Source organism: Larus michahellis, chromosome 18, assembly GCF_964199755.1.
Source record: "Larus michahellis chromosome 18, bLarMic1.1, whole genome shotgun sequence".
NCBI lineage: Eukaryota > Metazoa > Chordata > Aves > Charadriiformes > Laridae > Larus > Larus michahellis.
Genome location: NC_133913.1, coordinates 7,459,703 through 7,529,560, shown reverse-complemented (window position 1 = coordinate 7,529,560; position 69,858 = coordinate 7,459,703). Strand labels below are relative to the sequence as shown.

Here is a 69,858-nt window from a genome sequence, read left to right as displayed (position 1 = left end):
CAGAGACATGTCCTGCTATGACCAGTGCCTGCCCTGCCGCCCCTGTGGCCCGACCCCACTGGCCAACAGCTGCAATGAGCCCTGTGTCAGGCAGTGCCAGAACTCCACTCTTCTCATTGAGTCCCCACCTGTTGTAGTGACCCTGCCTGGCCCCATCCTCAGCTCCTTCCCACAGAACACCGTTGTGGGATCCTCCACCTCTGCTGCTGTTGGCAGCATCCTCAGCTGTGATGGAGTGCCCATCAACTCCAGGTGCTGTGACCTCTCTGGCATTTCCAGCTGCTACTATGGCAGAAGGTGCCCCCCCTGCTAAATGCGCTGGTGACAGCCCTGACAAGGACCCCCAGGTACCTGATGCTGGATTCAGGACAAAGCTCCTGGCCATTGATTTTAGGGAGGCTGAGCATCCATTGCTGCCCTTCCAAAGGAGAGCTGCTGGGGCGCTCTGAAAATGTGGCCAAAGTCTAACTTCCCTGCCTTATCTTCTCTCCCATCTCCTTCTTGTCTTCTGTTTTTTGGGGTCATAAGACCTGCAAAGCCACCGTGGGGCATCTGCTGGCCCCTCTCCCTCTGTGGGACAGGCCTGTGGGATCTCAACTGTGGGCAATGGCAGCAGAGTTTTGGCAGCTGCTGATCCTCTCCCTGCTCTGGCCGCCTCCTCTACAAGTGAACTTCTTTCCACCTCAAAGTCATTAAAGTTTTCTGCATGCTGACCTCTGCTTCCATCTCATCCTTTTCATGGTGGACCTTACCTTGTATGCTAAGGAAGAAAGGCATTGTCTTGGGTGGCGGGGGATAAGGTGAGGGCACAAGCAGAAGAGGAAGGGGAGGGTGGGACATGGGGCAATGGGTCCCTTCCAATCACTGTCCCTTGGAGCTGAGGAAGATATACTCATCTCCTCCACAGCCAGTGGGTGTCAGGCCCTGTATTCCAGCATCTCTGCTCACTTACAATCTCTTGGCGTCATAACACGTCCTGCAACAAGGAGACTGACCATTGCTTTCCCTTAGAGAGTGCTCCCCAGTGCTGCTGGAGGCTCTGAGAGGTCAGCAGCTCACAAGCCTATGCAGAAGGGAATTCCTTCTGCTCTGGATAGCCCTGTGGCAGGAAATGAAGCTCAGTCAGAAGGTGGCCCCCAAGGATGCAGGAGCGAAGATGGTTTGAGAAAAAGTCATCAGAACAACCCCTGACCTTCTCATCCCAATCCTCCCACTTGTCCCCTGAAAGCGGGAGCACGGCCTGAACCCAAGGGCAAGGATAGTAAGGGCAGGCCACCCATACACCTTCTGCCCCCAAAGAGTCCCCTGCACAGCCCAGCAGTTGCACAGATGTGCAGGGCTAAGGGGACTCCCAGGTTGATGTTGGAATCACAAAGTATCTTTCCCCTAGGCCAGCTCTTCTCCTGGCAGGGCATGTTGTCCACCTCTGCTTGGTGGTCTGCTCCCCTACCGAGATCATGGATAGAGCTGTACAGCCTGGTCACACTGCAGGAGAAATTGGGCAGGGCTGCGGGAAGCCTATGAGGTACTGCATGAGAAGGCCTCCAAGGATGGGGGGAGTGCAATGGGGAGAGCAGGTCCTCCAGACCTCAGCACACAGCCATGCAGCAACTGGAGGGTCCACAAGGTGGTTCTGAGTATTTTTGAAAATTATTGTAATCATGTAATTCCAGGAAGGGCCATTGCCAGAAGGCAGGTTTTCCATCTTTCTTTGAACTCCAGCCTCTAAGGGACATATCTCAGAGGAGAGACTCAAAGAGACAGGCCCACAGGAAACCCTACAGAAGCAGTGTGCAGCAGGGAGATCCAGAAAGCAAAGAGCAGCAGTGAGGAACCATTGCACAAACTCCCACAACCTCCTGCATTGCCCACCAGCTCACCAGAGCCATTGGGCAAAACAACCTCATAACCCCTGGTGAAAACAAGGGAACCTGAGAGTCTTTCACCACTTTCTGTTTCTTCTCAGGTCACTGACACTGTCCTCTCCTGGAAGAGAATCTTGTCCTGCAGATCCCTGGGTGAACAGGGGAAGCAGCACTGCCAGGGGACACCTGACAGCCCCTTCCCTCACCCTCAGCCTTGCACAGACACGTCCCCTCCCTCCCCTGGGTTCTTGCACAGCCAAGGAAGCTCCCTGCACCACGGTGTCTTGCACAGCACAGAGGTACAAGGCACTGTCAGAGAGCTTGACTTCCTCCAGCTGCAGGAGGCTGTATTTCTCGGTGGTGTTCAGCACGGTGGTGAGACGGCCGCTGCGCTTGTGACCAGCTGCTGCCTGATAGGAGATACTCTGTGGGGCTTGTCCTTTTCTCTGTTTGTACCAGACCAAGGCATCAAACCTGGATGTTCTGTAGGTGCAGGTGGTTTCAAAGATGTCTCCCTGCTTCACTGTGACTTGTGCTTCTTGCTGGGTGACAGTGGTCTGTCCCATGGCGCCTGGAAGAAAGAGAGGGTCAGTGACTGTGCAGGGAAAGACTCAGAGACTCAAAACAAGAGGAGATGTAATATGTCAGAGGAGCAGGCTCCCTTTTCCTTTCTCTGCAGCACTAGCCCCATGGATGGGTACAGCAAGGCGGTATCTTTGGGCAGGCAGCCTCACACCTCAGCTCAGCATGGATCCCACTGTGGAATAATTACTAAATTGGCCAAGAATACAAAAATACAGCATTGTTCACACATTAAGGAAAGTCATAAAATCAAGAGGCTTCTGAGGTAGAATACAGCCGCAGCTAGCACACGAAGAATGCAACATCTGTGATTCCCTGTACAAGGTTGTTTGCGAAACTACATGAGGGATGGAACGGAACACGCTTGTTCCGTGGCCTTCCCTTGTGACGAGTAGCAGATATGGGGACGAGATGGTACTACGGAACTGATAAGCGGCCTACACGCTACCCGAGCCAACATTTCGTCTAATGTTGATGAAATGCTGTCCTTTTGTGCGAACTTTGCTCACCACAATGTACCAAAACACACCTCCATCCCGGAGGCTATCCGCCCCCGAGGTGTGAACACTCCTCCTTGAATACGTTAATCATAATAAAAGTATGTATGACTAAAGTCACTCAAACTCCACTTTGAAGATAAAAAAATAATATAAAAATAGCCCAAGAGAGAGGGGATGTCAGGGAAGACACCATCGCGAAGGATTCCACCGCTGATTTCCAGGATCAGTCGACGGGCTGAGCCTCTCTTCCCCCCCATAGGGACGCCTTTGGGTAAGACTTCGATTACACTGAGCGCTTTCTCGGGGACTTAGAAATTTCTCTAGAGAATCTCTACCCTACATTTATAGCCAGGCTGTATCGTTTATAATTTTGTCGCGCGTTTGTATACTTAGCAATATCTTTATTTGCACGTGCTTTGCAGACAGTGTATTTATCACCGGCAATCCTAAAGAACCTGTATATCTGTTGTTTAAATAAACTGCACTGTTTAAGTAGCTAGTCGTTCCGCTTTCTCACTGAACGCGACCAAAACTACAGAGAGGCCGTGCTAGTTCAGGAGCACGACTAGACTGAAGGTGCAGTCCACTATTAGTGTATCCAAATCGTAGTAGTTTAATACATATTAAACGCGATTGGACTGATAGTGCTGAATTGGGCATCACTCAGAATTTAAACCTAGCCGCACCTAGCCTCCCACCTCGGTGAGGAGTGTTAGAACGCAAGGGGGTTTATCTTCTGCCAAAACCGCTTGGCCCCGTTTCACGCAACACCCACAACACAGTAATGCCAACTACCTCCCACAGGGATACCCCCAGAGGAGAGCTGTGCTTTCACCCACACTTTTGATTTCCACTCTCCTGCTGCCTGGAGTGTCCAGGGAAGAGCCTGTGGTGCCTGACCTTCCTCTGCTGGCTTCAGGACAGCTCCAGCATGGTGAGAGATCATGGGAACCCCTGTGAGCACTTTCATGCTGCTCCCCATTCCCTGTCCTCTCAGGAGTCTACAAAGTCAAGAAAGGGAGGGAAAAAGAAGCCCAGGTATTGAGGACTTGCAGGAGGAATGGATAGTCCAGGCAAGCTGCATGACATGTGCCAGCCAGGAGAGAGACTGGGACACCCTAAGAACGTGAGTGGCATGAGAGAGCTTTCATGTCCCTGCGTCAACTTTGAAAAACCCTGTGCGTCAAAACACAAGCCAAGGTCAGAAAAGGTGTACTACCAAGATAGAAAAGAGCTTCTGCAGTGATATGTCTGCGAAACACTGGGCCCAGAGAGATCAGAAGAGACAGGCAGAGAGAGGTGGATGGGTGGCAAGAGAAAAGGAAGGCAAGAGGTCTGTGATGGTCAGGAGAGGAGCTCTTTCTTCTCGGTCTCATCTTTTCTTTTCCATCAGTAGCAGCAGTATCTTGAGAAAGCAGGTGCAAAACCACACTTGCGATCTGGTGTTTCCCAACATTTGCCCATAATTCAAGAGCAACTCCCTGCAGAGACCTGTTGAGGGGGTGAGGGTCTCCTGGGAAGAAGGGGAATCATGCCTCCAGTCAAAGCCAATGCTTACCCAGTGGTTGCCTCAGGAAGGCAGCAAGGACAAGATACCCGAGGTGCATGCTGAGACCGATCCTCCTGCGTGTGTGGGAGAGACTCAGAAAAATCACACATCCCCACCAAGAGCCCCGAGAGAGCAGAGCTGCCGGAAATGACTCTGCAAGGGGAACAAAGAATGAAATGGGGAGGAGAAAATGCTTGTTCTTAGCACATCTCAAATGCCTGTGCTGTGGTTTTCTCTCCTTTAGTAATGTCACATCTTACTTGATGCTGATTGCGATGCTGATGCTTGATGCTTGATGCTGGTGCCAGCGCTGATGCTGATGACAACGCCTGGCGGCAGGGGAACAGTTGCCCCAGCGCCCGTGTCTGGGTATGGCTGGACGGGGAAAGGTGTTTCCGTCAAGCAGCGCAGCAGTGCCCGTGGTGGGCGTGGCTGGGGTTGTCATAGATTCAGAGAATGGTTTGTGTTGGAAAGAACTTTGAAAGACCGACTAATCCAACACTCCGGCCACGGGCAGGGACATCTGTCACTAGATCAGATTGCTCAAAGTCCAATCCAGCCTGACCTTGAACACTTCCAATGACGGGGCATCCACCACTTCTCTGGGCAACTTGCTCCAGTGTCTCACCACCCTTCTGCAAATTTCCCTTATACAAAATGTCCAACCTAACTCTACCCTCTTTCTGTTTAAAACAATTAGCCCTTGTCCTGTCCATACTGGGACCAATAGTGTTTGATACCTTCATTAATAACATAGACAGTGGGATTGAGTGCACCCTCGGCAATTTTGCAGGTGACACCAAGCTGAGTGGTGCAGTTGGTACTCTTGAGGGAAGGGATGCCATCCAGAGGGACCTTGACAGTCTGGCGGAATGGGTGCATAGGAACCTCCTGAAGTCCCACAAGACCAAGTGCAAGGTTCTGCAGCTGGGCTGGGGCAATCTCCATTATCAGTACAGACTGGGAGTCAAGTTGATTGAGAGCAGCTCTGTGGAGAAAGACTTGGGGATACCAGTGGTTGCAAAACTGGACACGAGCTGACAATGTGTGCTTATAGCCCAGAAAGCCAGTTGTATCCTGAGCTGCATCAAAAGAAGCTTTTCCAGCAGGTCAAGGGAGTTGATTCTCCCCTTCTGCTCCACTCTGGTGAGAGCCCACCTCGAGTACTGTGTCCGGTTGTTCTGGGGTTCCCAATAAAGAAAGACAGGGACCACGAGATGGCTGTAAAAAATGACCCGAGGACTGGAACACCTGTCTTAGGAAGAAGAGCTGAGAGAGTTGGAGTTCTTCAGCCAGAGACACTAAAGAGAAGGCTCCAGTGAGACCTCATTGCTGCATGTCAATATATTAAGTGGGGTTATAGGATGGAGAAGGGCTTTTTACAAGGGCCTGTAGTGACAGGACAAGGCATAATGGTCCACCAGAGCAGCCACTGCCACGCTCAACATCCAACAACGGAAAATCCTGACATAGGTGTGCTTTTTACACACATTGTACATATCTATTATGGCTGCCCTGTGGCTAACGACAGAAGCAGATGATTTAGCCTAAGCAATGCTGCAGCCGCTTTCTGAGAAGATTTCTAACAAACCCGTCTGGCTGGCACCTTGCTTCCTGATGCTGCCCTTGCAGAGCACAGCTGGGAGAGGGACTCCTTCCATGGGAGGCAGGTCCCAGTTGGCGGGACCTGAATGGGAGTCTTTCAGGCCAGGTGAGGACCCTCGGAAAATGCCAGCCTTTCTGGGAGGCTCTCCGGGCACAAGGCTTGTCCTCCTGGTGCCTGTGCAGTGCTGGGCACAGCCTTCTGCCACCACTCCTCTGGCTCTCCCGGCTGCTCCAGTGCTAAAAGCAGAAGAGGAGATGGTCACCTCAGCAGAGCAGCTCCCTGAGCTCAAATGAGCCACGTTCACTGACAGATGTCAGGGCTTGGCTCAGACAGCTTGAAATCTCCTCCTGATGCCACCTGCTAATTAATATTAGTTTGTCTTTTGAAGAGATGGTATTTATCTTAAGGCAACTTCATCAGGCCAGCTTCCTCTCTGGTGTCCCAGCCCCAGCATTTGCAGCTGCAGGCTGCCCCCACACACAACATTTGCTGCCATGTGAGCATGTCAGGGCAGCACCTCTCCCAGCGCTGCAGCTGGAACTGGTCCCAGACCTCCACAACTGCCCTACAGCAATCAACCAGGGATGGGCCAGAGCTTGCAAAACTTCAGGATCATTTTGACTTGTAAAGTGGAGAATGTCTGGAGCTGCAGCAATAGGGATGGTCTTGAGCTTTGACTTTGTCTCTCACACACGGACTTGCCTGAAGTTGTCAGGGTCACAGGGGCAGAGAACAGCCCGTGGAGTCCTGCTTCTCAGAGTGTGGGGGGAGGCTGGGCTTCCTCATGTGCATATGCATCTGTCTGTGCCTGGGGGCATATTTGTGCCTCTGTGTTTGCATTTGTGCGGGTATTTGCAAATGCACACGTGAGAGTGTGTGTCTGCCAGCATGCGTGTGAACAAGGGCATTTCTCCATGTGTCTGTGTGTGTGTTTGTGTCCACGCATGTTTTTGCAGGTGAGCAAGTGCGTGTGTGTGTTGTCAGTGTGTGTGTGTGTGTGTCTGTGGGCATACGTTCATGGAGACAAGCACATACATCTGTGTGTTTGTGCAGGAGCTTGCATATATACGTACATGCAAGTGCGAGTATGTAAGGGAACGCTTATGTGATGACAATCTGGGGGGGTGAATGTGTGTGCATGTGCAGGGGGTCCTGTGTAACTGGGTGTGCATGCACGTGCGTTTATATGTGTGCTGACATGTGAATGAAGGGAGGATGGAGCTCCTGGTCATTCCCTTTTGCAGAGATTAAACATCTCCCATTCTCCTTGCAAAGGAAGGCTGAAAGCATGGCTCATGTCTACCTTTGCTTCCTGCTGCTCTCCCCTTTCCCTCTCCTCTCATGTTGGCTTCTGGTCCTCTTTAGTCTGCCCAGGCCAGCCTAGGGGGGAACGTGCTGCACCTCTCCCTCCTCAGGGCAAGCTGAGGGATGCCCTGCAGGAACTCTGCTACAGGCAAAGGGCACTAAAGCTCCACTGTTCCTGGTGTTCTCTCCAGGGTGACCCTCTGCTTGAAGGAACGTTGTTTTCATCCTTTGGGGTATGAAAGTTCTGCTGCATCCCAGCCTCTTTCTCTGTGTTGTCCTTCCCTGTGTGGACACTCTGGCAAGCGCGCAGTGAGCAAGGTGTTAGTCTCGGGTGAGCAGAGTGGAGGGAAAAGGGGATTCTTCACTGTCCTCAGAGGAAGGGGAGTGTGGGACACAGTGCGTGGCCCCCTTTAAGGCACTGCTCCTGGGAAGGGAGGAAGGCTCCTCCAGAGCCAGTGGCCCGCCTGGCTTTGTCTCTCCCTAGAAATGCCCTCTTGAGTATGTCGTGTGGTTGGGGAGCCTGATCAGCAGCGTCCAGCCTGGGCACTGCAGCAAGCAGGTGGGAGGCTCACAGACTCCTCTTGGGGTTGGGTGTTCCATAGTCTGCCGGGAGTTTTGCTGGGAGCCAGAACGGGAGAAGATGACCTTGCAGTCTCACACAATTCCTGTGCAGAGGGAAGAGGGAAGCAGGAGAGAGGCATGGCAGGAAGAGAGGCTGGGGCTGCTGCCTAAGTGTCCCAAGGGTGGCCAGAGGCTTTCCAAATTCCTGCTTTTACCCACAGAGGGGTTGGAGAGCACTTTCCCACTGTGGAAGGGGACCTACTGAAGTGTTGCAGGAAAGTGCTGGGCCTGCTGAAACGCCTCTGCCCAAGGCGTTGCTCAAGGGTTGATCTGGCAGCAGAGACGCAACCCCCTTTCTGATCCTGCACATCTTCCAACTCCTCACAAGCAAAGCCCAAGAGGGGAGGGAGGAAAAGCTGCTGAGAGAGGAGGCAACCAGTTCCACACAGACATGTGAACTGAAGTGCTGATACGCTGATACAAAATCTCCTTTTCCTCTCAGATGTTATTTAAAGTGGGTTTTTTTGGCCTTTGGAGAGAATGCATTTCCCTACAACTACACCTGGGAGAATCTTCATTAACTGAACCTCTTTTCTGTGTGCAGAACTCAGCATTTGCAGCCTGCGGGAAGCTGGGCTGTCAGGAGACACACAGTCCTTTGCTGCAGCCTTGCGTCTTGCATAGGAGCTGAGGAGGCTGGTCCCAGACAGCAAGGTGTCCCTGCAGGAGATGACAAACACCCCATGGAGAGTGTCATGTGTTCTTTGTTTCTACCAGCGGAGTAGAGGAGACACCTGCTAATATGAGGCTGAGGCTGGGGCTGTCTTCCCAAAGAGCGCAGGGCAATGAGGGCCCAAGGATACCCCATGCTGGCGTTTGCCTGGGTTGAGCTTTACTTTGTCTGCATTTGTTTTCTTCTATCGTTAGTCATGCAGACAGGAGAAGGAAAAGGTACAGCATCGCTTTACATCAACTGCCATGGCTGAAGTTCAAGAGGAAAATAAAACAATGGAACCAATTTTAAGGTGCCTCCATATTGAGAGAAGACAAACTCAGTTGCTGTGAGGGAGGATGGACGTGCTGTGGTTATTAATAGTGGTCAAGATGAAAAAAATGCTAATATGTAAATGCAAAGGCCCTTGGATGTTGGACTGCAGAGTTGTGGGTGCACCGGGGAAGCAGCACTGCCAGAGGACACATGAAGGCCCCTTCCCTCACCCTCAGCCTTGCACAGACACATCTCCTCCCTCCCCTGGGTTCTTGCACAGCCAAGGAAGCTCCCTGCACCACTGTGTCTTGCACAGCACAGAGGTACAAGGCACTGTCAGAGAGCCCGACTTTCTCCAGCTGGAGGAGGCTGTATTTCTCCATGGTGTTCAGCACGGTGGTGAGACGGCCACTGGGCTTGCGGCCAGCAGTTGCCTGATAGGAGACCAGCTGGGGACCTTGGCCTTTCCTCTGCTGGTACCAGAGCAAGCCTCGAAAGTAGGAGGTCTGGTATGTGCATGTTGTCTGGAAGGTGTCTCCCTGCTTCACTGTGACTTGTCCTTCTTGCTGGGTGACAGTGATCTGTCCCATGGTGCCTGGAAGGAAGTGAAGGTCGGCAGCTCGTCAGGGAATGGCTTTGGGAAGCAAACCAGGAGTGGATAAAAAACCCTTGTACAGAATGCTCCCTGTCCATTGCCCTGCAGGAAAATCCTAAAGGCAGGGGGAAAGCCAGGTGGAGAGTACTTTTGGGCAGCAGTTCCCGGCTCTAAGCCCAACGTGGACCCTGAGGAGAGCTGTGCTGTGTCCCTTCTCCTCCTGCCTGCTCCTGTTCCTGCTGCTCAGTGGAGCAGGGAACAGCCTGTCATGCCTGACCTTCATGTGCTGGGACCAGCAACCCTCCAGCAGGTAAAGGGGCCCATGCAGCTACGACAAAAAGATTCACCCTGCTTCCCCATTCATCCCATCTCCGAGGGCTCCCAGCTCCCTGATTATATACAATGGTGAGCTTGAAAAGAGGGATCCCTGGCTGTGTCAACATCCAGGAGAAAAGTGGAAGCCACGGCAGACATGTGCCAGCCAGGAGGCAGAATGGGACACCCAGTTAATGTCAGTGGGATGAGAGCTTTAAAGTCCCTGTAAGAGCTTTGACAGGATCTACTGATTTGCACTGGAAAGGGAGACATGTGAGAGTGAGAGAGAGCGCTGAGATCTCCTGTGGTGAGAGCAGGTGGATCAGAAGAGAGAGGCAGAGAGAAAGGCACTGAAGGTGAGAGAAGAGCAGCAGAAGAGGTCTGAGGTGTCTCTCCTCTCTCCTTTCAAACAGTAAGAGCATCTTGAGAAAAGAGATGCAAAACCACAAATGTGAGCTGGTATTTCACAGTGTTTTCCTGTAATTCAAGAGTAGTTCTCTGCATGATCCTGATCAGGCTGGCAAGGGTTTCCTTGGGGGAAAAAGGATGCATTTATAGAAAACCAGGACTTACCCAGCAGTTGCCCCAGGAAGGCCGTGAGGATGAGAGATCCGAGGTGCATGTCGACATCAACCCGCCTCTTTGTGGAGTGAGAGAGAGTCAGAAAACCCCCTCCCAGCCCCGAGATAACAGAGCTGCCGGAAACAACGCTGTTGGGGGAGCAAAGGAAGAAGCGGGGAAGAGCAGAGGTCTGTTCTTCCTGTGCTTCAAATGCTGCTTCTGGGTTTCTCCCTCCTCCAGCAGCAACACCTGTGGCTCCCTCAGCCAGTGGCATTCTCAGCCTGTCCATGTTTTGTGTCCCTGGGGGCTCTGCGTGTCCCAGTGGTGGGAAGAGGCTGTTCCCAGTGAGCTCACAGTACAGTCCCCACCTCCCCAGTTACAATCCCCTGCTCTTCTGCACACGCACTGCTGGGCCATTTGTGACGTTAGGGCTTTACTCAATGAGGTTTCATATTTTCTCTCTGTGCTCCTCAGTTGTGTAGGATGTTGCTGTTTCTTTTGGGAACAGAATTCTCTTCTGTTTCTCTCACTTCTCCCCTTTCTTTCCTCATCTGCTTGGGAACAATGCCTCTCCCCCAAATTCCCCCAGTTAGGAAAGGAACCCTCCTGTGCAGCAGCCCCAGGCTTCTGGCCGTGTCCTGTTCTGGTGGGATCCAGAACTGCTCTTAGATGTCACAAACCCAGAGATGACAAGGACAACCTACTTCTACTCTAGGGAAAGGGTGAGGGGTCAGCAGGGAGCAGGATGAAGATGGGTGGGTCACCCCCACTCCGAGGGAGAACATGGGACACCCATTGGGGTGCTGCACTGCGAGGGCTGTGGATAGGGCAGCCCTGCGCCCACAGCTGAAAGGGCACGTGAAGGGGTGGGGGTACTGCAGGTGGGGACCCCTTCTCCCACCACCTTTCCACATGAAGTCCAGAGTGATCCCATGCACCACTCACGGCAGAGAGAACCAACTGCTCATTGTCGTTAAGTTAACCTGACCTGAGTAGGCCCCGACCTGTGCTATGCTGAGCTGTATATATCACTTGGCAAACTTGGCAACACTGCCACAAACATGGGGACTTCAACTTCCCAGATGTCTGCTGGAAATATAACACAGCAGAGAGGGAACAGTCCCGGAGGTTCCTGGAGTGTGTGGAAGACAACTTCCTAACGCAGCTGCTGAGGGAGCTGACTAGGGAAAGTGCCCCACTGGACCTGCTGCTTGTTAACAGAGAAGGTCTCGTAGGGGATGTAAGATTGGGGGAATGTAAAGATTGGAGGTCATCCTGGGCAGAGTGATCATGAAATGATAGAATTTTCAATTCTCGGTGAAGCAAGGCGGGGAGCCAGCAGAACTGCCACCTTAGATTTTCGAAGGGCGGACTTTGGCCTGCTTAGGAGCATGGCTGAGAGTGTGCCTTGGGGGACAGTCCTGAAGGGCAAAAGTGCCCGGGAAGGCTGGTCTTACTTCAAAGAGGAACTCTTAAAAGCACAGGAGAAGGCCATCCCCAAGCCCCAAAAAACGACCAGACAGGGAAGTAGACCAGCCTGGCTAAATAGAGAGCTTTGGCTGGACCTCAGGATGTCCTGGTTCCGGCAGGGATAGGGTTAATTTTTCCTGGTATTCCATGCCATGTGAGCCATGCCCACCCTGAGCTGCCTGGGGAGCGGGTAGGAATTTGCTGCTTGGAGCGGGCTGGGGTGTCCAGGGTCTGGTTGGTGAGCGGCTGGGAGCAGGGGTTCCGTCATCGTGTTTGTATATTCCTCTATCCGTGTTATTGTTGGTGTTTGCTTGTTCCCTTTGCTGTTCTGTTAAACTGCCTTTGTCTCAACCCAAGAGTCTTGCCTTTTTCTTCTGATTCTTCCTGTATTGGGAAGACTCGAGCGAGAGGTACGTGGTTCTTTGTTGCCGTCTGAGGCCAAACCACGACACAAGAAAAAAAGGAAAGTTTATGATCTTTGGACAAGGGGGTTGTCTACTTAAGAAAAATGCCGAGATGTAGATAAGCCATGCAGGGCAAAAATTAGAAGGGCCAAAGCTCAAGCAGAACTCATCTTGGCCACCGCAGTTAAAGATAACAGGAAGAGGTTCTTTTAGTATATCAATAGAAAAAGGAAGACTAGGGAAAATGTAGGCCCACTAACGAATGAGGTGGGCGCCCTAGTGGTGGAAGACACAGAGAAGGCAGAGCTACTGAATGCCGCCTTTGCTTGAGTCTTCACTGCTAAAGATGTCCCTCATGAATCCCAGGCCCTGGAGGCAAGGGGGAAGGTCTGGAGAGAGGAGGAGTTTTCCCCAGTAGGGGAAAATCAGGTTAGAGACCACTTGGCCAAACTGGACATCCATGTCGGTGGGCCCTGACGAGATGCACCCGCGAGTGCTGAGAGAGCTGGCACATGTCATTGCTTGGCCACTCTCCATGATCTTTGAAAGGTCATGGAGAACAGGAGAGGTGCCTGAGGACCAGAGGAAGGCCAATATCACTCCAGTCTTCAAAAAGGGCAAGAAGGAGGACTCAGGGAACTACAGACCGGTTAGTCTCACCTCTGTCCCTGGGAAGGTAATGGAGCGACTCGTTCTGGATGTCATATCCAAGCACGTTCAGGAGCAGGAAGTTATTGGAAGTGGCCGACATGGATTTACCAAGGGTAAATCATGCTTGACCAATCTCATAGCCATCTATGATGTTATAACTGGTTGGCTGGATGAGGGGAGAGCAGCAGGTGTCATCTACCTTGACTTCAGCAAGGCTTTTGACACTGTCTCTCGTAACATCCTCCTTAGGAAACCGAGGAAGTGTAGACTAGATGAGGGGACAGTGAGGTGGACTGAGAGCTGGCTGTGTAACAGGACCCAGAGGGTTGCGATTAATGGAGCAGGGCTGAGTTGGAGGCCCATAACCAGTGGCGTCCCCCGGGGTCAATACTTGGACCAGTATTGTTTAACATATTCATCAACGACCTGTAGGAGGGGACAGAGTGTATCCTCAGCAAGTTCACTGATGATACCAAACTTGTTGGGGTGACTGACACCCCAGATAGATAGCCGTGCTGCCATCCAGTGTGACCTAGACAGGCTGGAGAGCTGGGCAGAGAAGAACGTAATGTGGTTCAACAAGGACAAGTGTAGGGTCCTGCACCTGGGGAGGAAGAATGTCAGGCACCAATATAGGTTAGGGGTGGACCTCCCGGAAAGCAGTTCTGGAGAAAAGGATCTGGGGGTCTTGGTAGACAGTAAATTATCCATGAGCAAGCAATGTGCCCTTGCTGCCAAGAAGGCCAACAGAGTTCTGGGCTCCTCTGGGCTCCACAGGGAAGAGCGCGGCCAGCAGGGCAAGGGAGGTCATTCTCCCCCTTTCCTCTGCACTGGTGAGGCCAGAACTGGGATAATGCGTCCAGTTCTGGGCTCCCCAGTACAAGAGAGACAGGGAACTACTGGAGAGAGTCCAGCATAGGGCAACAAAGATGAGTGAGAGATTGGAGCACCTCCCTTCTGAGGAAAGGCTGAGAGAGCTGGGACTCTTTAGCCTGGAGAAGAGAAAGCTGAGGGGAGACCTTATGAATGTTTACAAGTGTCTAAAGGGTGGGTTGAAGGAGGATGGTGCCAGACTCTTTTCAGGGGTTCCCAATAACAGGACGAGGGGTAACGGGCACAAGCTGGAACATAGGAAGTTCTGATCAAATATGAGAAAAAACTTCTTTACGGTGAGGGTGACAGAGCACTGGAATAGGCTGCCCACGGAGGTTGTGGAGTCCTCTCCTCTGGAGACTTCCAAGACCCGCCTGGATGCAGTTCTGAGTAATGTGCTCTAGGCAATCCTGCTTTAGCAGGGGAGTTGGACTAGATGATATCTAGAGGTCCCTTCCAACTCTGAAATTCTGTGATTCTGTGAAACACATCCTCGCCTAGATCTAGAAGTGAAATGCTGTGCTTTCTTTTGCTGAACAGCAGAAAGTGGGAGTGGTTTATTTCTAAGGGAATGCCATGAAAACTCCAGAGATGACAATGCCTAAAATGAATCTCAGCATGGGCAGAATTTGCACTGTTTGCCTAGGCCCACCTTGATCTCCGCCTCATGCTCCATAACTCAGGATTCACAGCATCTGGAGGGACATAACCTCACCTGTCCTACCCCCTTTACATTCTTGTCTTATCAAACAGTCTGCTGTCGGGCAACAGGAGGCTGCAGGCTGTTTTCCTGCTTTTTGCTCCTTCTGGAGATCACAACCAGACAAACTGCCCCAAACACGGGAGGAGTGTCCGTGGTGAACTTCTCCTGCCTTCCAGTGACCAGCTGGAGACAGGGTCCTGCACCCACCTCTCCTGGGGTTGGAGACAGGCTCTTTTGTAGCCCGCAATGCGCTCCTTTTCCCTTGGCATTAGCTGAAAGGAGGTAGAACCAGGAGCAGCCAAAACGCAACAGGAAACGGGTGCCTGTCTCCCTGTCCCCATAGGCATATTATTGGCCTTCTTCCCAGGCCATGGATGAGGCCCTTCAAGGGAAATAAACATCCCTGGAAAGAGCATCTCCTACAAATATCCCACCCAGAGTCAGGCACACCACCTGAGACATCAGGTGTGCTGAAGACATCTGGCACAATCATCTTCATCACAGACATCTATTCCCCATCCCTTCAGGTATTCTGGTTACTTCTTTGCATGGGGATGACTCCCTCCAGAAGGGTGAGAAAAGAGGATCATCTTATAAACTCAGGGGTGTTTTTGCTTACAAGGCAATAAAATGCCTTGTGGATGAATTCTGGATTGTGCATGACATGGGATGCTTAAGAGAAGCAGCAGAGACAGTGGAAGGGAAGGATCAAGGCAATTTGGCCAGGAGCAAGCATGGGAAGACAGATGGAGAAAGAGGTGAGAGGGGCCAATCCCATGTGACCATGATGCGTGTACTGACCTGGCCATGCCTGTTGCTCTACCTTGTTTGTCACCTGCCAAGAGTTGCCTGGAAACACATTTCTCAAGTCCAGCTGGAACAGAGAGCAGGGCTGATCCTTCCCTCTGTGCCTTGGAAGCCTCTGCCCATGGGGTTTGACCACCTCTGTCAGCTGCTCGAGCCACACAGGGTTCCCCGGGGACTGGCTGGAGCCCACAGTCTCTTGCCAGAGGCTCCTGCCAGCTCTCACTCCCCTCAGACCTCCAGCCCCTGAGGGCAACTCAGCAAATCCCTTTCTGACTCACTCCTCAAGGAGGAACCTGGCATGCCTTGAGGCTGTGCTCAGTGTGTCCAGGCTAAGCAGTTTACCCTGTCTCCTGGGCCTCAAATCCAAAGGTGCTGAATCCTGTCAAACAAGCTCGTGGTCTCACCACTGAGCCCCTGTGGGAAGCGCTTGAAGGTGCCTCTGACCTTGACATGCCCTTCTCCTGCTGCTGGTGAGCTTCAACTCCTGAACACATGCAACGACTTTGTAATGCTAGCAGGAACATTTTGAAAGCTCTGGGAAATTCTGTAGATGGAGGACTCAGTTTTCCATTGTATATCTGAGCTTTTACAGAGTAACAAAATGAGAAACCCTTTCTGGCTGTCCTTTTCTAAGGACCATTTGGCATTGGCAACTGCGCCCTGGGGTCCCCGTGGTCGCAGAGCAGACAAAAGCAGCTGCTCAGGGTTCCCTCGGCATCCTCGTGGGGAAAGTCAAAAGGCCGAGAAGAGGCCCCGTTTGTTCCATGTCAGCAGTGGGCGGTCCGTGCGGCAGGAGCGAGGGCTGGGCGGCTGCCCGTGGGCAGGAGGATCTCTGCCGCCCACCGCCCTGTGCGGAGCAGAAAGGCGCTGCTCCTGGCCGGGCGCCAGCGGGGCCGGCGGCTGCCATCGCTCCTTGCCGGGCCCCGCCGGACACGGCCAGCGCTCCGGGCGCCATTCCTGCCCCGGCGGCGGCGGCAGTGTGGCGGGGGATTTCTGTGTGCGTCCCGCTGGGAGTGCGGGGTTGGCGCTGCCGTGGCCGGTGGGGCGGGGGAAGCGGTCCGGGGCGGGGGACCAGTTGCGGCCGGGTGGGGCGAGGCGGCCCCGGCGGGCGGAGCGGCAGCGCCCCCTGGCGGGCCCGTCCGGGGCTGTCCCACCGGCCCCGACACACACGCCCGGCCCCGCCCGCGCCGGTTCCTGCCCGGCCGCAGCCCCGGCTCCTCTCCCCGTGTCTCCCAGGGCGCAGTAATACACCGCCGCGTCCCCGCGCCGGGGCCGGGCGAGCCACAGGGCGCTGGAGCGGCGGTCTGCCGACACCCACAGCCGCCCCGGCGGGTCCCGCAGCTCTTTGGAGTCTTTGAGAGTGCTCAGGAGCAGCGCGGGGCCTCGTCCCGGGAGCTGGCGGTACCAGTAGATGAACTCCGTTGGCTGTATATTGGGGTGCGAGCAAGTGATGTTGATTTCGGTGCCCTCGGTGGTCTCTGCCGACGGCTCCTGCAGCACCTGGGCTCTGCCCACAGCCACTGCCGAGAAAGAGAAGGAAAGGCCAAAAATCAAGAATGGTCGCCCAGCTCTGATGGCTCTTTTCCCCAAGAAATCACTACAAAGAGTGGCAGTGTGACAGAGACAGACTGGCACAACTGGGGACAGGGAGCTTATCAACAGGGATGGAGTGTGATCCAGGCATGTGTGGAACAAGGGGAGCAGTCTGGGAGGGAAATTGCAAACGATGCCTGGAGAGACAGAAGGAAAGTCAGGTGCATGGATGGATGGATGAATGATGAGAGGCAGAAGGACAGGAAAGGTGAGTGTGTTACAGTGAAGGATGGAGGGATGAATTCAGACGTATAAAAGGTGAATGCACAGGGGGATGAGTGGATGTATGGCACGATGCAGAAAGCAACCTTGTGCCTACATATATGAGGGAAGCAGAGGGTAAGAAGAGAAAGGGACCTCAGGGAGCAGGAAGAGGGGTTAGGGATGGTAGTTGCATGGAGAGACGGGTCAGAAAATCAGTGAGGGAAGAGCGGAAGAGTAGACAGGGAGAGGGCTTGTTACACTGAAGGAGAGAGGGCTATATTGAGGCCAATTAGGACTGCGGAATGCACAGGGGAAGGAAAGGGTGCATGAAAATAGGAGAGGGGTAAAAAAGGGGCACAAAAGATGGCAGAGACAGGAGCGGGAAAGACAGGCTGAAGAAGGAGAGGGAAGAGTTGGCGCTGGGCTTCCCGGGGAACCCACCGGGCACAGCCCTGGCCCCATCCACCGCCGCCAGCCCCACGCACCCAGCAGCAGCGCGGCCAGCCCTGCCAGCCCTGCGCCCCGGCACCGCCGCATCCCGCCGCTCCGCCGCCCGCGCCTCGCTGCCCCCCGCCAGCCCCGGCTCTCTGCTCCGGCCGCGCCGCCTCCTCTCCGCCGCCTCCTCTCCTCTCCTGCGCCGCCGCCAGCTCCGCCCCGGGGCTCAGCCCTTCGCCGGCGCCGCTCGGGGGCTCGCCAGGGCTCAGGGCGCTCAGCGCACGCGTACCAGTTTCCCACCACACATCTGCAGCAGGCTGGTGCCATCACCACTCCGCTGCACTCGGGCTCCATCTGACCCTGCGAACCTGCAGCTCTCTGTTGCTCATGGACAGGGCAGTGGACAGTATCCCTGCCATAACCAGCACATGCCCTCTTGATGTGTGACACACAAAAGAGACACAGAGAGGCTCAGGCACACTGGCATAGAATCATGCACAAGTTTGTGCTCCCGTATATAGTCACAAAAACCTGGTTATTTACAGTTACACACAACACAAGAACACACATAGGCACACCGTGAACCATGGACTTTGCTGAGGACCCCTGGGAACGGGGCAGTGGTAGGCAGGAAGGGATCATAATCTGGCAGTGCAACATCTGGGGAAGCAACATCAAGTGACCACCAGGGTGAGCTGAAGAGCGAGGGAAAGAGAAGGACATGGCAGGTCCTCCTGCACAGGAGCCCATGGGCGGCCAGCTGAGGATGGCTGAAGATTCTTCCTGAGAACAACAATTCAAACAGCCCCAACAGGTGACCCAAGCTGACATGTCTTTCCTGCCCTGGAACCATACAGCACTTGAGCTGACTCTTCTGTCCACACTGCTGCATTCCTGCCCTGGAAATCCTGGGGCCTTTCATCCCACTGATCACAGGAAGCCTTCACTGGGGAATGGGGAATGGGCATGGAACAAACCTGGAAATGAAAAGGCAGCAGTGTTGGAAACCAAAGCACAGCCCACATCATTAGCTGTGATGGTTTGCATTCAAGATGAGCTTGTGCAAAAATTGTTACCTCTGCAAAGGGTGCCTCTGGTGCTGTGGCAATGAAGGGCAGGTATAAAAGCCAGCCCAAGTCCCTGCTCTCTCATCCACTTCTCTGGCCTCCTTGTCCTTGGGAACCAGGTGAGTCTGCAGCTCCTTCTTCTTTTCCTAAGTGAGGTCTCTCCTTGTTGATGGACATATCAGCTGATATTGTCTGTGGCCTGTGCTGGGGCTTGGATGTTCTTGTCAGAGGGGCGAGCGTCTGCTTAGTGAGAGGCTGGGACGTGGCAGAGGGATCTTTTGGTTTATGCACTAGGGAAGATCCTCCATGGTCCAGGCTGCTTTTTGTAGGGCGATAAGGACCATGGGGCTCTGGGCTGAGCTTTGAGCTCCCCACTCAGTACTGGCCTTAGATTCTTTGTGACGGGGAAACAAGGCTGCTTCTCATTCATGCTTGTGCTCTTCACTGTCTGTATCCTCTCTCCCAGGTGCACCTCCAAACCCTTATAGAATGTCCTGCTACAACCAGTGCCTGCCCTGCCGGCCCTGTGGCCCCACCCCACTGGCCAACAGCTGCAACGAGCCCTGTGTCAGGCAGTGCCAGAATTCCTGCGTTGTCATTGAGCCTCCTGCTGTGGTGGTGACCCTGCCTGGCCCCATCCTCAGCTCCTTCCCACAGAACACCGTTGTGGGATCCTCCACCTCTGCTGCTGTTGGCAGCATCCTCAGCTGTGATGGAGTGCCCATCACCTCTGGGTGCTGTGACCTCTCTGGCATTTCCAGACGCTACTATGGCAGAAGGTGCCTCCTCTGATAAAGATGCTGGGAAAGCCCCAGGGAGACACCTCGAGCAACGCAGAACATGATGCTGGGCAAGGGATCAAGATTTAGGATGTGTTTTCAGTGTAGCTGAAGAGCTTTGCTTTTCTCTCCATTTTCTTTATTTGCTTTGGTTCCCCTTTGCAGCATGGTCCCACTAATGCCAGCCTGGTGGGTACCTTCTGTCTCCTCTTCCTCTATGGGGCAGGCAGACAGACATCGTGCAAGAACTTCTCTGTGGTTAAGGACCACAGAGTTTCCGTGGCTGCCAGGGCTCCATGAACTTGCGGCCCCCACCTGGAGTGACTTTGTTTCCCTCTTTGGACTCATTAAAGTTCTGCTGCATTCAAGCCTGGCCTCCATGGTGTCCTTCCCTCTGTGGACATTCTCCAAGCTACCAAAGGAGAAGGGTGTTGCTCTGGGTTGGAAAGGGGTGAGGGCACAAGGACACCTGTCACCATTTGCAGAGGAGTGGGAGATTGGGACAGCCTGCAGTGGCTCCTATTTTTGGGCAGCAAACCTTGAAGCAGAGGAAGATAGCCTGAGCTGCTCTGCTGACAGTGACCATCAGGCTGATATCTCTGCCCACAAATGCCCCAGGAAGGCAGGAGGCCCGGAGGTGTCAGCAACCCCATGAGCTCTTGGAGAAGGGCGTTCCTCTTGCTATGGCTGGAAATTTGCTGGGCTGTCAGGCAGTCAGTGTGGGCCTCGAGAAGATGAGTTGCTCTGCAAATGTCAGGAGTGATAAAGCAGGGAACAGCCCTTGGGATGGCCCATAGCTGCTACTCCACCTTCCTCTCCCCTCCACAGCCCAATCCAGGAGACATGGACAGTAGGCATTGGCAGGAGTAGCTGGGAAATGTCACCCGTGCTGCTGAATTCATTGAGGCTGGATTAACTGGAGCTAAGTAATTCTTCACAATGATGATACCATCTGCAATTGTCCTTATAAAAGAGGGAGAGATGGTGTTTCTTCTGACAGATGAGGAAGCCCTTTGGCCAAAGCACTGCCAGAGCCCTGCTACTGGCTCTTGGCGTGAACTCTAATTTGGCTGGGCAAGTGAGGAGATCTTGTAAAGGTAGGAAAAGGGCACAGGATCCATGCGGGCTTTACACTTCAAACTAAGGGCATTGTTGACAGAGGTTGCTCTTTTTTCACAGTGATTTTAATCACGCTGGGGTTCTGCTTTGCAGAAGGCAGGCACTGAGCTCTCTCAACCCGTGCTTCCCATTTCACTGCCGTGGTCTGTTTCTATGGCCCGTGTGTCTCCACCTACATGGGAGGTCCCTTCAAAGGGTCACTAGGCAGAGCAGTGGCTCTTCTTTACATCGTTCTTACTCCCTTGCTCAACCTCTTGGTTTACACCCTAAGGAAGAAGGATGGGAAAGCTGCTCTGAGCAGGTTCAAGAGTTGGTATATCTTCACATGAAGTAAACAACTGGCAGGGTCCTGTCACCCTAACCCAAAGATCACTGTACATCAAGGAGTTAGTGACCCATGTAACCTGAGGAGGCCCTGGCCTCTGCTGTGCTGTGCTACAGGCAGAGCTTGGCCTTCACAGCTGTGTTGTGCTGCACAAATCCCTTGGCCAGAGGACAAACTCAGCCACTTGACTGTAACCGATGAGCCTGTAGGCAGCTCCTGCTCGGTGCCAGTGATTGCACTACCTGCATGTCCTTGCCTCTACCTAAATATACGGTATGAGGTTCTCATGTGAACATTGTTTCTGTTTGAAAGCAGAAATGATGAATAGAGCTGTTTTCTTTTATGAAAATCCTCTAAAACTTGATGGACTGGAATGGGGTAACCCTTTCATGGGCAGGACCTGCATGGCATGCTGTGCCCTGATTAGAGGTGCCGATTTGACAGCACATAGGGCTCCTAGCATCTGAAGGACATAGGATCCTCTATACTGCCTTCTCTTTCTTCATAGTCTTAGTTTAAGAACTGGCATTTTAAGGGATACTTTTCAGAGTCTGAGTGACTTTATTCTGCAAATCAAAACAAATGAGCAGCAAAATATTTGGTGTAGTCGGCAGGTCCCAGTGGGAAATGCCTCTGCAGAGAAAGGACAGTGAAGAAGAGACAGACCGAATGCCTGGCTGGCGCCACACACAGTCATGGGGGGCCATCACAAGACACTTGGCCTAGGTGGTTTTCCTGGTGAATTGGAAAATTGACGAGGAATTTGCTGAATGTCCCAGCCCACCTGAAGTAGTAACGTGTTTCAAGAAACATGGGGTAGAGCAAAGAAAAGGGAAATTGGTGCTGTGCTTGGCTGATTGTACCATGCTTGAAGTGGATGTGGGGATGTTTGGAGCTGAAGCAGCGGCCCTGTGTGAGATGCAGGTGCAGCAGCACAAAGGGGTGTGGGCAGCAAATGGTGTGGGGGTGGGGGTGAACATGGTGGCATCCCCCCTTCCCTGCAAACAAGCCCAGGGAAGGGGCATCCGCTCTTCAGCATGGGACAGGAATGGGGCCAGGGATTGGCATGAGTGGGAATGAACCCTTATGTTCTGCAGGCAGCACCCTCTCGCTACAGGCAATGACACCCCCTGCACCTGCATGCAAAACACAAGAGGAAAAAAGGCCAGCACAGCTATTAAAACTGGGGAAAATATCAAAAGAATGCATGAACATTCCCAGGGTAGCCAAACCATGTTCTCATCTGCTCTGTAAATGGATGTTGCTTCTGCCTTTCTCTGCCTTTTGAAGAGAGGGTATTTCCCTTCAAGTGAGTCTGGAGACAGGTTCACTACTCCATCACTTCTGATGTCCCAGCCTCAGTGTCTGTAGCCTGAGGGGAGGCTGGCTTGTCCCAGAGACATACCCTTCTGCTGCCACATGAGTGTGTCACTGTGGCACTGCTCCCTTTGCAAGGGCAGAGGCTGGGCCCAGACCCTTGAGCAGATCAACAAGGCCAGGCAGGAGCTTCCAACACTGCAGGATTTTATATTTTTTTTTGATCGTAATGTGTGAATTCTTTGTTGGGCTGCAGGAATGGGGATGTTCTCTAGTTTTTATCTTATCCTTCACATGCAGACCTGAGACGTGGAGAGGCTCAATCGTTGGAACGACATGACAGCTTCGACTCTGCTGTGGCTTCTCTTACAGTGAGAAAGAAGCTGACTGAACCCCTGCCAAACCCTTGAGCTCACTAAAGGTGATGGGGCTGGCCAGTGACTCATTCGTTCCTTACCTGTAGGGTCTGAAGGACTTGCCTGGAGTCCTCTCGAGGGGCTGAGAGCTGTTGTCAGGGGTCCTGCTTCTCCGTGGAGTGTGTGCATGATTGTGCTCAAGTATATGTTCCTCTGGCTGTGCTCATGTCTGCATTTGCACACACATGTGTAATACACATGCAAATATGAGTGTGCACAAATGTTCTCTGTGTGTGTGTGTGTGTGTGTTTGGGCAGTTGTGTCCATGAGTGTGTATGTGTTATAGCAGACACACGTGCCTTCATGCAGGAGAGCATGAATGTGTGTGACTGCTCTGCATATACGTAATTGTGTGGGCGTAGGTGTGTGCAGATGTGTGCTTTGGTGTGTGTGCATCTGTGTAGAGGAGCATGCGTGTAATCTGTATGCAAATGCATGCGTGCAGGAGCATGCATATGTATAAACATGTATGTGTGTGAATATCTGTGTGTACCTGTTGGTGGGGGGAGTGGCCATGCATGTTGCTGTGGTCATGGGCTCCTTTGGAAATGTGTGTGCACACACCTCGTTATAAGTGCACAGGAATGAGTTGCTCTTTGGGTGTGTGTCAGCTGACGTGTGTGGTTGTGCTCATGTGTGTGAGTTTGTGTGTGCACTGAAGGGGAAATTCAACTTGTAACTGCTCAGCAGTGGTAATTTGTGACCAAGGAATGACCTGCTACAGAGGGCACAAAGGCCCAAATGCAGCAGGGGATAAAGTGACTGGCAGCAGGAATGCGGAGACAGAAGGACTCTCTGGAAGGGAGAGCAGTTTCCCTTGGTGATGAGAAACAGCTGCAGCATTGTCTTGTAGCAACCCTGGACTGGGAATGCTGAATGGCCACCTTTGGGCAGCAGAGCTGGTGCTGGGGGTGTAGAATAATTACTAAATTGCCTAAAAATACAAAAGTACAGCATTGTTCACACATTAAGGAAAAGTATAAAATTAAGAGGCTTCTGGGGTAGAAAACAGCTGCAGCTGGCATGAAGAATACAACATCTGTGGTCCCCTGATAAGGATGCTTGTGAAGTTACATGAGGCATGGGGCGGGATGCAATTATTCCGCGGCTTTACTTTATGATGTATAGCGGATATGGGAATGGGATGATAGCATGAAACAGATAAGCTGCCAATTAGCTGCCCGCTCAATACTCGGAGCCAACATTTTGTCAAATTTTAATGAAATCCTGTCCTTTGTGCGAACTTTGCTCATTATAATGTCATTATAATACCAAAACACACCTCCATCCCGAAGGCTACCTACCTCCAAGGTGCGACCACTCCTCCTTGAGTCTGCACCCTGAATTTCTCGTAAACTATACCTTTAATTGTGAGGTGAGAGAATTTTACACCAATCATAATAAAAGTATGTACGACTAAAGTCACTCAAACTCCACCTTGAAGATAACAAATAGTATAAAAACAGTCCAAGAGAGGGGGGATACCCAGGGAAGACACCATCACAAAGAATTCCATCACTGACTTCCGGGATCAGTTGACGGGCTGAGCCTCTCTTCCCTCCCATAGGGACACCTTTGGGTAAGACTTAGATTATACCGAGTGCTTTCTTGGGAAATTTAGCAATTTCTCTAGAGACTGTCTTTCCTACATTTATAGCCAGGCTGTATCGTTTATAACTTTGTCATGCGATATGTATATGTAACAACACTTTCATTTGCACGTGCTTTGCAGACAGTGTATTTATCACTGGCAATCCTAAAAACATATATATCTGTTGTTTAAATAAACTGCACTTTTTAAATAGATAGTTGTTTCGGTTTCTCACAGAACATGACCAAAGACTTGAGAGTGGCCATGCTAGTTCATGAGCATGACTAGACTAAAGGTGCAGTCCACTATTAGTGTATCCATAACAAGTTTAACACATATTAAACGCGATTGGACTAATAGTGCTGCATTAGGCATCACTCAGAATTTAAACTTAGCCGCACCTAGCCTCCCACCTCGGTAAGGAGTGTTGGAATGCAAGGGGGTTTATCTTCTGCCAAAACCGCTTTGCCCCTTTCGCAGAACAGGGGGACAGACCCATCGCCAGGCTGAGGTGTGCCTTGCACCATTCACAGGATTGGTGCTGCTGCCAGTGTATGTAAGGAATCGGCTTCTGACATATATTTGCAGACTCCTTGTATAGAACTGCTTATGGTTGTAGGACTCTGGCCAATAGATTGATCATTTGGTGGTTGGTTGGTTGTTCTGGTTTTGTTTTTTTTTTTTAAAAAAAAATCTAAGCATAAGCATGTGTTTAATTTGCCTCAAACGGTACAATACAATTTCCCCAACAGTACACATATCAAGGTGTGTGCATGCCTGTGAGTGTGCATGCCTTGCTGTGTGTATGGGTGTGCATGTGTGTGCACCTGTGAGGCTATGTCAGAGGTCCTGATGAAATCAAGGTACACCCTAGGTAGTGCCCCTCCCCTTCCCACAGTGCCTGTCACCTCCTCATGGAAAGCAAGGAGGTTGGTGAGGCATCATTTGTCCTCAGTAAGACCATGTCAGCTGCTCCCAATCCCCTTCTTGCCTTTCATGGGTTTAGAAAGGGCTCCTGAGAGTATTGTCTCCATCTTCCTTCCAGGGACTGAGTAGAGGCTCTCTGGTCCGCTCCTTGAATGCCCTTGGATGCATCCCAAGTGATCCCATGAACTTGTGTTTGTCCATATGGTAGTAAAAGATCCTTAATTCCTTATTCTTCTACTGTGGGTGCTGCTTCATTCTCATAGAATCTGTGGGGAGGGTGAGGGATGTGGTCAGCCTGAGGAGAAGCCATACCAGTAAAGGCTGAGGAGAAATAGACACCCAGTATGTCAACCTTTTCCCTGTCATTTGTCACCAGGTTGCCATCCTCACCGAGCAATAAGCCCACATATACTTAGCTTTCCAAGCACCCCCATCCCATGGTGAAACCCCATGTCCAAGGTACTCGAGGACAGATGGATAGCAAACAGAAAGCTTCTGTGTGGGTGGAAGGACTGAAGCTGGGCACATTACTCTCACTCAGCTGCATCTCCCCTTCCCACCAAGTGCAGATCAGTCTCCCCTCAACCACACTGATGCCTTGGACACAGGACTTGCAGAAGATGCAAGTCCAACACCTGTGTTGTGATCCTGGACAGTGTAGACAGCTTTTCTTTGTGCGAGAGTCTTCTCAACTAACTCTAGATGCATAAAGACCTGTATAAGTGTGTGTACGTGTGTGTCTTGTCTAGTCTACCAGCTGTCTAGTCCACCTTGTCAACAGAAGAAAAACAGGTGTTTGGAAGGCATGGATTGCCTGCTGTGTATGAGACAGGGTGAACTGGGGCTTGGCAGTGCCTGTTTCTCTCTGCTGATAATCTACGAAGCAAAGATGAGTAGCTCACCTGGAGACACCCAGTCTGGAGGCAGGGGAGATTAAATTCCTCGGTCTCACTTCTTGTCTGACTTTGAGCTTTGATGTTTACTTAGATCTTCACTTCAATGGAGACTGAAGACTTAGGCCTTAACTGAGGTTAGAGCTCTGAAATGAGGTAGGCGAATCCCTTACCTTACTCGCTCTGTATTCAAATGTCCAGAGTTGCCTTTAGTTATCTCCCACCCTGGAGGTTTCAACACCACGTCAATAGCCAGCAGCAAATACTTGATGGGACATGGCTATGTCAGACCTGTCCTGTGTGTCAGCAACTGGCCACACTTTAGGGAACTGTGTTGCTGTTCTTTAACTGGCCTGTGTGAGGGGACACCGTTTTCTGTCTCCATCAATCCCCCCTGAGGTCAAACTCCCCGTGGCACAGAGAAGGGAATCAGAAAACCATCTCCTTGGTGCTGCCACTTTGAACTTCAGTGTGTGAATGAGGTGGGCGTGAGGATCTACCGATGCTAACAAAGCTGGTTACTCTCTGATGTATGCAGCTGTCTCGCTGCTGGCCTTTCTGACCCACGGCCTTCCAACCACAGTTTCCTAAATGGAATTCTCATTTCATGTCAGCAATTGCATTCAACATTTTCTAAGGGAGATGCCTGCGCTCGACCCAATAAATAATTCTCCAGGTTCATTTGGTGGTGTAGGCGTGACCTTCAGGGTCAGATCTAGTTGTCCGAACGTGTTTCTGCAGCGAAGGATTTCCCTGACAATTTTAGCTCAGGGTAGATGCTTTTTTCCCATGTTCTGCACCAACTCCTTTCTCAGGGATGATGGTTTTCCTTCACTGCTGGTAGCATCTGAAAGACCAGCACAGGCATGCAGACTCCAGTTGTTCTTTCTTCTCTCCCTAGGCTCCACTCAGTGTTTTCTCCTGCTGTCATGGCCTATGACCGCAACTTAGCCATACGCTACCCCTTGAGATACAGCTCCCTCATGAGCAGTGTCCTCTCTGCTCGGAGGGCACTCGGCTCCTCACTGGGAGGCTTTCTGTCTGTCTCACTGCTGGCCTTTCTGACATCCAGGCTGATGTTCTGTGGGCCACATGTCATCAATCATTTCCTCTGTGATATAGATTTCTACCTGGCCCTCTCCTGCAGTGACATGTGGCCCATGGAGCTAGCGACCTTCCTTGTCTGCGTAACTGGCCTGCTGGCCTCCCGTGTGTGTCACCCTCTTCTCCTACGTGTACATCACCTCTTCCATGCTCAGAATCATGTCAGCCCATGGTCAAAAAAAGGTGTTTTCCACTTTCTCCGCCCACCTCAGTGTTGTCACAATGTAGTATGGCTCCACCATGTTCCTGTGCGTCAAGCCATCGGCCCAGAACTCCCTGGATCTGAACAAACTCATGAACACCTTTCACACAGCTGTAACTCCTTTGTTGAGCCCCTTCATTTACACACTCAGGAACAAAGATGTGAAGCAAGCTCTGTGGTGGGCCTTCCAGAACAAGTGAAGTGGCTTTTCAAAGGGTCTCAGTGGGACCAAAGAGGTTCGTCCCCTCCCTCCCATGGTTTCCACCCTGCAGAAGGTCCTCACCAAAGTGTAACGGCACCTGGGCATCACAGGTAGTGAGAAGCCACCAGTTCCCCACTGAGCCCATCTCATTCACCTCACAGCCACCTTAGGCTGGGCTGCACCTCAATTCGAATGCTCCCACCTCCCTCTGCTCCCTCCTGGGTAAACTCAGAATGCCTCCCAGTGCTCTAAAGACCACCACTTGGAAAGGCTAACAAATCCCATCCAGAAGCAGCTCTCCAACAGAACACTGGAAGAGTTGTCCTCCCACAGGTTTGAATTCCAGGTTGCCAAGGGCTTCATTTTGTCAGGGATTCACCCGTGCCCCCTAAATTATTCCCAGCAGCTGGCTCACTGCTTTAGGAAATGGGCATGTATTTCTCTGTTTAGTTTGACATTTTCTGGAAGGATTTATGTCCCACTCTTGGGGCTGTTTCAGAGAATCATGCTCTGGTTCAACAGAAAATTTGGCAATGTCTGGTATCTCTGCCTATAGCCATTATTCCTAACAGAAGTCAGTCAACAAAATTTACACTCCCTCTCCTTCCCTCAATCCTGTATCTTAAGGTATTTTTAAATATTTAATTAAAAATATGCAAATCACTATGCTTCATGCTAGATGTGTCAGGACATTTCCACATCTGAAACTCCACATCAGTTTTTAACAGTCCATCGTGCCACCCGTTTTGGGCTTTGTTGTGGAAACACTTCAATGAGATTGGCAAAGTCCCCAGACTTCAGAACTGTGAAAGGCTGGCTGGGCAGCAACTCTCTCCTCACACTCACTGGGAGGACGTCAGCACTTCCAAAGGGCACTTGCTTGTCCCCCTTCCAATTTTCATTTGAGGCATCATGTTCTCAAAGCTCTTCTTTCTGCACAAGGACACTGAAGGGAGTCCATGTGACCACTTCAGAAGGAGGAGGCATCAAGATGGCAGACACACCTTTAAGATCAGTGTGGGACTGATTTCACCTGAGTGTAGAGCTCTCCATTGAGATGATTGAATCCATACTGAACATTCTCTCCTCCCTTCTGGAAGCAGTGGTGCTTCTGGAGGTGATCTTCCTGTGTCCACCTGTCCTGGGCACTTGGCTCCTAGACTTGCAGCCAGACCCAGGCACCAGTGCCAAGGACAGGCTGATGCCCGCCCTTGTCAGCTGTGCTCTCTTTCTCAGGGGCACTTGGGAAAATCCCTGCGACAGCCCACTGAGGCTGGAGAAAGAACCTGAGGCTGGATGCGTCCTCAGGTAGCCATCACTGTTTGTCATTCCTTGCTTTTGGGGGAGAACTGTGTCTGTGGAGTGTTGAAGCACTCTGCAGCCCTGGAGAGCAATCAAAAGCAGGACCTGAAATGTCCGAGGGACCTGAAACACAAAGGAGTGCGGACCCCGAAGGCTGCTGTCAACTCCCCATCAACACTGCCTAAAGCCCTCTGAGATAAACAGGGGCATTCAAAGCCTGCAACAGGGCTGTCAGAGCAGACCCACATCACTTGGGAGAGGCAGGCCATCCTGCAACAGTACTAGGACAACTGCAATCTAGCCTAGGCTTTCTCAGGTGCAGTGGATGATGCTTCATGAGCAACCACTGTGTTCCCTATGGAAGCAAATGAGATCACTGTGATGTGATTACCATTTGTTGGACAGAGAAACCAGCACAGACTCAGGGACATAGGGGTTCCTCCCAGTTGAGCACTGCTGGTTTTCCTGATAAGGAAAAGAGACATGAAAAAGAGTGGGACCACTCTCTGGCAGTGGCTGAGTGCAGGAAGGGTTTAACCAGAGAATCTTGTTCAGCGTCTGGCTGATGGGTCTTTTACACTTGATGATGCCTACATATGGGGCAAGGAAGGGCTCTTCCCTTCTGCGGCTACTGTGGCCACGTCGCAAAACCAGAAAAGCAGTTGTGCCTCCTACCACAAGCTTCATTCTCCAGCTGTGGCCATCAGTGGAGCCACAGGGAAAGGGAAGAAGCACACAAGCTGATAGGTTACTTGCCCTGAGGACTCACGCCACTGTACCAGCTATTCTAAGCAGAGGGCATTTACAAGCCTGGTTTGGCTTCTTTATGGTTTAGCCTCCAATGGGCCTGCCCAAGTCAGGTTTCTTGGGTTCTATTCATCACCAAAGACCCTGGATCTAGACACAGCTGTAAAAGTCACATTGGCATGTGCTTCACAGCAGCACAGGCTGGGGAGGCAGAGGCCCACCCTCACCACAGCCCCAGGTGCCACTGCTGGGCAGTCTGAGCTCAGAGCTCCATGCAAGCAGTGGCAGGGAGGGAACTGCTCCTCAGAGCACCCCCACGTTTCTGTGCACTGCTGCCAGCTGTGGGCACCAGTGTGGGCTCAGTGCACAGAAATAGGCAGCGCTGTCCTGGAGCTCGGTGTCTCACACATGCAGAAGCACCTGGGAGTCCTTTGCAGACAGTGTGGAGGAGAACCTCCCTGATGCCTCGTGAGCTCTGTACTTGCTTAGTCGTAGCAGCATCTGAAGGGACTGGGTCTGGTGCTGCTGGTACCAGAAGATGTAGGGATTGGAATCCCTGGTGGAGAAATTGCAGTGCAGAGTTGCCTTGTGTCCCGCCTGGATGGTCATTTCTGCTGGGAACTGGAGCACAGAGTCCTTTTGGGCATGACCTGTAAAGCCAGAAAGAGCTTTCAGCTTTGCTTGCCAATGGACCTGTCCATCTACAACTTCATCAGCTTGCTCACTGTCCCCACTGTCCACCTCACTTTTCCTTGCCTCAGAAATGATGAGCTGTTTGTCCCCTTTTGTTCTGCAGCTTCTCGTTTATAGCCATCCCTACAGAGATTGGTAGCATTGTATCCAATACATACAGCAGAGAAGCTGCTCTATGCCACGTTGGTCCGTTCCCCAGCACCTTTCCCTCTTTTCAGGCTTAATATGTATTAGCAGCACATTCAGGAATGCTGAGCAGCTGCAAAGTTCAGGTGAGGTCTTGTTCCTCCTTTGGCGCCCATTACTCCTGACATCTCCCAGATTATTTGCTGTACCCATATGCAGCCCCTGATCTCCCTACGGATACATTCCCAGGTATCCCAGGCAGTCAGCACTCACATCTCCTCCCTTCCACCACCAGATGCACAAACTCTTGCCTCAATCTCCCCAGCCTGAAAGTCACATCTCACCAAAGTCAGCCAGTCCCACCAGGGCTGACAGGAAAATCAGGACCATGTCACGCTCTCTCTTCAGGGGGTGCCCAGGGACCTGCGAGCATGAGGGACCCGAGGCTTGCACCTTTACCTCTTCTTCTACCTCTGCCTGATCAAAGAGGCCTCCAAACCACAGCCCAGAGGGTGGAGCAAAACTCTCTCCCTGCTGCTCCAGCCAGGCCTCTTTGGGCCTTTCCCCCGACCTCTACCACAAGGCAGCCCTCTAGAGACATAAAAGAATCATGGTTTAAGTAGTGGCCATCTAAAGAACAAAGATCCCTTGAAAACTTCTCCTGACACCCACCACCTAGCCAGCTGCACAGGCCTGCACCCAGCTCTGCAGGAGAGGGAGAAGGCACCCCTGCCCCCACCCATGTCCACCCTGTCCCTGGACTGTCTGGATGGAGAGAGAACCAGGCACACACTGAAGTGCCTTGGACCCAGGTGTCACACACTCTTTCCCTTCTCCTCTGGCCATAGATAAGGAACCTGAAGAGAAACATCTCTGTGAAGAGCATCTGCTCCAGAAACCAGCTGCACAGGGACAGACACACTGCCTCACTCTGGCAGGGGGAGGACATGGCAACCCAGCTCTCTGTTGTGCAGGCAGTCCTTCTGTGTCCCTTCTCCTACCCACATTACCCACAGCCTCCAGATGCTTCTCCCACCCTGGGCCCCAGAACCTCAGTACCCAGACAAGCAAAAGGCCTACTTGATTTTCATGTCTTCTGGTGTCTGCTGCCCGGAGCAGGGCTCCTCTGCCTCTTCTCACCCAGGGCCTTTCTCACACAGTTAGCAGGGACTGCAAGAAGCACGTTCTTGGCACAGCAGCCCCCATTCACAACCATGCTCCCACAAGGCCTTTACTGTCCTGTTGTTCAGACGAGGCCATTTCAGAAGGACAGTGGGCTGCCATCTGCTCTCCAATGACTGCAAACCTGCCAGGAGTTCCCTTGGAATATAACTATGGCTGCCACTACAGGCCCCAGCTGAGGCAGGGAAGAGGACTGAGCCTTTCCTCTCTGCCCCTGAAGCCTCTGAACATGGACTGTCCCAGCTCTCTCAGCTCCTACAGCCACACAGGCCTCACTGGGGACTGGCTGGGCCCAGGACCCCATGTCCAGAGGCCTCATTCCAGGTCTCCCCATAGACCTTCAGCCCCATAGGGCAACTTAGCACATCTCTTTTGGGGCTCCATCCTGAGTCTGACCTCGAGTCTCAGATGTGTCTTTCAGCCAGTGCCCTGCTCAGGCTTCTCTCCTGTCTCCTGGACTTCCCTTCAACACTAAAGTCTCTCAGTCTGAGGTTAAGGGGAATCCTGTGCCCCAAGCTCTATGTTCTGATCACCAGGCACTGCAGGAGACACTTGAAGGTGTCTGTGACAATCAGTATCTCCTTCTCAAGTCGGTGCCGAGGTAGAACCACTGGCTCCACAGGATGCCTTTGCAACACCAGCAGGAGCACCCCAGAAGCAGAGTGTGGATCTAGAGGATTCAAGTTGTAAAGTGTGTAGCTGAGCAGATTGACAAAGTTGCCACTTGTGGTTGTGGTGTCAAAGCAAGAGCTTGTGTTGGCACTGTACCAGTTGGGTCTTCTTGTTTTAAGAGAGCCTGGAGACATGAGTGGGGTGGAAGAGATCCCCGGCCCCTGCCCGTGGAGCAGCAGCAGTGGGCGGTCCGTGCGGCAGGAGCGAGGGCTGGGCGGCTGCCCGTGGGCAGGAGGATCTCTGCCGCCCGCCGCCCTGTGCGGAGCAGAAAGGCGCTGCTCCCGGCCGGGCGCCAGCGGGGCCGGCGGCTGCCATCGCTCCTTGCCGGGCCCCGCCGGACACGGCCAGCGCTCCGGGCGCCATTCCTGCCCCGGCGGCGGCGGCAGTGTGGCAGGGGATTTCTGTGTGCGTCCCGCTGGGAGTGCGGGGTTGCCGCTGCCGGGGCCGGGGCCGGTCGGGCTGGGGAAGCGGTCCGGGGCGGGGGCCCAGTTGTGGCCCGTTACGGCGAGGCGGACCCGGCGGGCGGAGCGGCAGCGCCCCCTGGCGGGCCCGTCCGGGACTGTCCCCCGGCCCCGACACACACGCCCGGCCCCGCCCGCGCCGGTTCCTGCCCGGCCGCAGCCCCGGCTCCTCTCCCCGTGTCTCCCAGGGCGCAGTAATACACCGCCGCGTCCCCGCGCCGGGGCCGGGCGAGCCACAGGGCGCTGGAGCGGCGGTCTGCCGACACCCACAGCCGCCCCGGCGGGTCCCGCAGCTCTTTGGAGTCTTTGAGAGTGCTCGGGAGCAGCGCGGGGCCTCGTCCCGGGAGCTGACGGTACCAGTAGATGAACTCCATGGTCTGTATATTGGGGTGCGAGCAAGTGATGTTGATGCTGATGCCCTCAGTGGTCTCTGCCGACGGCTCCTGCAGCACCTGGGCTCTGCCCACAGCCACTGCCGAGAAAGAGAAGGAAAGGCCAAAAATCAAGAATGGTCGCCCAGCTCTGATGGCTCTTTTCCCCAAGAAATCACTACAAAGAGTGGCGGTGTGACAGAGACAGACTGGCACAACTGGGGACAGGGAGCTCATCAACAGGGATGGAGAGTGATCCTGGCATGTGTGGAACAGGGGGAGCAGTCTGGGAGGGAAATTGCAAACGATGCCTGGAGAGACAGAAGGAAAGTCAGGTGCATGGATGGATGGATGAATGATGAGAGGCAGAAGGACAGGAAAGGTGAGTGTGTTACAGTGAAGGATGGAGGGATGAATTCAGAAGTATAAAAGGTGAATGCACAGGGGGATGAGTGGATGTATGGCACGATGCAGAAAGCAACCTTGTGCCTACATATATGAGGGAAGCAGAGGGTAAGAAGAGAAAGGGACCTCAGGGAGCAGGAAGAGGGGTTAGGGATGGTAGTTGCATAGAGAGATGGGTCAGAAAATCAGTGAGGGAAGAGAGGAAGAGTAGAGAGGTAGAGGGGTTCTTAGAGTGAAGGAGAGAGGGCTATGTTGAGGGCAATAAGTACTGTTGAATGCACAGGGGAGGGAGAGGGTGCATGAAAAATCAGGCGTGCATGCAAGGAGGCTTGTACCAATAGAGGTGTTGAAGAAAGAGGGAGAAGAAGAATAGGAAGACTCGGAGGGTTTTTAAAGGGACAAAAAAGATGGCAGACGCAGGAGGGGGAGGGAGAGGCTGAAGAAGGAGAAGGAAGAGTTGGTGCTGGGCTCTCCAGAGAACCTGCCGGTCACAGCCCTGGTCCCATCCACCGCCGCCAGCCCCACGCACCCAGCAGCAGCGCGGCCAGCCCTGCCAGCCCTGTGCCCCGGCACCGCCGCATCCCGCTGCTCCGCCGCCCGCGCCTCGCTGCCCCCCGTCAGACCCTGCTCTCTGCTCCGGCCGCACCGCCTCCTCTCCGCCGCCTCCTCTCCTCTCCCCTGCGCCGCCGCCAGCTCCGCCCCGGATCTCGGCCCTGCGCCGGCGCCGCTTGGGGGCTCGCCCGAGCTCAGAGCGCTCAGGGATTCCGCACGGGTACCACTTTGCCCAGCTTGGAAAAGGACTCTCCCTGTCCTCCAGCAAGAAGAAGCCTGCACAGTGCCAGCTGCAGCCTGGCACAGCAGCGGGGCCTTGGCACAGCAGATGGTCCAGCTTCCCATATGAAATCCTACAGATTTCTCCCCATGCTAGGTGATGTCCATTGACGCTGCTCAGTCACTTAGCACTTCCAGTGTCTCCGTCCTTTGTCTCTTTTCTCTCTGATCAAACAGTTGTAGAAAGCAAGGAGGTCTCCCCTGGGCCTTCCCTTTTCCGAGATGGTCAGGCCCAGTTCTCTCAGGCTCTCCTCGCACGTCATGTTTGCCCGCCCCCTATCTACTTTGGTGGCCTTTGTTGGACTTGCTTCAGTAGGTCAATATCCTTCTTGGACGAGGGCACCTCAGCCTGGAGGCAGTGCTACAAATGTGGTCTCACATGGGCCAGAGGGGCAGGGTCACCTTCCTGGACCTGTGGGCTAAGCTTTGACTAATCCAGCTCAGGATGCACTTGACCTTTGCTGCAAGGGCACACTGTGGTCTTACATTCAGCTTGCTGTCCTTATACCCCACATCCTTTTCTGTGGATCTGCTTCCTAGGCAGCCAGCTCCCAGCTTACATGAGTTCATGGGCTGGTTCCTCCATCAGATACAAAACATTGCCCTTGCACTTTTTGGCCTTCATGAGGCTCCAGTCAGCCCATTTCTCCATAGGCACGACTCTTTGAGCCTGGTAGTCCAGCCAATTTTCCACCCATTTTATCATCCTCTTAATGAACCCATTCATCTCCAATTTGGTCATAAAGAAGAATGGGAGAGGGTATCAAAGTTCCTTCTGAACTCCAGGTACCCATATCCCCTGCCCTTGCCCTCTCCACAGTGCCTGTTACCTCCTGAGAAAGCAATGCACTTGGCCCTTGGCTTCATGTTCTTTTCATTCAGTACCTGTTTGGGACACACTCTCAGGCCTTGCCTGACACAGCACCAGGCCAATGAGCTGAACAACTCCGTTGGGCCTTAGCTTGGGCATGAGAGGGGCCCTGTGTCCTAACCCAGATATCCCTGACACGGTATTGGAAGCAGATCCACTCAGGGATGGCCAGCACATGGTGGGCAGGATTTCTCAGCCTTCACCTTGCCCAGAAAGCAATCCCCATCCTTTGAACTCTCTAGCACTGGGGAGAGCAGCTGTGTCCTGGCCTGGAGAGGCAGGGAGCGGGGACTGCCAGCCATGCTGAGGTGCTCCTGATATTGTCACACTCAATTGAACTAAGGATCCCAAGTGGAGTGGAACCATCCTTGTTGTGGTGTGAAATAGGCAACAGCAGAGCGTCAGCTGTGAAGAGGCAGAAGAAGGAGATCTCAGAAGGCAGGGGCTGCATTTCAGTGCCTCTTCCCTGGACGCATCTCCAGCAGGCTGGTGCCATCACCACTCAGCTGCACTCGGGCTCCTTCTAATCCTGGGAACCTGCTGCTCTGTGGTGCTCATGGAGAGAGCAGGGGAGATTGTCCTCACTATGACCTGCACATTCCCTCCTGAGGAGGGACAACAAGGACATACACACACACTCACACAGGCTTATGCACACTGGTGTGGAATCATAAACAAATTTGTGCTCCCGTATCCATTCACAAAAAGCTGGCTGCACTCAAAAGCACACAAGATGGAAACACATAAAAATGTACTGTGGGCTCTGCTGAGGACATCTGGGGACAACCACAGCAAGGCTAGGGCATTCTGGGATAGCACAAGGCCCCTGGCATGCCCATGGTGTCTTTGATGTACTCACAGACTGCAAGGAGACAGTCAAAACTGGCCAGTTTCCTGAGGGCAGTGTGAGGCAGGATGTTGTCATAACCTAGCAGCGCAACGCACGCAGCCGGGAAGGCAACATCAAGTGACCGTTGGGGTGAGCTGAGGAGGGAGGGCAAGAGAAGGATGTGGCACTTCCTCATGCACAGGAGCCCATGGGTGTCTAGGTGAGGACGGCTGGAGCTTCTTTCTCAGAACGACACTTCAAACAGCCCCAACAGAGTGGCCTATGTTGAGGCGTCTTTCCTGCCCTGGAACCATACAGCACTTGAGCTGACTCTTCTGTCCACACTGCTGCATTCCTGCCCTGGAAATCCTGGGGCCTTTCATCCCACTGATCACAGGAAGCCTTCACTGGGGAATGGGGAATGGGCATGGAACAAACCTGGAAATGAAAAGGCAGCAGTGTTGGAAACCAAAGCACAGCCCACATCATTAGCTGTGATGGTTTGCATTCAAGATGAGCTTGTGCAAAAATTGTTACCTCTGCAAAGGGTGCCTCTGGTGCTGTGGCAATGAAGGGCAGGTATAAAAGCCAGCCCAAGTCCCTGCTCTCTCATCCACTTCTCTGGCCTCCTTGTCCTTGGGAACCAGGTGAGTCTGCAGCTCCTTCTTCTTTTCCTAAGTGAGGTCTCTCCTTGTTGATGGACATATCAGCTGATATTGTCTGTGGCCTGTGCTGGGGCTTGGATGTTCTTGTCAGAGGGGCGAGCGTCTGCTTAGTGAGAGGCTGGGACGTGGCAGAGGGATCTTTTGGTTTATGCACTAGGGAAGATCCTCCATGGTCCAGGCTGCTTTTTGTAGGGCGATAAGGACCATGGGGCTCTGGGCTGAGCTTTGAGCTCCCCACTCAGTACTGGCCTTAGATTCTTTGTGACGGGGAAACAAGGCTGCTTCTCATTCATGCTTGTGCTCTTCACTGTCTGTATCCTCTCTCCCAGGTGCACCTCCAAACCCTTATAGAATGTCCTGCTACAACCAGTGCCTGCCCTGCCGGCCCTGTGGCCCCACCCCACTGGCCAACAGCTGCAATGAGCCCTGTGTCAGGCAGTGCCAGAATTCCTGCGTTGTCATTGAGCCTCCTGCTGTGGTGGTGACCCTGCCTGGCCCCATCCTCAGCTCCTTCCCACAGAACACCGTTGTGGGATCCTCCACCTCTGCTGCTGTTGGCAGCATCCTCAGCTGTGATGGAGTGCCCATCACCTCTGGGTGCTGTGACCTCTCTGGCATTTCCAGCCGCTACTGTGGCAGAAGGTCCCTCCTCTGATAAAGATGCTGGGAAAGACCCAGGGAGATTCCCTGAGGAACTCAGAACATCATGCTGGGCAAAGGATCAGGATTTGGGATGTGTTTGCAGTGTAGCTGAACGGCTTTGTCCTTTCATTTTCCTTGCTTCGTTCAATTCCCCTTGGCAGCAAGGTCCCACCGAGACGTGCCTGGTGGGGATCATCTTTCTCCTCTCTTTCTATGGGGCAGGCAGACAGACATCATGCGAAGACTTCTACATGGTCAAGCACAGCAGACTCTTGACTGCCTCCAGGGCCCCCTACACTCCTGTCCTTCATTTGGAATGACTTTCTTTTTGTCTTTGGACTCATTAAAGTTCCATTGCATTCAAGCTTGGCCTCGATGTAGTCCTTTCCTCTGTGGACACTCCCCAGGCTGCCAAAGGAGACAGGTGTTGCTCTGGGGTGGAAGGGGGTGAGGGCACAAGGAGACCCGTCTCCATTCTCAGAGGAGTGGAAGGTTGGGACAGCCTGCAGTGGCTCCTCTCTTGAGCACCATTCCTTGGAGCTAAGGAAGATATTCTGAGTTGCTCTACTTCCAGTGAGCATCAGACCTTGCCTTGATCTGTGTCTCCCCACAAATGCCATGGAAGGCAGGAGACCCTGAGGTGTCAGCATCCCCACGAGCTCTTGAGGAAGGGTGTCCCTCTTGCTATGGCCAGAACTGCTCTGGGGTTGTGCGGTGATGGGTGTGATGCTCCGGAACATGATTTGTTTTGCAGAATGTCTAGAGTGCTAATACAGGGAACGGCCCTTAGGATGGCCAGCCCTACAAAAATGATCCTGGAAAGGCAGGAAAAGGGCACAGGATCCATGTGGGTTTTACAGCTCCAATTAAGGGCACTGTAGCCAAAAGTTCTTTTCTTTCTTTTCTTTTTAATGGTGATTTAAACCATCTACTGACAGAACAGCGTCTGTTCTTTACACCTTTCTTACTCCTTTGCTGAACTCCTTGATTTACACTCCAAGAAATAAGGACGTGAAAGCTGCTGATACTTGTTCGTGTACAATACACTTCTGGCAGGGTCGTAGTTGTTGACAGCAGAAATGATCACAAGATCTGTTTCCTTTGATGAAAATGATCTGAAATCATGATTGACCAAAGCTGTGTAACCCTTCTGTGGATGAGATATGCACAGTGTCCTGTGCCCTGTCAAGGGGACAACACATTGTCCTGTGCTGTGGGAGTGACAGAGCACTGGCCTGGCTGGCCCGGGGAAGTTGCCAAGGCTCTTTCCTTAGAGATATTCAAAAGCCACCTAGACACCGTCCTGGGCAACTGGCTCTAGGTGCCCTTGCTTGAGCAGGGAGGTTGGACCAGATGACCTGCAGGGCTCCCTTCCAACCTCAGCCATTCTGTGATTCTCTCATTCTGTGACAGCAATTGATGTAGCGCAGTTCTGGGTTCCATCATCTGAAGGGCTGTCAGGTTATCTATACTGGTCCTTTCTTTCTTTCTAGTCTTAATGCTAACAAATAGCATTTTAAGGAATGCTGTGAAGAGGCTGAGTGCCTTTCTTACTGCGATCAGTCAGTGTCATTTCTGGTGCCCCAGCCTCAGTGTCTGCAACCTGTGGGGGGTCTGGCTTGTCCCAGGTGTGCCACACTCCGATGATCCCGTGAACTTGTGTATGTCCAAATTGTATTAAGAGCTCCTTAGTTCCATATTCTTCTACTGTGGGTGCTGCTACATTCCCAGAGAGTCTGTGAGGCTGTGATGAGTGTCCTCCCCAACACAGTAGAGTGAGGGGCAACGCCTGTCCCTCTGTGGGGAGCCTCTGTAGCAGCAGCTGCTGTTCATGGGGATGTTTCCCTTGAGATGTTTCCTTTGTTTCCCCCACCACAGTACCCAGGGATTAAAGGACAGAAGGACCCTCTAGGGGAAGAGAGCAGTGCTCAGACACAATTTGATCATTTGTGACTGAGCAGATCCAGGACACTTGCTACCAAAAGTGCCAGTTCGTCACAGCAGATGAGCAGGAGGAACTGACCAACTCCCACTAGAATGTTTAATGTCCCCAGCGAGAACAGGGGAATGAGGATGCATGGAGGCCCCATGCTGAGATCTGCCTACGTGAAGAAAAGGTACAGCATCTCTTTACATCAACTGCCATGGCCAATGTTCAAGAGGGAAATAACAAAATGGAACCAGTTTTAAGGTGTCACCATCTCGAGACAAGACAAACTCAGTTGTTGTCGGGGAGGATGGATGTGCCTGCGGTTATTAGGAGTGGTGAAGATGAATAAATCGCTAATATGTACATGCAATGGCTCATGTGCGTGCTGCTTGTGTTTTGCCAGACTTCCAATGCATTGGCTATAGGAAGACTGTGCCTTCATTTAGTGTGGTATGGGACTATTTAAGACCATGGTTGCATAAATCAATGTGTGGAATGGACAGAAAACATTCCATCACAGGATCTTGTCCTGCAGATCCCTAGGTGTACAGGGGGAGCAGCACTGCCAGGGCACACCTGACAGCCCCTTCCCCCACCCTCAGCCTTGCACAGACACATCCCCTCCCTCCCCTGGGTTCTTGCACAGCCAAGGAAGCTCCCTGCACCACGGTGTCACGCACTGCACAGAGGTACAAGGCACTGTCAGAGAGCTCGACTTCCTCCAGCTGCAGGAGGCTGTATTTCTCGGTGGTGTTCAGCACGGTGGTGAGATGGCCACTGGGCTTGCGGCCATCATGTAGGCCAGCCTACATGATAGGAGACCAGCTGGGGACCTTGGCCTTTCCTCTGCTGGTACCAGTCCAAGCCATAAAAGCTGGAAGTCTGGTATGTACTTGTTGTCTGGAAGGTGTCTCCCTGCTTCACTGTGACTTGTCCTTGCTGGGTGACAGTGATCTGTCCCATGGTGCCTGGAAGAAAGCAAAGGTCAGCAGCTCAACAGGGGAAGAAAACCACGAGCATGTGTGAAAAGCAAGCATAGAAGGCTCCCTGTCATCTGCCTTAGAGGAAAATCCTGAGGCCTGGGGACAGTCAGGTGGAGAGGAGTTTGAGTAGCAATGTGGAGCTCTGAGCTCAGTGTGGACCTTGAGAAGAGCTGTGCTGAGTCCCTGCTCCTCCTTGCTCCTCCTGCTCCTCCTCCCTGCTCCTGCTGCTACTACCCAGTAGTAGCCTAGTGTTTGCATGCTGGGACCAGCATCCTTCCATCATGTTGAGGCACCCATAGAGCTCTGTCAAAAAGATTCATTGTACTTCCCCATCCCTCTCATTTCTGAGGGCTCCTAGCTCGCTGAGTACATACAATGGTGAGCTGAGTGGCAGAAAGAGGGATCCCCGACTGAGTCAACAACCAGGGGAAAACTGGAAGCCATGGCAGACATAAGCCATCCAGGAGGCAGAATGGGACACCCAGTTAATGTCAGTGGGATGAGAGCATACAAGTTCTGCTGATTTGCATTGGAAAGAAAAAATGTGAGAGTGCAGAGAGAGCGCTGAGATCTCCTGTGGTGAGAGCAGGTGGATCAGAAGAGAGAGGCAGAGAGAAAGGCATTGAAGGTGAGAGAAGAGCAGCAGAAGAGGTCTGAGGTATCTCTTCTCTCTCCTTTCAAACAGTAAGAGCGTCTTGAGAACAGAGATGCAAAACCACAAATGTGAGCTGGTATTTCACAGTGTTTTCCTGTAATTCAAGAGTAGTTCTCTGCATGATCCTGATCAGGCTGGCAAGGGTTTCCTTGGGGGAAGAAGGATGTGTTTATAGAAAGCCAGGACTTACCCAGCAGTTGCCCCAGGAAGGCCGTGAGGATGAGAGATCCGAGCTGCATGTCGACATCAACCCGCCTCTTTGTGGAGTGAGAGAGAGTCAGAAAACCCCCTCCCAGCCCCGAGATAACAGAGCTGCCGGAAACAACGCTGTTGGGGGAGCCAAGGAAGAAGCGGGGAAGAGCAGAGATCTGTTCTTCCTGTGCCTCAGATGCTGCTTCTGGGTTTCTCCCTCCTCCAGCAGCAACACCTGTGGCTCCCTCAGCCAGTGGCATTCTCAGCATTTCCCTATGAAGAGCCCTTGGGGGCTCTGCGTGTCCCAGTGGTGGGGAGAGGCTGTTCCCAGTGAGCTCACAGTGGAGTCCTCTCCTCCCCGGCGAGAATCCCCTGCTCTTCTGAACACCCAGTGCTGGCTTATATTGGACGTCAGGGGTTTCTTCCACAGTGAAGTTTCAGAACTTTGCCTGGGGGCCTGAGCTCTTTGGGGACACTGCTATTTCCTTTGGGAACAGAAGTCTCTTCCATTTCTCTCACTTCTCCCCATTATTTCCTCAGCTACCTGGGAAAAACAACTCTCCCCCAGATTCCCCCAAACACAAGATGAAAGCTGCTGTGCAGCAGCCCAGGGCTTCTGGCTCTGTCCTATTCTGGTGGGATAACCCAGAGTGTGAGAGAAGAACCTGGCTCCAGAACTGCTGTGTAGATGCCACAAACCCAGAGATGATAAGGACAACTTACCCTAGGAAAATGGCATAAGTTCACTGGAAAGCAGGATGAGGGATGAGTGGTGACACCCACTCCCAGGGAGAACATGGGGCACCCATTGGAGTGCTGCACTGTGAGGGCTATGGATAGGGCAGCCCCGCACCCACAGCTGAAAGGGCATGTGAAGGGGTGGGGGTACTGCAGGTGGGGACCCCTACTCCCACCCCCTTGCCATGTGAACTCCAGAGTGATCCCATGCACCACTCATGGCAGAGGGACAAACTGTTCATTGTCGTTAAGTTAACCTGACCTGAGTAGATCCAGACCAGTGCTGTGCTGAGCTGTATATATCACTTGGCAAACTTGGCAACGCTGCCACAAACACGTCCTTGTCTTGATCTAGGAGTGAAGCACTGTGCTTTCATATAAATGCCCTTTTGCTGAACAGTAGAAATTGGGAGCGGTTTATTGCTAAGGAAATGCCATGAAAACTCCAGAGATGACAATGCCTAAGATGAATCTCAGCATGGGCAGGATTTGCACTATGTGTTAAGACCCGACTCGAGCTCTACTTCATGCCCCAGAGCTGGGGCTCCCAGCACCTGAAGGGACATAACATCACCTGTGCTATGCCCCTTTACCTTCTTAGCTCCAACTGGTGGTATTTTAGTCAAGACTCTGTGGAGGCAGAGTCCCATTCTTAATGGGATCAACATGCATGCATTAAAAAAAAACAACCAAAAACAAAAAAACAAAAAACAACCAGAACTCCAAATTTCTAGTAGGAATTTCCCCTGTTCCAGACCATGGCCATTGCCTTTCTCTGTTTCACTGTGCTCAAGAAGGAGTTTGGCTCCATCTGGCTCTTCATGCTCCAATCAAGTGTTAGAAAAAGCTCTCAACTTTAGTTTCTCTTTTGAAGGCTGAAGAAGGCCAGTCCTCTCAGACCCTCCTCATGTCTTGTGTTACAGAAACACGGAATTGGTAAGTTTGGAAGGGATGTCTGGAGGTCAGTGGGTCCACACACCACCTCAGGAAGCGTGACCTAGACCTGGGTGCAAAGGACCATGTCCAGATGGATTTTGTATTCCTCCAAGGACGGAGACACCACAACCTCTCTGGCCACCCTGTGCCAGGGCTCCCTCACAGTGAAAAAGGGTTTCCTGGGGTTCAGACGGAGCCTCCGTTGTTTCAGTTTGTGTCAAATGCCTGTCACTGGACATCAGGGAGAAGAGCCTGGCTCCAGTTTCTTCACAGCTCCCTTTCAGCTATTTGTATGCCTTGATGAGATCTCCCCTGAGCCTTCTCTTCTTGGGGCTGAACAGGCCCAGTTCTCTCAGCCTACCAGAGATGCTCCAGTCTCTTCATCATTAAAGTGTCCCTTTGTTTGACTGACTCCATTACAGCTGTGACGTGCACTTCCCTAGTTCTAACACACACCCCCTCACCCTCTGGAGTCACAAGCACACCCACATTTGTGCGTGTCTCAAATACCAACACAGGCCCTCAGCCCATCCAATAGCCCTGCCTGCAGCCTGGGCCCTCTTACCCAGCACTGGGGTCTCTGGCTAGACTAGGCTGTTTTTCTCCAACAGACAGATACATGCAATCACACGCTCCTCTCACAACCACCCTCACAATTGCAGATCCCTCAGATATTGCCACCATATGAGGCTCTCTAATAGCCATGCACTAGCCTTGAGCTCACTTACCCATCTCTGTCTCAGACTTCAGATACAGCTTTTTCTCCCACTCTCTGGATGGGCCAGCTTGAAATATGCTGGTAGAGTCCACATAATCACCCATGCATGTCGGGTTCAATTCACCCAGGAGAAAACACACTGAAGTCCCTGCAGTCGTTGGTCCTTTGACCTCTCACACACACATGTGCAGTGTGGTGCCTCCAGTTGCTGACAGCAAGAGATATGAGCCCTGGGACACGTTCTTCCTTCTCCAGTTGCTGGCACCCAGACCTTGCTTACACCCCAGTCCCTCCAGCCCCGGCACAGAGATCGACAGGGTCTGTGATCAGAGGCCGCTTCTCCAGTTGCTGACACTGAGACCTTGCAGCACACCCTGGTCCATCCAGTTACTGGCACCCAGGCCTACAGTCCCCATGGCCATTGGTTGTTTGCCCAGTTACTGGCACCCAGAGCTCTCTTGCACATCAGTCGCTCCATTTACTGGCCCTCAGACCTTGCAGCACTCGCATATGGGAAAGGGAGTGAAGGTAGACAGAAGGAAGATTAAGAAAGGATTTATGAAGAAGGTAGAGGGGACTGTGGTGATCGGGCACAAGGCTCATCCCAACAAGCGCACTGACCAGCCACTGCCTACTTGCAAGTACCTCCCTTTTTCCTTCCTCCTCTCTATTGGCTCCCCTTGCTCATCCCCAGTCCCCTCTTTCCCCCTCACCTGTGACCCTTCCCCTAAGCATTGAAAACTGGTTGAAAGATCATAGAATCATAGAATCATAGGGTTGGAAGGGACCTCTGGAGATCATCTAGTCCAACCCCCCTGCCAGAGCAGGGTCACCTAGAGCAGGTTACACAGGAACATGTCCAGGCGGGTTTTGAATGTCTCCAGAGTTGGAGACTCCACCACCTCTCTGGGCAGCCTGTTCCAGTGCTCTGTCACCCTCAGGGTAAAGAAGTTCCTCCTCATGTTTAGGTGGAACTTCCTATGCTCAAGTTTGTGCCCATTGCCTCTTGTCCTGTCCCCGGGCACCACTGAAAAGAGCCTGACCCCATCCTCCTGACACCCACCCTTTAAGTATTTATAAGCGTTGATAAGGTCACCCCTCAGCCGTCTTTTTTCCAGACTGAAGAGACCCAAATCCCTCAGCCTTTCCTCATAAGAGAGGTGTTCCAGTCCCCCAATCATCTTTGTAGCCCTCTGCTGCACCCTCTCCAGCAGTTCCCTGTCCCTCTTGAACCGGGGAGCCCAGAACTGGACACAGTACTCCAGGTGCGGCCTCACCAAGGCAGAGTAGAGGGGGAGGATGACCTCCCTCGACCTGCTGGCCACGCTCTTCCTGATGCATCCCAGGATGCCATTGGCCTTCCCGGCCACAAGGGCACACTGCTGACTCATGGTCATCCTGTCGTCCACCAGGACTCCCAGGTCTCTTTCCACAGAGCTGCTCTCCAGCAGGTCAGCACCCAACCTGTACTGGTGCATGGGGTTGTTCCTTCCCAGGTGCAGCACCCTACACTTGCCCTTGTTGAACTTCATAAGGTTCCTCTCTGCCCAACTCTCCAACCTGTCCAGGTCTCTCTGTATGGCGGCACAGCCTTCTGGTGTGTCAGCCACCCCACCCAGCTTGGTGTCATCAGCAAACTTGCTGAGGGTGCACTCTATCCCCTCATCCAGGTCATTGATGAATATGTTGAAGAGGACTGGACCCAGTACTGACCCCTGGGGAACACCACTCGTCACTGGTCTCCAACTAGACTCTGTGCCCCTAATCACAACCCTCTGAGCTCTATCTTTCAACCAGTTTTCTATCCACCCCACTGTCCATTCATCTAACCCACACTTCCTAAGCTTCCCTATGAGGATGCTGTGGGAGACCGTGTCAAACACCTTGCTTAAGTCAAGGTAGACCACATCTACCGCCCTCCCCTCATCTATCCATCTAGTCATGCCATCGTAGAAGGCTATCAGATTAGTCAGACATGATTTCCCCTTGGTGAATCCATGCTGAGTACTTCTGATAGCTTTCCTTTCCTCCACGTGCCTTGAGATGACACCCAGAACGAGCTGTTCCATCATCTTTCCAGGGATGGAGGTGAGGCTGACCGGCCTGTAGTTCCCCAGCTCCTCCTTCTTGCCTTTCTTGAAGACTGGAGTGACATTGGCTTTCCTCCAGTCCCCAGGCACCTCGCCTGTTCTCCAGGACTTTTCAAAGATGATGGAGAGCGGCCCAGCAATGACTTCTGCCAGCTCCCTCAGCACTCTCGGGTGCATCCCATCAGGGCCCATGGACTTGTGAATATCTAGATGATCTAATTGGTCCCTCACTCGCTCCTCCTCAACCCAAGGGAAGTCGTCTTCTTTCCCTGTTACTTTATTCAATGCCTGGGACTCCTGAGGGCTGGGCCGAGCAGAAAAGACCGAAGCAAAGAAGGCATTCAGTAACTCTGCCTTCTCCACATCCTCCGTCACCATGACTCCTGTCTCATTCAGCAGTGGGCCTACAACTTCTCTGGTCTTCCTTTTGCTTCCAATATACTTGTAGAAGCTCTTTTTGTTGTGCTTGATGTCCCTAGCCAGGTCTAATTCCAAGGCGGCCTTGGCTTTCCTTGTTTCATCCCTGCACGCTCTGGTGGCATTCTTGTAATCCTCCCAAGGGGTCAGTCCCTTCTTCCACTTGAGCTTTTTCTGAAGCTCCCTGCTCAACCATGCAGGTCTCCTGCGTCCCTTGGCCCATTTCTTTCTCTTAGGGATGCACCAATCCTGAGCTTGGAGGAAGTGGTCTTTGAATATCAACCAGCTTTCTTGAGCCCCTTTGCCTTCCAGAGCCCTAGCCCACGGGATCTCTCCAAGCAGTTTCTTGAAGAGGTCGAAGTTAGTCCTCCTGAAATCCAAGGTTGTAATTTTACTTCTTGTTGTTGTTTTGTGGATAGTACCCATGATCCTGAACTCAATCATTTCATGATCACTACAACCTAGGGTGCCCCCAACCTTAATGTCCTCCACCAATCCCTCTGTGTTTGTCAGTACCAGGTCTAGAAGTGCTCCTCTCCTTGTTGGCTCCTGTACCACCTGTGTCAAAAAGTTGTCATCAATGCACTGGAGGAGCCTCCTGGACTGTGCATGCCTGGCTGTGTGGTCTTCCCAGCAGATATCGGGGTGATTGAAGTCCCCCATGAGAACCAGGGCCTGCGCTTGCGAGGCTACCTTCAGTTGTCTGTAGAAAGCCTCATCAGTCTCCCCATCCTGATCAGGTGGCCTGTAATAAACACCCACAACAGTGTCCCTCATATTTGCCTGTCCCTTAATCCTCACCCATAAGCTCTCAACCCGCTCTTCATCCGCCCCTAGTGAGAGCTCGACGCATTCCAAATGCTCTCTCACATAGAGTGCAATTCCACCACCACGCCTTGCTGGTCTGTCTTTCCTGAAAAGGACATAGCCATCCATGACAGCATTCCAGTCATGCGAGTTGTCCCACCACGTCTCAGTAATTGCAATGAGATCATGGCCCCGCAACCGCACACAGACCTCCAGCTCTTCCTGCTTATTCCCCATGCTGCGTGCATTGGTGTATAAGCATTTCAGAGAGGGAGTCGCGTGTGTAGTTTTGACCCTTGAGATGTGGTGTGCCTTCTGGCTTTCAGAAATACTGGCACACTGGCCCACGAGCGCTGAGCAACTACACCCTGGCACCTCACCAGCAAGCCCAGTACCACCCCCACCCCCCTTCAGATCTAGTTTAAAGCCCTCTCAATGAGCCCTGATAACTCTTGTCCTAGAACCCTTTTTCCCCTGGAGGTCAAGGTATTCCTGCCTGTTACCAGCAGGCCAGGCGTTTTGTAGATCAGGCCATGATCAAAGAACCTAAAGTCCTGCCGGCAGCACCAAGCTCGAAGCCAGGCATTGATCTGCTGGGTCCTTCTATTTAGCCCCTCATCATTCCCCGCAACTGGGGGAATAGACGAGAACACAACTTGCGCTCCCGATCCCTTGACCAGCCGTCCCAGGGTCTTGAAATCTTTCTTCATTGCCCTTGGACTTCTTCTTCTTACCTCGTCGCTGCCTACCTGAAAGAGCAAAAGTGGATAGTAGTCTGAGGGCCGTACCAGGGAAGGAAGCATCCTCTTCACGTCCTTGACCCAGGCCCCAGGGAGGCAGCAGACCTCCCTATGTACCGGGTCCGGCCTGCATATTGGGCCTTCTGTTCCTTTCAGTAATGAGTCACCTATGACAAGGACCCGTCTTTTCTTCTTTACCACAGAGGTTTTGATGCAGGGGGAGGTCTGACTAGACCTTGCTGACGGCTCCAGGGTAGGAGAAATAGGAGAAATATTGTGCTCGTCATCATCCAGGTTCCTCTGTAGAGCACTGTACCTGTTAAGTAATGGCACCTGGGAAGATGGGGTAGTCATCGGGCAGTCTCGAGTGCAGCGCCTGTTGCGCCGCGCAGGAACTTCCTGCCATTGCCCCGTCCTCCAGGTTACCGCCTTCAGTTGAGGTGAGAGAGGATATGGAGCTCTCTGTTGCAGGGGTTTTATCTGCCTGCTGTGTTTCTGTCATGGGATGCAGGATTCTGCTCCAGGAATCTATCTCCCTCTCGCATTCCCTGATGCTCCTCAACCTACTTACCTCCTCCCTGAGCTCCATGACTAATTGGAGAAGATCCTCTACCTGAGCACATCTCCTACAGGTATGCCCATCATTGCCATCCGACACTGGCGTAAGAGTAGGGCATACCCTACAGCCCGATGTCTGTGTGGTAGCATGTTCCCACAAGAGCTCCGTCTGAGAGGTGGCATCAGACCTGGTGGTTGTGGAGCTCATGGACGCCACAGTCATCTTGCGAGTAGTTACCATCACTACCTAGCCGGGTTAGCAGTCTTTCAGCTCTGTCCTGCACGAACTGCTGTGCAGACCGCAGTGATTGGACTGGTGTGTCACACCCTGCTTGGCCACCCCCTTCTCCAGCCCAGGAAGTACACTCTCGTTGTGGTGCACCTGGGTGATACCTCGGGTCACACACAGGGAACGCCCCCTTGCAGCTCGCTTGCTCAGTGTTTGCTCAGTGCACAGCGCCCTGGTCGCTGCGCTCCCAAAGGGTTTCTTTTATGAGGGGGGAGAGTGGTCCCACCCTCTGCTCGTTAACACCTGCCGCCGGGGCTGGTGGCTCCGCCCTCGGCTCCTCAGCTGTCCCCGTCCCCCAGAAGGGCCGGGTACCGGCTCGGGCTGGCCCCTCTTCCTGGCTTTAAAAGCCTCAAAAACGAGCCCCTGGCCGTTTCTTTGCCGCGATATCCTTCCCCAGCACAGACTTACCTGCACTGGAGCTGATCTCCTCGGCAAATGGAGGATAGATCTCCTCGGCAAAGATAGAGCTCAGAGGGTCGTGATTAGAGGCACAGAGTTTAGTTGGAGGTCAGTAACAAGTGGTGTTCCCCAGGGGTCAGTACTGGGCCCAGTCCTAGTGAATATATTCATCAATGACCTGGATGAAGGGATGGAGTGCACCCTCAGCAAGTTTGCTGATGATACAAAACTGGGAGGAGTGGCTGACACACCAGAAGCCTGTGCTGACATACAGTGAGACCTGGAAAGGCGTGAGAGCTGGGTGGAGAGAAACCTTATGAAATTCAATAAGGGCAAGCGTAGGGTGCTGCACCTGGGGAGGAATAACCCCATGCACCAGTACAGGTTGCAGGCTGACCTGCTGGAGAGCGGCTCAGCGGAAAAAGACCTGGGAATCCTGGTGGACAACCTGGCCTCAGATATGAGCCAGCAATGCGCCCCGGTGGACAAAAAGGCTGATGGCATCCTGGGGTGCATCAAGAAGAGCGTGACCAGCAGATCGAGTGGAGGTCATCCTTCCTCTCTACTCTGCCCTGGTGAGGCTGCATCTGGAGTACTGTGTCCATTTCTGGGCTCCCCGGTTCAAGAAGGACAGGGAACTGCTGGAGAGGGTACAGCAAAGGGCTACCGAGATGATTAGGGGACTGGAACACCTCTCTCATAAAGAAAGGCTGAGGGACTTAGTATGGCAAGAGCCTTGTGCACAGAGGGACAAACTAGAGCCCAGAAATGCACATCCTGGAAATGCAGCCACCAGTGGTTTTCTGTTGGGCAGAGAACCCAGAGGGACTCAGGGACACAGGCATCGCCCCAGCCAAGTACTGGTGAGTGCTCAGGGCTGGAGGGGAGACATGAAAAGCAGGCGGACAGCTCAAGTGGTTGAACAGGGAATCTTGTCCAATGCCTGGCTGATCGGTCTTGCTCACATGTCTAGGCTTTCCCTGATCCCCAGACGTAGGGCCAGGAAGTCATTTTCCCACTTTGGGCTTCTGTACCTGGGAAGTAAAGCCACAGGAGCAGTCACGTCTCCTACCAAGAGCCCCCTTCTCACACAGTGGTCATTGAGGGACGCTCAGGAAAAGTTATAGCTGAAGAAGCCTCTGGGATGCTTCTCCTGAACACTCACTGCTGTGTCCCACTCAGTCTCAGTGGCTCAGGGGTGTCCCTGAGCCTGCTGTGGCAATGCACCCTCGTGGCAAGGCAGGCCAACAGCATCCTGGGCTGCAGCAGGAAGAGAATCACCAGCAGGACAAGGTACCTGACCCTTCCTCTCCACTCAGTGCTGGTGAGGCCACTTGTGGAGTGCTGGGTCCAGTTCTGGACTCCCCAGTACAAGAAAGGTACTGGAGTGAGCACAGCAAAATAGTGGATGGACTGGAGCATGTTTCCTCTGAGGATGGGCTGAGAGGGCTGGCAGTGTTCAGCCTGGGGAAGAGAAGGCTTCTGGGAGATCTTGGCAATGTGTGTAAATAGCTGATGGGAGGGAATGAAGAAGAGACTCTTCTCAGTAATGCCCACTGACGGGAGAAGAGTGAGTGCCCACCAGCAGAAAAACCAAAATGAACGCAGTCCTGGGAAACCTGCTCTGGCTGGCCCGGCTTTAACAGGGACTGCATGATCTCAAAAGATGCTTTTCAACCTAACCAATTCTCAGATCCTCTCCCTGCTGCACAGACTGTGCAGACAGAGACCCAGCCTCACCACAGCACCCGGGTGTGGTTCCTGGGCAAGATGAGCTTAGAGCTCCATGCAAGCAGTGGTGGGGAGGGAATCACTCCCAGGGTACACCCTCCCCTTCTTGTGCAGTGCTGCACACTGAGGGCACAGATGTGGGTTCAGTGCGCAGAGGTAGAGAGCGTTGTCCTGGAGCTCGGCGTCCCACACATGCAGAAGCACCTGGGAGTCCTCTGCAGACAGCATGGAGGAGAACCTCCCTGAATCCACATGAGCTTTGTATTTGCTCACCCACAACAGCATCTGAGGGGACTGCTTTGGGAGCTGCTGGTACCTGTAGATGAAGGCACCGGAATAGTTGGTGGAGAAATTGCAGTGCAGTGTTGTGTCGTATCCTGCCTGGATGGTCCTTTCTGGAGGGAATTGGAGCACAGAGTCCTTCTGTGCATGACCTGTAAAGGAATTCCAACATTCCTTGCATTGACCCAGCCTTCCCCTAGAATTTCAACCATCCCTACACAGGCTGGCAGCATTTGGTCAAATACACCTGGGAGAGAAGTTTCCATTTCCAGTGTAGGACTCTACCCAAGCAGCTCTCTCTTTCTCTAAACACCCGTGCAAAAATAACCCATAGAAAGGTTCTTGTGAGCACTGAAAGGCATGTGCAGAGTCTTCGTCCTCCTTCCATACCCATTACAGCTGACATCTCCCAGATGATTTTCCATTCCCACCTGTACTCCCTGCTCTCCCTGTGGAATGAATCCCAGTTTCCTGCAGAGTCAAACTCAAATTTCTTCTCCCACCACTGGCACAACAACCTCTTGCCCTGCTCCTCCCCAGCCTGAACCTTGTGTCTCACCAAAATATGCCAGTCCCACCAGAGCTGCCAGGAAAATCAGGACCATGTCACACTCTCCCATGCACCCCGTGTCAAAGCATGTCACAGGAAGCAGGAGTTGAAGCTTGAGAGTTCACCACTTCTCCTCCCTCTGCCAGCCCAAAGCACCCACCAACCCTCAGCACAGGGGGTGGAGCAAAACTCTTTCTCTGCTGCTGCAGACAGGAGTTTGGGACTGTCTGGCTTGGGACTCCACACCTCTGCCACGAGGAGGCTCTGCAGAGAGACTAATTGAAGTTGTTAAAGTGCTCAGCCCAAGGAACGAAACCAAACTGTGACCCTAATTTTGCAAGGGCCAAGGGGAGGTTGTTCAGCACGGGAAGGCTCGTCTTTGGGAAGTCAGGCCACAGCCAGGCTTCTCACAGTGTTCCATGTCAGAAGGTGCTTGAGCATCCCCTCAGGCAGACATAGCTTGGTGTAGAAGCGCTGCCTCTCAGCTCCAGGTCACACTGCCAAAGGGACCTGAGGACCGGAAAACTCCTGTGGAAGCCTGAAGGAAGAGAGCAAGCAGTCTGTTGTCAGGCACTAGGAGGCTGCAGGCTGTTTTCCTGCTTTTTGCTCCTCCTGGAGATCACAACCAGCACAACCAGCCCCCAGCATGGGAGTAGTGAACTTCTCCTGGCATCCACTGCCCAGCCAGGGAAAAGGGCCTGCACTCACCTGTCATGGGGTTTGAGAGAGGAACTTTTGCACCTGTGATGTGGTCCTTGTGCCTCGGTAGTGTCTGAAAGGCGGCAGAACGAGGAATGGCCAATAGCACCTAGATCCAGGTGTCTGAATCCCTGTCCCTACAGGGTTTTCTCTCCTTTCTCCCAAGGCCATGGACGAGACCTTTCAAGAGAAATGTCTCTAGGAAGAGCACCTGCTGTAAACATCCCACCCACAGTAAGTCATACCACCTCTCTTGGCTGGAGGACATCCAGCACAGCCCTCTGCTTCACAGACATCAAATCCTTCTTCATTCAAGTATCACAATCAGCCACTTTCTCTGGGGATGGCACCCTCCAGAAGTGTGAGAAGAGAGGATCATCACATAAACTCAGGGATGTTTCTGCCTACAAGGGGATCAAACGCCTTATGGGATAGAGTGAAAAAGTATTTGGGGATTGTGTGTGACATGGGATGTTTAGGAGAAGCAGCAGATGGGGAAAGAGAGGGATCAAGGCCATTTGGACAGGAGCAAGCATGGGAAGACAGACGGAGAAAGGGATGAGAGGGGATAAAGTGTGTGAACACGTGTCTAATGTGTGTGCTGGCCTGGCCATACCTGTTGCTCCGCCTTGTTTGTCACCTGCCAGGAGTTCCCTGGAAATAAAGTCATCGAGTTGAAAGAAAATAAGGAGCAGGGTTGATCCTTCACTCTGTGCCTTGGAAGCCTCTGGCCATGGGGTTTGACCACCTCTGACAGCTATTTGAGTCACACAGGGTTCCCCAGGGACTGGCTGGAGCCCACAGTCTCTTGCCAGAGGCCTCCTGCCAGCTCTCACTCCCCTCAGACCTCCAGCCCCTGAGGGCAACTCAGCAAATCCCTTTCTGACTCACTCCTCAAGGAGGAACCTGGCATGCCTTGAGGCTGTGCTCAGTGTGTCCAGGCCAAGCATTTTGCCCTGTCTCCTGGGCACCAACTCCAGAGGTGCTGAATCCTGTCAAACAAGCTCATGGTCTCACCACTGAGCCCCTCTGGGGAGCATTTGAAGGTGCCTCTGACCTCGACATGCCCTTCTCCTGCCGCTGGGGAGCTTCAACTCCTGAACACATGCAACGACTTTGTAACGCTAGCAGGAACATTTTGAAAGCTTTGCGAAAATGTGGGGCTGGAGGACTCAGTTTTCCATTGTATATCTGAGCTTTCACAGAGTAATGAAATGAGAAACCCTTCCTGGTTGTCCTTTTCTAAGGACCATTTGGCATTGGCAACTGCGCCCTGGAGTCCCCGTGGTTGCAGAGCAGACGAAAGCAGCTGCTCAGGGCTCCCTCGGCATCCTCGTGGGGAAAGTCAAAAGGCCGAGAAGAGGCCCTGTATGTTCCATGTCAGCACTGGGCGGTCCGTGCGGCAGGAGCGAGGGCTGGGCGGCTGCCCGTGGGCAGAAGGATCTCTGCCGCCCACCGCCCTGTGCGGAGCAGAAAGGTGCTGCTCCCGGCCGGGCGCCAGCGGGGCCGGCGGCTGCCATCGCCCCTTGCCGGGCCCCGCCGGACACGGCCAGCGCTCCCGGCGCCATTCCTGCCCCGGCGGCGGCGGCAGTGTGGCGGGGGATTTCTGTGTGCTTCCTGCTAGGAGTGCGGGGTTGCCGCTGCCGGGGCCGGTCGGGCGGGGGAAGCGGCGCGGGGCGCGGGGCCGGGCGCGGGGCCGTTTGGGGCGAGGCGGCCCCGGCGGGCGGAGCGGCAGCGCCCCCTGGCGGGCCCGTCCGGGGCTGTCCCCCCGGCCCCGACACACACGCCCGGCCCCGCCCGCGCCGGTTCCTGCCCGGCCGCAGCCCCGGCTCCTCTCCCTGTGTATTCCGCGGCACAGTAATACACCGCCGCGTCCCCGCGCCGGGGCCGGGCGAGCCACAGGGCGCTGGAGCGGCGGTCTGCCGACACCCACAGCCGCCCCGGCGGGTCCCGCAGCTCTTTGGAGTCTTTGTGAACGCTCAGGAGCAGCGCGGGGCCTCGTCCCGGGAGCTGACGGTACCAGTAGATGTAGTCGTAAGACTTTATGTTGGGGTGTGAGCAAGTGATGTTGATGCCGATGCCCTCGGTGGTCTCTGCTGACGGCTCCTGCAGCACCTGGGCTCTGCCCACAGCCACTGCTGAGAAAGTATAAGAAAAGGCCAAAAATCACTCAGGTCTGATGGCTCTTTTGCCAGAAAAATCGTCAGAAAGAGTGGCATGTGGATAGCGCTGCACTGGAGCAAATGGGGACCAAGTGGGCATCGAGAGTGATCCTCGTGTGGGTTTGTGGAGCAAGGGGACAAGTCTGCAAGGGATTTTTTAATGGATGAATACAGAGCTAGAATGAAAGCCAGGTGGAGGGATGGATGCATGGGTGGATGGGTGGAGAGAAGAAGAGGAGACAGGAAAGTTGGAAGTGTTACAGTGAAGGATGAAGGGCTGAACTGAGAAGAAGAATAAATGCAGAAAGCACAGCGGGATGAGAGGATATATGGAATAATGGCACGGTGCAGAAAAGACAATTTGTGGTTATGGATATGAAGGAAGCAGAGGGAAAGATGAGAGAGGGGTCTTGAGGAGTAGGAAGAGGCTTTGGAGATGGTAAATGCATGGAGAGATGAGTCAGAATATGAGTGCGTGGGTGGATAACGAGCAGACAGGGAGAGGGCTTGTTACAGTGAAGGAGAGAGGGCTATATTGAGGGCAATAAGAACTGCAGAATGCACAGGGGAAGGAGAGCGTGCGTGAAAAATCTGGTGTACGTGCAAGGAGTCTCGTACCAACAGAGGTGGGGAAGAAAGAGGGAGAACAGGAAGAGGGGACTCGGGGGGTTGGGAAGGGGCACAAAAGATCACAGAATCATAGAAACATAGGGTTGGAAGGGACCTCTGGACATCATCTAGTCAAACCCCCCTGCCAGAGCAGGGTCACCTAGAGCAGGTTACACAGGAACGTGTCCAGACAGGTTTTGAATGTCTCCAGAGTTGGAGACTCCACCACCTCTCTGGGCAGCCTGTTCCAGTGCTCTGCCACCCTGAAAGTAAAGAACTTCCTCCTCATGTTTAGGTGGAACTTCCTATGCTCAAGTTTGTGCCCATTACCTCTTGTCCTGTCCCCGGGCACAACTGAAAAGAGCCTGGCCCCATCCTCCTGACACCCACCCTTTAAGTATTTATAAGTGTTGATAAGATCCCTCCTCAGCCATCTTTTTTCCAGACGGGAGAGACCCAAATCCCTCAGTCTTTCTTCATGAGAGAGGTGTTCCAGTCCCCTAATCATCTTGGTAGCTCTCTGCTGCACCCTCTCCAGCATTTCCCTGTCCTTCTTGAACCGGGGAGCCCAGAACTGGACACAGTACTCCAGATGCAGCCTCACCAGGGCAGAGTAGAGGGGGAGGATGACCTCCCTTGACCTGCTGGCCACACTCCTCTTGATGCACCCCAGGATGCCATTGGCCTTTTTGTCCACAAGGGCATGTTGCTGGCTCATGGTCAAGATGTCAGAGAGGCAGGAGGGGGAAAGAGAGGCTGAAGAAGGAGAGGGAGGAGTTGTCGCTGGGCTACCCGTGGAACCCGCCGGGCACAACCCTGGCCCCATCCACCGCCGCCAGCCCCACGCACCCATAAGCAGCGCGGCCAGCCCCACCAGCCCTGTGCCTCGGCACCACCGCATCCCGCCGCTCCGCCGTCCGCGCCTCGCTGCTCCCCGCCTGTCCCGGCTCTCTGCACCAGCCGCGCCGCCTCCTCTCCGCCGCCTCTTCTGCTCTCCGCTCCTGCCGTCCGCCGTCAGCTCCGCCCCGGCGCTCAGCTCTGCGCTGGCGCCGCTCGGAGGCTCGCCCGGCTTCAGAGCACTCAGGGGCTCTGCACGGGTACCACTTTGCCCAACTGGGAAATGGACTCTCCCCGTCCTCCAGCAAGAAGAAGCCTGCACAGCACCAGCTGCAACCTGGCACAGCAGCGGGGCCTTGGCCCAGCACATGGACCAGCTTCCCAGAGCTCTCTCCAAGCCCAGGGGCTGGAACCAGCAGCCACTCATTTCCCGTGGCTGGGAGTGAGGAGGCTGAGAGCCTCCCTTCAGCTGCTGCTCTGCAGCCCCAGCACAATGCCTAGGAGTTGTGTTGGGGCAGAGGGAGTGTGAGGACAAATGTGCCCATGGGCAGGCAGGGATCAGGGAGGGCAGGGGTGGTTGGGAATCCCAGTGTCATAACACAGGTCAGAAGCGAGCTCCCAAGGTCATCTAGACCAACACTTGCATTGAACAGTTCCCATTATACCAGGCCACTCCAGGATGGAAATTGCAGAACCCACCCCCCCACCAACACCACCCCATTCCTGTTCTCAATTCTTTTAGCCTGCTTCTGAACTTGAGCTCCCCTCATTCCAGCAGATCTTCATTGCCTCTACTCCTGTGGCAGAGCACTTCGAGAGTCTAGGCAACCTTCTCACCTTGCAGTGGCAACAAGTCCCTGTCCGGCGTGGCAGGCGTGCCACCCAGGTGACCCCCACACCATCCGAGGTGCCCTTGCAGAACGGATATGATGTTCTGCAAAGGGAACTGGAGGATGAGGAGGACAACAGCTTACTGAACTTGGAGTTGTCACTGAGGCCGAGACGGATTAAGCCTCGTATAACAACATCTTCGGTTAGGAAAGAAAGACGGGTCCTTGTAGTAGGGGACTCGATTCTGAAGGGAGTAGAAGGTCCCATATGTAGACCAGACCCAATCTGTAGGGAGGTCTGCTGTCTCCCTGGGGCCAAAGTTAAGGATGTCCGGAAGAAACTCCCTACCCTAGTTAAGCCTGCTGACTACTACCCTTTATGGATTTTTCAGTTAGGCAATGATGAAATTTCAGGAAGAAGCCTAAGGGCAATGAAGAAAGACTTCAGGGCCCTGGGACGGATGGTTAGGGGATCAGGAGCACAAGTAGTGTTTGCTTCTATCCCAACAGTTGCAAGGATAGATGAGAAGATTAATAGGAAATGCCAGCTGTTCAATGCCTGGCTCAGAGACTGGTGTCATCGGCAGGACTTGGGGTTCTTTGATTATGGGCTGCTTTTCAGGACGCCAGGCCTGCTGGCAACAGACGGCAAAAGCCTGTCTCAGAGGGGGAAAAGGGTTTTAGGGCAAGAGTTGGCGGGGCTCCTTGACAGGGCTTTAGACTAGATTTGAAGGGGGATGGGGATAGATCCATGCTTGCTAGCAAAAAGCCTGAAGGTGGCATGCTGGCACTAGACTTGGAAAAGATAGGGGGCGTAACCAGGCTCCTTAGGAATAAGTCTGGGGGTGGCAGAACTTCGGCTCCCACCAGTAAAAAGGAGAAAGGACCTGTAGCCCAGCTGAAGTGCTTATACACTAATGCACGTAGCATGGGCAACAAACAGGAGGAGCTGGAAGCCATTGTGCAGCAGGATAATTATGATGTAGTCGCCATCACAGAAACGTGGTGGGATGACTCACATAGCTATAGTGCTGCCATGGATGCCTATAGGCTCTTCAGGAAGGATAGGCAAGCAAGGAGAGGCGGGGGTGTGGCCCTGTATGTTAAGGAGTGTTATGAATGCTTTGAACTAAATGATGGTGATAATGAGACTGAGTGTTTATGGGTAAGAATCAGGGGCAGGGCTAACAAGGCAGATATCGTAGTAGGAGTCTGTTATAGACCGCCCAATCAGGATGAGGAGGCAGATGAAATATTCTATAAACGGCTGGGAGAAGTCTCAAGATCGCGAGCTCTTGTCCTCGTGGGGGACTTCAATTTGCCGGACATCTGCTGGGAATACAATACAGCAGGGAGGGAACAGTCTAGAAGGTTCCTGGAATGTGCTGGGGATAACTTCTTGACACAGCTAGTGAGAGAGCCAACTAGGGAAGGTGCCCTGCTGGATCTGTTGTTTGTAAACAGGGAAGGTCTTGTGGGGGATGTGAAGGTTGGAGGCTGTCTTGGGAACAGTGACCATGAAATGATAGAGTTTTCGATTCTGCGAGAAGCAAGGAGAGGGGTCAGCAGAACTGCTACCTTGGACTTCCGGAGGGCGGACTTTGGGCTTTTCAGGAGCCTGGTTGACAAAGTCCCCTGGGAGGCAGTCCTCCAGAGCAAAGGAGCCCAGGAAGCCTGGATGATTTTCAAGAAGGAAGTCTTAAAGGCGCAGGAGCAGGCTGTCCCCATGTGCCAGAAGACAAGCCGTCGGGGAAAAAGGCCGGCCTGGCTAAACAGGGAGCTAGTGTTGCAACTTCGGGAAAAAAAGAGGATCTATGGCCTCTGGAAGGAAGGGCAGGCCACTCAAGACGACTACAAAGAGGTAGTTAAGCTATGTAGGGAAAAAATCAGGAGGGCCAAAGCCCAGCTGGAGCTAAACCTGGCTTCTGTTGTCAAGGACAACAAAAAAAGCTTCTATAAATATATTAGCAATAGGAAGAGGACTAAGGATTATCTCTGTCCTCTAGTAGATGGGGCCGGCAACATAGTGACCAAGGATGAGGAAAAGGCTGAGGTACTTAATGAAGTCTTTGCCTCAGTCTTCAGCAGTAGGACCAGTTGTTCCCTGAGCACCCAGACCCCTGAACTAGAAGACAGGGATGGGGAGCAGAATGAAGCCCCCGTAATCCAAAGGGAAATGGTGAGGGACCTGCTTCAGCACCTGGAGGTGCACAAATCTATGGGGCCGGATGGGATCCACCCAAGGGTATTGAAAGAGCTGGCGGAGGTGCTCGCCAGGCCACTTGGTATCATTTATGAGCAGTCCTGGACAACCGGGGAGGTCCCATCTGACTGGAGGTTAGCAAATGTGACACCCATCCACAAGAAGGGCTGGAAGGAGGATCCAGGGAACTACAGGCCAGTCAGTCTGATCTCGGTGCCTGGGAAGGTCATGGAACAGATCCTCCTCGGTACCATTACACGGCACATGCAGGAGAACAGGGTGATCAGGCCCAGTCAGCATGTGTTTGTGAAGGGCAGGTCATGCCTATCAAACCTAATATCCTTCTATGATAAGGTGACCCACTTAGTGGATGAGGGAAAAGCTGTGGATGTTATCTACTTGGATTTTTGCAAAGCTTTTGACACTGTTTCCCACAGCATTCTCCTGGAGAAACTGGCTGCTCATGGCCTGGACAGGTGTACTCTTCGCTGGGTAAAAAACTGGCTGGATGGCCGTGCCCAGAGAGTGGTGGTAAATGGAGTTAAATCCAGTTGGTGTCCGGTCACAAGTGGTGTCCCCCAGGGCTCGGTGCTGGGGCCGGTTCTCTTTAATATCTTTATCAATGATCTGGATGAAGGGATCGAATGCACCCTCAGTAAGTTCGCAGATGACACTAAACTGGGCGGGCGTGTTGATCTGCTTGAGGGTAGGTTGGCTCTGCAGAGGGATCTGGACAGGCTGGACCGATGGGCTGAGGCCAATGGTATGAGGTTCAACAAGGCCAAATGCCGGGTCCTGCACTTGGGTCACAACAACCCCATGCAGCGCTACAGGATTGGGGCAGAGTGGCTTGAAAGCAGCTCAACAGAAAAGGACTTGGGAGTGTTGGTGGACAGCCGGCTGAATATGAGCCAGCAGTGTGCCCAGGTGGCCAAGAAGGCCAACAGCATCCTAGCCTGTATCAGGAATAGTGTGGAGAGCCGGACTGGGGAAGTGATCATCCCCCTGTACTCGGCACTGGTGAGGCCCCACCTCGAGTACTGCGTTCAGTTTTGGGCCCCTCGCTACAAGAGGGACACTGAGGTGTTGGAGCGTGTCCACAGAAGGGCTACAAAGCTGGTGAGGGGTCTGGAGGACAAACCTTATGAAGAACGACTGAGGGAGCTGGGGTTGTTTAGCCTGGAGAAGAGGAGGCTGAGGGGAGACCTTATCACCCTCTACAACTACCTGAAAGGAGGTTGTAGAGAGATGGGGGCTGACCTCTTCTCCCTGGTGACAAGTGATAGGACGAGGGGAAACGGGTTCAAGTTATGTCAGGGGAGGTTTAGATTAGATATTAGGAGACATTTTTTCACTGAAAGGGTTATTAAACATTGGAATAGGCTGCCCAGGGAGGTGGTGGATTCACCATCCCTGGAGGTGTTTAAAAAAAGGGTAGATGGGGCACTGAGGGACATGGTTTAGAAGTGGCTCTTGTCAGGGTAGGCTAAAGGTTGGACTCGATGATCTTAAAGGTCCCTTCCAACCTCACCAATTCTATGATTCTATGATTCTATGATTCTCGTTTTCCTTGAAACAGGTACTTCATGGACCTGCTGGGAACAATTTGGCTTACAGAGATCAGTGTCCTGCCTCTTCCCTGTACTTGGATGTCAGCCCCAAACTTGCAGGAATTGCTGACCTTCCCACTACTGTTCATGAAAACATTAGGAAGTGTTGGTGCTACTGCTGATCCCTGAGGGACCCCACAAGGTTGTGTCTGCCAGCTGGGCTTTGCACCACTGCTCACAGCTCTTTCTGACCGACATTCCACTCTTACCTTACCATCCTCTTATTGAGCCCAATTACCTCCAATTAGGTCATAAAAAGGACAGGAGAGGCTGTCAGAGGTCCTGCTATACTCTAGATACTCATCTCCACTGCCTTTTCTTGTCCACAGTGCCCATCACCTCCTGAGAATGCAATGAGCTTTGCCCTCAACTACACTAGAGTCTCGGCTCAGAAGCAGCTCCACAGAGAGGGAAGTCATCCCTGGCTGAGCTGTCCCAGCAGAGCTCCCTGGCAATGAGCTCACCAAAGTACATGAAAGGGAAGGGTGAAGCCTTGGCTGCACTGTCTCCTGGTTGGGCCTGAGTCCAGGAAGACAAACATTCGGGAGGGGAGATGGGCTCAGGAACTCCATACACCCTTGACACCCCGTGTCGGAAAGAGGGTCCCTTTTGGAAACCCCTGTGGGACAGCACTAGGCTTTGGTGGATGTGGCCTCAAATCTAATGTCTGTACCCTCCTGGGGCAGTTGCTGGGCACTCAGACTGAGATTCCAGTGTGGGACATGAAGGTCCTTGTAGGCTGAAAGACCAAAGCAGTTGTCAGCTCTTTGGCTTTCCCTGTGCAAGCCACAGGGTCTGTCCTTCCACTCACCAGTGACCTCAGGCTTCATGTTCCTTTCATTCAGGACCTGTTTGATTCAAGGTCTCAGCCCCTGCCTGACATGGCATCAGGTCAATGGGCTGTACAAGTCCACTTGGCATTGACATGGACATAAGAGAAGACTGCATCCCACCCCAGACACCACCAACACCGCATTGGAAACTTGCACCCAGGGATGGCCAGCACATGGTGGACAAGATTCCTCATCCTTTCTCCCTGCCCAGAAAGCAATCCCAATTGCTTTCCCAAGCTGCTCCCAATCCCCTTCTTGCATTTCATGCATTTAGAGAAGGAGCCTTCTCTAAATTATTTGCTCCATCTTCCTTCCAGGCACTGGGTAGATACTGTCCAGTCAGCTCCTTGAATGCCCTTGGATGCATCCCAAGAGATCCCATGAACTTGTGTATGTCCAAATGGTAGTACGAGCTCCTTAATTCCTTATTCTTCTACTGTGGGTGCTGCTTCATTCCCATAGAGTCTGTGGGGACATGCAGGCATGTGGTAGGCCTGAGGAGAAGCCATACCAGCAAAAGCTCAGGAGAGACATCAAGTACATGGCACATGTCACCAGATCCACTTCTTCACCAAGCAATAAGCCCACATCTAGTTAGCCATCCTGTTGCTGCCAATAGGCCCAGAAACACCTTTCTTGATTCCCTTTACATCTCATGCAGTTTTCCACTCCAGCTGCATTCTTTTGTCCACATTGCCGAGGACCATCTTTGTGCTCTGAGGAGGCTCTCCTTGAAGGTTAGCCAGCTCTCCTGGGACCGCTGTGCTCCAGGGAAGTTTCCCAGGGCATCTTGCCAAGCAGGTCAATCCCTGGCCACTTCAAGATGTGCTCTCCTGAAGTCCATTGCAGTAGTTGTCCTGTTTGTCTTGGTCAGTTCTGTGAGGATTTTACATTCCACAGTCTCCTGGTCACCGCAGGCAAGGCTGGTCTTGAACTTTACATCATCCAACAGTTCTTCCTCACTTGTGGTTAGCAGGTCACAGAGAGCCTCTGTCCTAGTCTGTTCATGGATTGCCTGCTTCAGAAATTTGTCTACCATACACCTCAGAGAACTGCCTGAGCACCTCAGAGAACAGCCATTTTCTTCCTGCAGCAGATATTGAGGTGGTAAAAGTCATCCATGAGCACCTGCATCCTTCTAGCATGGACACTGCCTGACCTGGGCTAGGGTCATCTCCATTCCTACCTCCTGCTCTTGCTTTCCTGGTCTAGCCTACCCAATTGCACGTGAACATTAAAACCTCATGGACTCCTGCTGTGGGCTCAGGTCAGAGACATTCTGCAGCAGCTGCTGTTCTTGGAGATGTTTTGCTTGAGGAGCCACCTCTGTGCCCAGGGACAAAAAGGGGAAAATATCACTCTAGGGTAAGAGAGAAGTGCTCAGGCACACAGTTTGATCATTTGCAACTGGCATTGTTCAAAGACTTGAAGGAGCATTTCTAAAACAAGTAGGGAACCAATTGTTATTTAAGCTATTGCTGCAATTAATGTTGTTTTTACAAAAAAGACAGTTTCCTTAGTTTATTGTCCACATACGCTCTCATAGCTGTTTACCTGGTCCTTTAATTGAGGGAAACGGAGTTGCAGATTATCACACTCTGTCGGTAACAACTCCGAACATTATGCAGCAAGCTAAAATGTCACATGATTTTTTTCATCAAAATGCAAAGGCGTTAAGGAAGCAATTTTCTTTAACAGAACAACAAGCACATGATATTGTGCGAACTTGTGCCGATTGTCAGCAGCTGGCTCCTCTGCCATCATTTGCGGGGGTTAACCCATGAGGGCTTACACCTGATAAACTTTGGCAATCTGAAGTTACACACATTATGGAATTTGGATGTTTGCGCTACGTACATGTTTCAGTTGATTTGTTTTCTCACTTTGTTGTAGCTACTGCTCATACAGGAGAGAGGGCTCGTGACGTTATTCAACATTGGTTGCAAGGCATTGCAGTCACAGGAGTATCAAAAACTGTAAAAACTGATAACGGACCAGCTTATGTGTCCGCTAAAATACAGGCCTTTTTACAGACATGGGGTATTAAACATGTCACCGGTATTCCTCATTCCCCAGCTGGGCAAGCAATTGTGGAACATATGCATCATACTTTAAAAGCCATACTTGCTAAACAAAAAAGGGGAAATCCCGTAGGTATGACACCTCAAGAGTGACTGTATAAAGCAACTTATGTTTTAAATTTTCTAGAGATGTCTTCTTTGTCATCCACAACAGTAGAGCGACATTTCAGAAGAACTGTTGAATGGCCTGAACAACCGAAGGTGTATTATAAGCGCTCGGAAGGACCAGTCCTCCTGATAACATGGGGTCAAGGGTATGCTTGTGTGTCTTTGTCCTCAGATTCCTTCTGGATTCCTGCAAAATTTGTTAAGCCGGCTCATCAGCTGAGCCCAGTACAGGAAAAGGAAGGCTGGAACCAGTCGAGCCGATCAATGAGTAAAAACAGGCATACCTAGGGATGTGTATTCTTATTAATCTTTCAGTTTTTAATGCTTATCTCTTTTCTGTCTCATGTAGATTCTTTTTTTATTGGACTACATACTGAGGGCTGGCGAATGGGATTTGTATTTGTAAACAGAAGTCTTCATAAGCTAACCACAGATAATACTACAACAAATAGTAGTTGTGAGCAAGAAGATTCTGTAATGATTTGTACTTCTCAGCTGTATGTATTTGCTTTGGCTCAAAATGCAAGTGTACAACAATGTAATCAATCTTATTGTGTAAATTTAATGTGAGTATGGTATAAAACACATATATCTACACAAGAACCAATAATCAATAATATTTCATGTCGTCTTCTATTGCGACGACAAGTGGAAGTGTGGTTGCCCATCAACCTTACCAGAGAATGGGAAGGTTCTGGAGGGTTAGGACATTTTAGCAGAATTTTGCAAGAAGAAATAAACCAAACACGCAGACGCTCTAAACGATTTTTTGGATGGCTGATTTTTGCAATAATATCTGCAATTGTTATTTTAGCTTCAGCTCCTGTAGCTGTTGCTGTGTTTACTGAATGTGTCCAGACTGCTAAGCTTGTAGGAGAAACTTTATTTAATGTAACTGAAGAATTAGATACGCAAGAACATATAGATGAAGAAATATTAGCCAGATTACAAGCTTTAGAAGCAGCAGTAATATGGATAGGGGATCGGCAAAATGCATTAAAAACACATCTTTCTCTGTATTGTGATTGTATTGTGATTGGGGGTACAACTCTCAAAGACTTTGTGTTACATCTCTCCCCTGGAATACGTCGCTACATGGCTTGGAAATGGTTAAATACCATCTCCAAGGTGGTTTTGACATGTTTTTGCAACAAAATATTCGTCCTTTACATGATCAACTAAAAGCTCAAATACTAAAAATTCAAGATTTAATGAACTGCAATGCATTTGAAACATTACAAAAGGATTTCTCATGGGTAAATAAAAAAAAAATTGCTTTCTGCACTAAATTTAAAAATCTGGGTATTTATTGCTGTCCTGGTTCCGGTGGGGATAGGGTTAATTTTTCCTGGTATTCCATGCCATGTGAGCCACGCCTACCCTGAGCTGCCGGGGGAGGGGGCAGGAAGTTGCTGCTTAAAAGCGGGCTGGGCCATCCCGGGTCCAGGCGGGGAGCGGCGGTTCTGTAATTGTGTTTGTATATTCCCCTATCCGTGTTGTTGTTGTTGTTTGCCTGTTCCCTTTGCTGTCCTGTTAAACTGCCTTTGTCTCAACCCAAGAGTCTTGCCTTTTCTTACGATTCTTCCTGTATTAGGAAGGCCCGAGCGAGCGGCACGTGGTTCTTTGTTGCCGTCTGAGGCTAAACCACGACAATTGCCTAGCAGGGTTCTTTTTGATTCTGTTTTTAATTGTTTTTAGTATGATACATAACCTGCTAAGAGCGTCACGACGAGTAGAAGCACGAGTCATGGTGACCTTGTTAATAAATGGTCTGGTGTTAAACAAAAAAGGGGGATCTGTGGCAGATCTACAAGCAGAGGCCTGCGTATGGCCAAAGACAGTAAACACAGCACACAGAAAAAGGAACGCAGATGTCAATATGGACGAAATGAAGAGGAATCTGTCCAATATAAACATGGAACAGAAAACAGCTTTGCATACTTATCTTAGTGGGAACTGAATAAGGCAACAGGGTTAGCGTTTACTTGTCTAGCAGGTGCATGGAAAATTTTAGAGCTTGGGTATAAAAGCCGAGGCCTGAGAAGCAATAAATGATTTCGTGCTTATCACAGCCGGAGTCCGTGCCTTCATACACCATACAGCCCTCCATGTCAGAAGGTGCTTGAGCATCATTTCAGGCATAGTCCGGTGTAGAAGCGCTGCCTCTCAGCTCCGGGTGTTTCTACCTACACGGGGATCAAACCCCTTATGGGATAGAGTGAAAAAGTTTTTTTCCTGGATTGCACATGACATGGCATGCTTAAAATAAGCAGCAAACACAGGAAAATGGAAGGATCAAAGCAGTTTGGGCTAAAACAAGTGTGGGAAGACAGAGAAAGGGATGAGAGGGACTAAAAGTGTGTGAACATGTGTCTGATGCGTGTGCTGGCCTGGCCATACCTGTTACTCTGCCTTCTTTGTCACCTGCCAAGAGTTGCCTGGAAACACATTTCTCAAGTCCAGCTGGAACAGAGAGCAGGGCTGATCCTTCCCTCTGTGCCTTGGAAGCCTCTGCCCATGGGGTTTGACCACCTCTGACAGCTATTTGAGTCACACAGGGTTCCCCAGGGACTGGCTGGAGCCCATAGTCTCTTGCCAGAGGCTCCTGCCAGCTCTCACTCCCCTCAGACCTCCAGCCCCTGAGGGCAACTCAGCAAATCCCTTTCTGACTCACTCCTCAAGGAGGAACCTGGCATGCCTTGAGGCTGTGCTCAGTGTGCTCAGGCCAAGCATTTTGCCCTGTCTCCTGGGCCTCAACTCCAGAGGTGCTGAATCCTGTCAAACAAGCTCATGGTCTCACCACTGAGCCCCTCTGGGGAGCGCTTGAAGGTGCCTCTGACCTCGACATGCCCTTCTCCTGCCGCTGGGGAGCTTGAACCACTGACTCCGTGGGAGTCGGGAGCGCGTCTCCCGGGAGCGAGGGGGCTGGGAGGCCTCGGCAAGCCTGGGCCAGTTGTGGCCGCTTGGGGCGAGGCGGCCCCGGCGGGCGGAGCGGCAGCGCCCCCTGGCGGGCCCGCGCGGGGCTGTCCCCCCGACCCCGACACACACGCCCGGCCCCGCCCGCGCCGGTTCCTGCCCGGCCGCAGCCCCGGCTCCTCTCCCCGTGTCTCCCAGGGCGCAGTAATACACCGCCGCGTCCCCGCGCCGGGGCCGGGCGAGCCACAGGGCGCTGGAGCGGCGGTCTGCCGACACCCACAGCCGCCCCGGCGGGTCCCGCAGCTCTTTCGAGTCTTTACGAGTGAGCACGAGAAATGCAGGGCCTCGTCCCGGGAGCTGACGGTACCAGTAGATGAACTCCGTGGTCTGTATGTTGGGGTGCGAGCAAGTGATGTTGATGCCGGTGCTTTCGGGGGTCTCTGCCGACGGCTCCTGCTGCACCTGGGCTCTGCCCGCAGCCACTGCTGAGGAAATAAAGAAGAAAAACCACTCAAAGTTTCTGCCCAGCCCTGCTACTGTTTCCTAGAACAAATCTACTAGAAGCAGTGAGGAACAATTAGAGATAATTAGATGTGTTTCCAGAGGATGTCAACATGTGCATTAATGGAAGTGTCCATTCATATTTGATGGAGAGATGAATGCATGAATGATAGGTGAAAGGGTGGAGTCACTGAAGAAGAAAAGGGGATAAAGGAAAGAAAGTAGCAAGGGGGAAGGAATGACTCCATGAGTTATATGGAAAGACACAGATGAAAGAAAGGAAATAGGGAGAGCTGAACATAGAACTGAGCACTGAGTTTTCACATGGAATGTGTGATGTAACAGAGGGGGAGATGGATGGGAGGATGATTAGAGAAGTACGTGAAGAAGTCAGGGACGTGCCAGGGCCTCCCCAGGGTCAGCCCTGGCCCCACACAGCCCTCAGACCGGCCCCCCGCCGCCGAGTAAACAGCCCCACGCACCCAGCAGCAGCACGACCAGCCCCGACAGCCCTTCGCCCCGGCACCGCCGCATCCCGCCGCTCCGCCGCCCGCGCCTCGCTGCCCCCCGCCAGCCCCGGCTCTCCGCTCCGGCCGCGCCCCCTCCTCTCCGCCGCCTCCTCTACTCCCCTCTTCGCCTCCGCCAGTTCCGCCCCGGGGCTCAGCCCTGAGCAGGAAGGCGGCGCCGCGGCAGAGACCGGCCGGAGCGGAGCTGCCCGCAGCGACACCGGCGGTGAGGGAGGGCGGGCGCGGGCTGTCCCCGGCACGGGCACCTCGGCCACGGGGAGGCTGGTGGCCTGGAAGGAGCCAAGGGGAGGGCAAACGGCACAGCAGCAGGGCATGGCAGGAAGGTTTGGAGGTCAAGTGCTTGCTATTTTAACAGTACTCTTATTTTCTCGAATATGTCTCATTGGAAACTTGGACATTTAAAACCAGATGTGGAAGGGAAGGGCACGGGGTTCTGCTGGATGCTCTCAGGTAGCAATAGAAAAGGAACAGTCAGCTATCGTGGCTACACTAGAGCCTCAGCTCAGAAACAGCAGCTCCACGGAGAGGGGAACCTGCCCTGGCTGAGCTCTCCCAGCAGAGCTCCCTGGCTCTGATCTCACTAAGGTCTCTCAAAGGCAAGGGGGAAAGCCCTTGGCTGTACTGTCTCCAAGCTGGATGTGAGCTCAGGCTGATCGATATTCAGGAGGGGAGATGGCCTTAGAAAATTTCCCCACTGGGCACAGCCCTTGTCAAAAAGAGGGTCTATACTGGACAGCCCTGTGGGACAGTAGCTGGCTTTGGGGGATGTGGTCTTGAATCAAACGTCCCTTTCCTCCCAGGGAGAGCTGCTGGGCTCAGACTGAGATTCCAATGTGGGACATGAAGTTGTTTGTGGGCTCAGGTCCAAAGTGGTCATCAGCTGTTTGGCTTTCCTGTGAAGGCCACAGGGTCTGTCCTTCCACTCACAGCACAGCAATGTCAGGCTTCATGTTCCTTTCATTCAGGTCCTCCTTGATCCAAGGTCTCTGGCGTCCTTCTCCTTAGGAACCAGGTGAGTCTGAAGCTCCTCCTCCTTCTTTTCCTAAGTGAGATCTCTCCTGGTGGACATCTCAGCTGATATTAGCTCTGGCTTGTGCTGGGGGGCTTGGGTGTTTTTGTCATGATAGAGGGAAGAGGGATGAGCGTCTGCTTAGCGAGAGGCTGGGACATGGCAGAGGGATCTTTTAGTTTATGTGCTAGGAAATGTCCTCCATGGTCCAGGCTCCTCTTTGTAGGAAAATGGGACCATCTGGCTTCAAGCTGAGCTTTCAGCTCTCCACTCAGTAGTGGCCTTAGATTCTTTGTGACAGGGAAATCAGGCTGCTTTTCACTCAGCCATGTGCTCCTCACTATCCGTATCCTCTCTCCCAGGTGCACCTCCAGCCCTGAGACATGTCCTGCTACAACCAGTGCCTGCCCTGCCGGCCCTGTGGCCCGACACCTCTGGCCAACAGCTGCAATGAGCCCTGCATCAGGCAGTGCCAGAACTCCACCGTCTTCATTGAGCCTCCTGCTGTGGTGGTGACCCTGCCTGGCCCCATCCTCAGCTCCTTCCCACAGAACACCGTTGTGGGATCCTCCACCTCCGCTGCCGTTGGCAGCATCCTCAGCTGTGATGGAGTGCCCATCACCTCTGGGTGCTGTGACCTCTCTGGCATTTCCAGACGCTACAGTGGCAGAAGGTGCCTCCCCTGCTAAAGACTCTGGGGAAACCCCAGGGAGACACCCTGAGGAACTCAGAACATGGTGCTGGGCAAAGGATCGATGTTTTCAATGTTGCTTTCAGCATAGCTGAATGACTTTGGTTTTCTCTCCCTTTTCCTTGTTTGCTTCACATCCCCTTAGCAGCAAGGTTCCCACAAGGCTACCCTGGTGGGGACCATCTGTCTTCCTCATCCTCTGTGGGGTGGGCAGACAGACACGATGAGGAAACATCTCCACAGTCAAGGACCAAAGACTCACAGCTGCCCCTGGGCATCCATGCATTGGTGGCCTCCACTGGCAGAGATTTCTTTCCCTCTTTTGACTCATTAAAGTTCTGTTGCATTCAAGCTTGGCCTCCATGTGGTCCTTCCCTATCTGGATGGTCCCCAAGATGCCAAAGGAGAAGGGGTGGAAGGGATTGAGAGCACAAGGAAACCCTGCTCCAGTCACAGACAAATGAGCAGTTCAAACACCCTACATTGGCTTCTCTTTTGGGAACCATCCCTTGGAGCTGAGGAAGACATCCCTAGCTGCTCTGCTGCCAGTGACCATCAAGCCTTGCCCTGCTGGTATCTCTGCCCACAAATGCCCAGAAGGCAGGAGAACCTGAGGGCTCAGCAGCCCCATGAGCTCTTGAGGAAGGGTGTTCCTCTCACTATGGTTGGAGCTGCTCTGGGGTGGTGGGGTGAAGGGTGTGGGGCTCTGGAAGATGATTTGCTGGCAGAATAGCAGGAGTGGTCATGCAGGGAACAGCCTTTGGGTCGACGTCTCCCCTCCACCACCTCATTTAGGGGCCATGGCCTGGAGGCATCAGCAGGGTAAAGTCGTCTATGCCGCTGAATGTATCAAGGCTCGAAACTGGAGCTAAGCATGTGGAGCTGAGAGTGGTCAGCACAGAAGTGGGGACAGTTGATTTC

The 69,858-nt window shown here is 52.7% G+C and overlaps 1 protein-coding gene, 1 pseudogene and 3 gene segments (V, D, J or C); 2 read left to right on the top strand and 3 right to left on the bottom strand.

Annotated features, from left to right (window-relative positions):
• Positions 1 to 15,673: 15,673 nt before the first annotated feature.
• LOC141732622 (T cell receptor alpha variable 4-like) lies at positions 15,674 to 17,669 on the bottom strand. The segment is given in 3 exon segments: positions 15,674 to 15,714; positions 16,490 to 16,855; positions 17,618 to 17,669. Coding segments are annotated over 3 exon segments (459 nt in total).
• Positions 17,670 to 26,871: 9,202 nt separating this feature from the next.
• On the top strand, positions 26,872 to 27,507 carry LOC141732621 (olfactory receptor 6F1-like; annotated as a pseudogene).
• A 5,223-nt stretch (positions 27,508 to 32,730) lies between these two features.
• LOC141732620 (T cell receptor alpha variable 4-like) lies at positions 32,731 to 34,049 on the bottom strand. The segment is given in 2 exon segments: positions 32,731 to 33,164; positions 33,998 to 34,049. Coding segments are annotated over 2 exon segments (486 nt in total).
• Positions 34,050 to 36,567: 2,518 nt separating this feature from the next.
• Positions 36,568 to 68,935, top strand: LOC141732866 (feather keratin Cos2-3-like). 2 transcript variants are annotated; one of them, XM_074562310.1, is made up of 2 exons: positions 36,568 to 36,646; positions 68,628 to 68,935. In XM_074562310.1, exons 1-2 carry the CDS (start codon positions 36,568 to 36,570, stop codon positions 68,933 to 68,935), a joined length of 387 nt encoding a protein of 128 aa, XP_074418411.1. The 2 variants fall into 2 exon arrangements, with proteins under 2 accessions (XP_074418411.1, XP_074418412.1); XM_074562311.1 differs by lacking the exon at positions 36,568 to 36,646 and adding an exon at positions 68,145 to 68,249 and having other exon boundaries at positions 68,609 to 68,935.
• LOC141732758 (T cell receptor alpha variable 4-like) lies at positions 61,673 to 67,244 on the bottom strand. The segment is given in 3 exon segments: positions 61,673 to 61,724; positions 66,406 to 66,691; positions 67,193 to 67,244. Coding segments are annotated over 3 exon segments (390 nt in total).
• Positions 68,936 to 69,858: the final 923 nt, after the last annotated feature.

What these genes read in the sequence shown, in the direction of transcription:
- LOC141732866 (XM_074562310.1), top strand. Translation starts at nt 36,568, where the DNA reads ATGAAGGGCAGGTATAAAAGCCAGCCCAAGTCCCTGCTCTCTCATCCA. An exon ending in TCCTTGTCCTTGGGAACCAG is followed by an intron (nt 36,647 to 68,627) that starts GTGAGTCTGCAG and finishes TCCAGCCCTGAG; the next exon opens with ACATGTCCTGCTACAACCAG.